The sequence below is a fragment of the Nelumbo nucifera genome, chromosome 5, assembly GCF_055504915.1.
Source record: "Nelumbo nucifera cultivar China Antique chromosome 5, China Antique-T2T, whole genome shotgun sequence".
Taxonomy (NCBI): Eukaryota; Viridiplantae; Streptophyta; class Magnoliopsida; order Proteales; family Nelumbonaceae; genus Nelumbo; species Nelumbo nucifera.
Window position 1 is genome coordinate 43,532,641 of NC_142653.1, and position 56,146 is coordinate 43,588,786.

The following is a 56,146-nucleotide window of genomic DNA, read 5'->3' on the forward strand; positions in this document are numbered from 1 at the left end:
GCACATTAGGGATGATGATAGGTTTAAATTTATTAGGGAACTAAAGATCGAATATTTTCCTCAGGAGACCACACAAGGCCCAGGAAATACCTCCTTGTCCATTTGAAAATTTCATGAGGTGGCTTTAACTTCTATCCAATGATTGAATTATCGATATGGTATGTCTGATATGGGATGTATTGTATTGGTATCGGACCTCAGTTTGACAATAAGTACATCAATATAATAAGCGCTCTCAGTGTATTCAAACCTAAGACCCCAAGTCGCCTAGCACCCAAGAGCAATGCATCTTGAACCACCAAGCCAACATTTATTTCATGTCAATAAATCAAATAAATTAACTTTTATTATGTAATATTTACATAAAATCTAATTAACCAGCACACACTTATCTTTAACAACTTCAATTACAAATTAAAAAGAATAATATTAAAATTAATATTTTATAAACCAACAAAATAAATAATCTATCAAATCCATATTTATATAAAAATTTGATTTTTATTCAAAGAAATTTAAAAATACTAATAATAGAATAATTATTTTAATACTTAAAATTTATAAATTTGTACATGATATATATCTTAAAATTTTTATAAATTAATAATTAATATTTTAAATTTCATTAAATAACTATGTATTTATTATTTAAAAAATAGAAATGTTATTTATAAAATATTTAAAACTTTAATATAAATTGAATTTATCAAATCCACTAATTTGTACATGATATATTAAAAAAATAATTTCTTATTTTAGAAATTTATACAAATCAAAATATGAATAATGAAATAATTATTGTAGTAATTAAAGTTTATGGATTTTCATATAATATGTATGTTTGAAATTTAAATAGATTTGATATATTTTAAGTCAGGATTATATATTTTTATAAATTATCAAATAAAATGTTGATTTGCATTTCATAATGACATATTTATTGTTTACAAAAATGATAATATTGTTTTTCAAAATTTTGAGAATTATTTTTTAGTTGACATTTTGTTAATGTTAAAAATTATAAGTAGTAAAATAGAAAAAATGATATAATAATTGAAATAGAATAATTGCATATGTTTTGTGCCTTGTGATGAGTGCAGATTTGGCCCTCCACTGGCATCATGATACATGGCTATTAGTACAACTGGACTACAGCCTAGCATCACCTAGGCGACAACTTACCTTAGCCAAAATGGGGTCCACCTGGCAACTTGCCTCTCTAGAAGCTTGCTAGTTGTCTCCGAACCTTTCGGGATCACGCCGCGTAATCGTAGGCCTTATCCTCATCCCATTCGAATCGGAGGGAAATGGTAAGCCTTTATTAACTGCCACGTTATCCTCCTTCTAAAGCGGAACAGACCCCTACATCGTGGGCTGAGGATTCCGGGAGCATTTCGCGAGACCCACGACAGCCCAACTATATAAGGGCATCAACCCTTGAGACCCAAGGAGATGCGCAATTTAGTTCTCGTTGCTTTCCAGCTCTCTCACATTTAGCTATCTTAAAAATCACTGATTCGTTGACTTAAGCATCGGAGTGCCCATCCCAGGTAAAGCAACTCGGGCACTCTGACACTATTTCCTTGCAGGTCGCATCAGAGCCACCTCTCCAGCTCATCACTACTCAGTTAGGCATCAAAGCTACCTCTCCGATTTGTCACCATTCAGTTAGGCATCAGAGCCACCTCTGTAACTCGTCAGCACTCACTTTGGCATCAAAGCTACCTCTCCTGTTCGTCACCATTCAGCTAGGCATCAGAGCCACCTCTTTAGCTCGTCACCACTCAGTTAGGCATTAGAGCCACTTCTCCAGCTCGTCACCACTCAGTTAGGCATCAGAGCCACCTCTCCAGCTCGTCACCATTTAGCTAGGCATCAGAGCCACCTCTCTAGCTTGTCACCACTCAATTAGGCATCAGAACTACCTTTCCAGCTCGTCACCATTCAACAAGGCGTCCAAGCCACTTTTCAAGTAGGAACCATTCATCTAGGCATCCAAGCCACATTCTAGGTAGGGATTATTCAGCCAGACATCTGAGTCACCTGCTAACCGGGAATTGCCAAAATGTACATTTTCATAACTCTCACTCTCCATATTTTGTATAGACATTAATGTTTACCAAACCCTTAACATCACAATGCAACAATGAGTTGAAATCAGCCCCCCACAAGATAATTTCCCATAACGTCCCACAACACATCCCCTCCGTGTATTGGAAATGTCTCCCGATGATGCCTCATCATTTTTGGGGATGTGCTGTAGGATGTTGTGGGGGGCTGATTTGAACTCTGCGACGATATATGTCATCACATATCTTTACTGTTATATGAATATGAAGTTATTGATAGCTGATATATAAAATAACATGTTGCATATGCCATATTGCTATGCAAACTTTTATTCGAATAGAAGACATCTGCTACGTACTGGCATTGCATTTTGTCAAATAATAAAGTATATTCAATTTCTAAAGCCTCATCAGGCATGTGGCAGGGGTCGATGAACTGATTCCAGTTTGCTGATTCTAGAGATGTGGAGAACTACTAGGCTCATAACTCAATTAAGCGTTTGGGCTAGCAATGCCTAATTGATTTGGCTTTAATCTAGTCATAAAGGATTAATTTCCGTCACAGTCGACATCCTTTAAGAGCTAGTTTTTGATTGTCACGATATTTCTTCTCTTCGTACAAAGGAATCAACTTTGAACTCTTCTCCACACAACCACCGAATTGATAATGCAGTTTTACCTCTGAGAGAAAATTTACATTAATGTATCTTGGGTCTTGGGAATGCAAAGTCATGATGTAGGGATCCTTTGCATGAATAAATTTCTAATTGAAAGCATTCCATTGAAGCATTTCGGGGCAATACTGATTTTCCATTAGCGGCTTTAACTTTTAGTACCTGGATATTAATTTCTGGTAAAAGAACACCATCACCACATTCGCTGCTCTATCTTTGAGCTAGGAATCAAGCCTCTATTGAATTTAGAGCTGTCAATGGGTTAGTTTTGGTTTGGAACAGGTCACCCGGTTCCTAACCAATCATTAATTGGCTCTGTTTTATACAATAAACCAGAAATCCAACCGACATTCGGGTTAATCAGGCCTGACCTGATTAGACCCGATTATGCTTGAAGTCTAGAACTATTATACAGAAAATACCAAATTGTCTCTGTGTTGATAAAATAAATGTTTTTAACCAAAACGACATAAATCATAGAATTTCGATTCAGTCATTTTTGGTTCTATTGGACACACTGATCCACTGACAGCTCTAATTGAACGAAAGAAAAAGAAAAAGAAAACGAAACAAGAGAACTGTTAAGTGTACAATTTCTTTTCCTAAAGCCATGCAAAATGATGGTAGACCACTTTTTTTCTAGAATAATGTACACAGTACTTCAGTTTGATGGACCAATTGAAACAGATGGAGCATTATATCATTATCATCTCTTTTCTCGACGAACAGACTGGAACACAGGGACCATTATTTGTGCAAGAAAAGAAGTTAAATTTGCTTTTTCAAAAAGCTAAATGAAACCAACAAGAAATTTTCTCGTTATTTGGAAAAAGAAAGGAATCCGGACTCATCATTTTGAGCAGATGTATCCCATTCAACCAAAAACTTTGCACGCATTGAAAGAATGGGATTCAGCCACACATTAAGAACATCTCCCCCATGAATTTAACCTATACTGGAGAATGGAGGTATTCTTAATGCGTGGCTGGATGCCGTGTGCCTGAACAGATTTTCTGCTTACAGGAAATCTGGGTTCCATTTGGACAGATCCCATAAGAGAGGACCTATACAAATTTACAGAGAGCTCTCTCTATAAATATGCCCACAGCGAATATGAGTTCCTACTAAATAATGACTATTGTATTGCTGCAAGCTTTATTTGTGGGTTATACAAGCAAAAAGAAAGTAACACAGAGAAAAAAAAAAGAAATGAACAGAGTATCTGCACAACTTTTCCTTTATGAAATTTAAATGTAGTCATTACTTTAGCTAAATTATGTTATTCTTTGCCATTTACCAAAAGAAAAAGTTATTCATTGCATAAGAACAGACAAATAACTATATTCTTTGCTCTATAGTAGAGCCATTACTGGACTTGTGAGGTTAAAGTAAAGATAAAATAAAAGCAGACATATTCTCATTGCATGCATTTTGAAATTTGAGTTGCCTCTTAGCAACTAAGAGAAATCTTCCAATCCTTCGAGTTTCATGTGGGCTAGGCTATATATAGGCATATAGCATAGCCTTATACTATTGTCACTTGTCAGCTTTGATTTTTTCATTGCCTTCATTCTGCAATTCTGGGTTTTCTGCATTTCGGAAACCTTTATACAACGCTGCTTCATCTAAGACAGACAAGATAAAGCAGTACGTGGAAGGTGGTCGAGTAATCAGAGTGGCACAAGGAAAAGGAGCATCAAAGAGATAAGTACACCGCGAACCCACCCATTTTATTCCGTCACAAAGATTCCACTCTACTGTTTCAGTTGCAGTAAAATTTCTGTTCCTGTTGTTCTACTATCTTAGTTTCTTTTTAAAAAAGTAGGAAAGAAAAGAAAATCAATTGCTGCTTCTAGTGTCTTAGATTGCTTCCAATTCCCTCCAAATAGAAAATGGAAGTATTGACAATTCTGAGTAGTTTTGCTGGACTGTTAATCGAAGGGGGAAAGTGTTTGAGCAGGGAGATCGGTTATTTTATTGATTACAAGGAGAATAATGATGAACTTAAAACACAAATGGAAGATTTACTGGCAAAAAGGAGGGATATAAAAAAATTTGTGGAAGCAGCTCTTATGAGAGGAGAGGAGATTCGAGAAGCAGTGGGGCATTGGACGAGAAGTGTAGATAAGATTGAAGAAGAAGTGATAAATTTTCATCATGATTTTGAATCTGTGCAGAATGATGGGAAATGTAGGATTGGATGTTGTCCTGCTCGTTACATTCTGGGTAAAAAAGCTATAAAGAAGTTAACATATGTTAGCTCTCTTATAGAGAGAGCACCATCACCTTACCAGGTCTCAATTCCTCCATCTATACCTAGGTCTGTCACAAGTGCAATGGGAGATCTCATGCCCCTTGAATCCAGAAGTTTGGACAGAAACAGTGTTATGGAGGCATTGAAGAATGAGAATATCCATATGATTGGGGTGTACGGTATGGAAGGAGTTGGTAAGACTACTCTGATTAGGCAAGTTGGAAAGCAGGCTGAAGAAGAAGGAGTTTTTTATCATGTTGTGGTGGTAGTCGTCTCTCAAACTCCAAACTTGAAAAATATTCAAGGGGCCATTGCTGAAATGCTAGGTTTAAAATTGAATGAGAACGATTCCATAGAAATAAGAGCAAACACGTTGTATACAAGGTTAAAGCAAGAGAAGAGTGTCCTAATAATCTTGGATGACCTTTCGGAAAGAGTAGACTTATCTCATATAGGAATTCCCCATGGAAACGAGCACAAGGGTTGCAAGGTTCTACTCACCACGAGAGACCAAAATGTATGCCATGCCATGGGTAGGGAGGATAGTCAATCAATGAAGACCATTGAGCTTGGCGTCTTATCAGAGCAAGAGGCTTGGGCTCTGTTTAGATGGAGCACAGGTGAGGTTGTTGAGTCTCTTGAGTTGATTGTTGTAGCAAGTGAAGTTGCCGCACAATGTCGGGGTCTACCCCTAACGATCGTTACACTTGGAAGGGCATTACATGGTAAGCAGGAGATAGGAGCATGGGAGCATGCAGCTACAGAACTGAAGAATTCTAAAGCTACAAACATCAAAGAAATGGAGAGATCAATAGTGTATTCATGTATAAAGTTTAGTTACGAGCAGCTACCAAACGAGGAAATCAAGCAGTTGTTCTTGTTGTGTTGCCTGTTTCCAAAAGATCATAATATCAGTGTAGAAGAAGTGGTGGAATATGGGATGGGAGAAGGACTTTTTGAGGATATAGACATGCTGGATGAAGCAAGGGGGAAAGCACAGAGGATAATCAACAACTTAAAAGATTGTCGCTTGTTGTTAAATGGAGATGAAAGAAAAGTAAGCTACCTAAGATGTGGTCTTGACAGAGAGATAGGTCATGTGAGAGTGCATGAAGTTGTTCGTGACATGGGCATATCAATTGCATCATCATCATCATCTGTAGAAGAAAGACAAGAGTTGAATGGATGGCCTCCAAGCAATAACAAAAGGGAGTCAAAAGATGAGCATGTTAGAAGAATGTCACTGATGCACAATCAAATATTGGAACTCCCCAGTCAATTGGAATATCCACAACTCCAGACCTTGTTGATGCAATTCAATTATATGTTGGAGGAAGTGACAATCCCAGATACATTCTTTGAAGGAATGGCAGCACTTAGAGTTTTGGGTCTAACTAACAATGGTTATATGCCGGTACCCATGTCATTGTATTCCTTGACCAACCTTCGAACACTTCGTTTGCATTGCAAGAAAACAAGTAATCTATCTGGACTCAGAGAGCTAAGAGAACTCCAGATACTTGTGCTTACAGTTACATCTGATAAAGAGCATATGTTGCCAAAGGAGTTGGGACAACTGACCAACCTAAGATTGTTGGATTTTCAATGCAACAACAATTCCATAACAATTGCACCCCAAGTGATATAAAATTTCTCCATGTTAGAAGAACTGTGCATAAAAGCTTTGGATAATAAAGTTGATTGGGAGAAAGAAACAAGCAGAGAAATAACAAGTGATGCAAGTAGTAGCTTTGCTGAGATAACATGTTTGCCTAATTTAACTGCTTTAGATGTCTCTATGCCAGAAGCCAACTGCTTACCTCAACATGTCAATACTCTTCCCAACTGGACAAGATTTCACATACACATAGGCTTCAGTTTCATTTTTGATGATGACATCCCTATAAAATTGAAAATCTCAAGATCCATGACCCTCTGTAATACAGAGATCAGCACCTTACCAAATTGGTTCAAAAGGGTGGTGTTATCAAAGGCAGAGGCACTATTGTTTTACAATGTGTCCAACCAGGATGTGAGGAAACTATTTGTAGAATCTGATTTTCAACTGTATTTGTCTAAATGTGATTTGAAGATACTTGTTGTTCGATACTGTGACGGCATAAAATCTCTCTTGAATGTGATGGAATTGGATTCAGAATCAAAAGAAATTGCGCTCATGGACAATTTGGAAGAGTTGCATCTCAAGAAACTGGAAAATTTCAGACGTATCTGCCATGGTCAACTTCCAAATGGGTCATTCAAGAAATTAAGAATTTTGAGAATCAACAAATGTGATAAACTGAGGAGTCTCCTCTCCCCTTCTCTGGCTCGAAGTCTTTCTCAATTGGAAGAAATTGAAATAAAGGATTGCAAGGTACTGAAGGAAATCATTGCGAAGGATGCAGAGATGGTACAAGTAGAAGAAAAGATTGTGTTCCCTCAATTGAAGATTATAAAGCTTTGTTATTTGAAGAACATCACGAGTTTCTACCTTGGAAGTGCTCCCATTGAATGCCCATCATTGGAACAGGTAAAAGTGTATGAATGCCAAAAAATGAAGGTTTTTGCTTCAAGGCTCCAAAACACACCAGAACCAAAGCTAATTGAAGGAGGGGATGGAGATTTGAAATGGTATGAACGTGATGTAAACAATGCCATGCAATTCCAACATGAGGTGCGTGCATCTATCAACATTTATTTTATTTTATCACATTGGGTTTGTGCGGCTTATTGGTTAAGGTTTATTGTGTTTGGGACTGGGGAAATCAATTTTTTGAATATTAGGTTAAGAAAAATTATATGATGCCAGAAGGCTTTGACCGATCAAAACCCCTCATGAATTTTGATGAAAACGCACACTTTTATGATGCAATCTGATTTGATTTCGACATTGTAGTTGAAGTTTTGAACCACAGATGAATACTGCTTACAACATATTGTCTAGAAAGTATTCGCAAGTTTTCTCACAATTGATTGAATCGTCCTTACCGTCAGTATCTACTAACGGGAAAATGAAAAGGACTATTTTATCCACCATTCTTCTTTAAATTTTCAAAATGAAACATTTGACACCTTATTCTTATTGAATGCTATGTTCATGTGTATCACCTTGTTTTCTCTGATCAGTTTTTACGTATATGGAGATTATTTTGCCGATTGGTAAAACCCCTAAGGAATCATTTGAGAGAGAAAGAGGAAGGTATCAAAAACCAGTTAGATAAACTGAAAAAAGACTGGCTAGCGGATGCTGAGCTCGTAACGCTAAGCTCATTGAGAGACAAAGAAGCCTTAAATGCCGAAAGATGGAGCACAGCAGAGTCGTGGGTGGATGAAGTTGAGCATCATCTCATCAGAATAGGCCTGTTAAGACCTGAAGAAATCCCCAACATGCAAGTAAGTCATTTAATTTGAGACCTAAGATTCTCATCATATTATCAATTTATATGGATCAACCCAAAAGTTTTATTTAGATAAAAACAGCAGTGGTATCAAATACAACCCTAATCAAATAGCTAGAAAATACACCCATCACCCATGCAACGATGTTTGTTGATAATATTAGGGCCATATAATTATTTCTATGTTAATTCATATACCCAATAACCTTCTTTCTATTTTGACTTTCTTCTACTGCGTTCAGTTCTTCAGGACCATGGAATTACTCTACCAACTGATACGACCTCTCGTGCATTTTGTGGGATTGAGATACCATAAATTACAAGAACTGATTCAGGAACTAAGTAAGCTAAAAGAAAGATGGAGAAAGGATCCTCAACTCCGGAAGTTAGTAAGCTCGTCATCATCAGTTGGTGAACCCACCAGCTCCATCAGATGGAAAATAGCTGAACGCTGGAAAGGCGATTTTGAGCGTCATCTTGGTAGTTCCGGTTTATTGCCAGTTGTTGGATGCACGACAGAGCGTATCCGAAAAGTAAGTCACATGACCTGGCCCACATGACATGTAAAGTAGTAAAGAGAGAAAAGATTGGCTAAAGGGTTAGACTATTATATAATTTGTTTGTGTGCATGAAAAATGAAAAATCGAATTGAGAAAATCGAACTGTAAAATGTGGTTAATTGAACTTAATTTGAAAATTTTGAAATATTGAAGGATTGATTCAGTTCGGTGTTTAATCGAACTGAATGTATTTTTAATATATGTCACATAAATATATACTTATATTATATTTATAATAATCTATTTATAAATATATTATATATTTTTAAAATATTTATAATATAATATTATAAATATATTTATATAATATATATTATAAATATAAAAAACCAAAGAATCGAACTGGTCAAAAACTGAAACCGGCGGACCAATTAACCGGTGATATCGGTTCAGTTTCGGTTTAGAGAAATAAAAAAAAAACGATACCACTGATTCGATTTGCAAAAATTACCCAAAATTCGATTAACCAAAAAATGGACACCCCTAATGACAAGTAGGGGTTATAGCATGGCTTGGGTTTATTGTGGACCGAACCGTATACCAGACCTGAATACAAAGCCTAAGCCCAAGTCTGGAATTTCTGGGCCGGTCTGAAAATTAATACCCTACCGAAGAAGACTATCTTGGGATGCATCTGTTGGCTGTTTTTGAGAGAGAGTCTATCTTCAGATGCATGCCCCAACTTAAATATTTGACATTTATACATACATGAAATAACCCCAATTGCCCTTATTATAAACTAAAACAATGGAAACAACATTGCCCTCATTCAAAACCGTGATTCAACCAATCACCAAAATGATTTTAAGAAATTATTACTTGAGAAACTAACAGATTAATAGTCTACAACTAAACATATTATCTAAAATTCATCATACCTTTTTTAAATTTCTCTTAAATTCGTCCTGATTTTTCAAAACATCGATAGAGATCTTATCAGTGAATTTTATTGTGCAAAACTCACCTTCTCTTATGCTTTCCTTTAGATCATTGTTATGACCATTAATAGAAGTTGTTATGTAAGCATTTAAATATTTTAATAACCAAATTATTCCTAAGACGGGCTTGAAGTGTTAGACTTAGGCCCAACTCTAAAATTTGTAAGGCCTAGTGTGAGCCTTGGCCTAGGTTAGGCGCATAAAAGATTTAATAAGCTTGATTGGCCATTAAGGGTAGTTTGGTCATATAAAATACTTAAATGATTACATGGGAAACTTCTATTAATGGTCATTAATAGTAAAATTCACTGACAGAGGGCACTTAGGAGGTTTTGATTTTTGAAAGTTCACGATGAATTTAAGAGAAATGTGAAAAAAAAACACATGATGAGTTTTAGATAATTAATATCCCTTCTATTTAAATATTAACTTATTTCAAACAAATAAAACATTAACATTTAACAATTTTGTTTTCTAACTTTGGTTGCCTTGGTTTTATTTCCTCTATTTCTAACAATGATTCTTATGTTTCAGTTCTTCCAAGTTATGAAATTGTTTGTAAAAATGGACCCTCTCGACAATTATTTGAACTGGAGATTGGGCTGGGATCCCAAGCTCAAACAAATGGTAAAGAATTGCAGTAAGGAACTCGAACATCATTGGGTTATGGACCCTGAGCTCATGACATTAATCTCCTCTCCAAAAGAAGGCTTACGGGAAAAGAAAAAGAATATAGCAGAACGCTGGCGGGATGAGTTCAAGCATCAAGTTATTAGCCTTGGACTGCTACCAGATGGAGACACGCCGGAGCACATCAAGGAGGTAAGTCATCAGTTGGCCCAAATCTAACATTTGAACATCTGATCATGGAAATTGCAAACCTACCAAGGAGGTCCCACCATTTGAGATTAGTTTATGGGTAAAATATATATAAGAACCTCTCTTGAGGTTCCTTACAATAATAAGAAAATAAAAAATAAAAAATAAAAAAACCTCCCTTTAGTTTTGAAAAACCCTCCACTTACCTCCCTATTATTATTGTCTTAGGTCATTACCAAAACATGAAACATTATTGTCTCCATAACAAAGATTTTGAAATTATTATTGCCTAGGATGGGCTGAGGGCAACAATGTAATTATGCTTATGAGATAAGGGCTTGCTGATATATCCGAGGCTTTGTAGAGTCAAAGGCCTATAAGTCTAATGTCAGAGGCCCTGGGTGTTATCGTAGGGGCGGAGATTCTGACGGTTAAATTAGCAAGAGAGAAATAAGTAGTTGGATGAGGCCTGAGTTAGAATAGGTCAGACGAGGTCAGTAGGGAGTTATAAAGCTTAGAGTAATAAATGCCAAGATGGGGATTACCTCATAGTGATGCCACCTATTTATACTTGAACTTGCCTGGAATTAGTTACGAGTAGACGGCTAGGATGCAATCCACCTTGTGCCACGCGTTGCCATCCTAGGTCTGCCATGTGCCGCCCACGTCATTGGGCCTGCCATGTATGCCTACATCAGAAATCACAAAATTACCCTTACTACTTGTTAAAAAATCTTTCAATATAATCAAAATGCCAAATTTAGACTTTTCAGATATCAGTCAATCATTATAACTTATCACTACTTTACTCCTTTCAATCTGACCTAAAATTTCAAAGAAACATTTTAGTAAATCTCCATCTAAATTGATAGAAATAAGGGTAAAATGAAGACTTTCAAAAAACTAAAGCACTAGGCCAACGCTTTTCTAGCTGGGAGAAAGATAATCGCAGGATTTTTAAAAACAACAGGGAGAAGGTTTTGTTAAAATTAAATGAAACTTGAGGGGAATTTTTAATATAGTTAGAAACCTGGGGAGGAGTTTATATGGTAGCCAGCTGCCTTTTTAAAAAGACTGTGTTGCTTTAATTTGTTGTCATTCACTTTAGAATTTTGATAATTATATACGTTCTGTGCTTTCAGCTCCTGCGGGTTTTAGATTTATTACGGCCAGTAATGAAATCTTTCTCAAATTATCTACAAGATCCCCACATCAATCCAGCGGTAAAAGAAAGACTCAAGAAACAAGCAGCAGAACTCTTGAAACAGTGGGAAGTCGATCATGAGCTTATCACTCTAAGCTTATTACCAGATGACGACTTACAAAAGCCGATGAAACGGAGGAGCATAGCTAAGCTTTGGCAATCTGAGTTTAAGCTTCACTTTAAAAAGCTCCAGCAAGACCTTCAAAGCTCAGATTACTTGAATATATGGGAGACATTTGACGATTTCACTGAAAAGGTTGGTCACTTCATCCCACCTGTCATTTCATGCATGGAGGTAGAAATTAAAGAAGCCTAACCGGTTGAGAATTTGATATTCACTTTTACTTTTCCTTTTATTTCCCTGGCTCACTTACATTCTCATGAATCTCATTAGTTGAGATTGACATTTTTCCTGTTCTTTTCTTTGACTTTTTCTCCATTTATTTTCCCTCTTATTATCTATTCAACAAGTAGGGGTGGTCGGACTTGAGCCTGGCCCAACTCAGGGTCACCCAAACTTATCAACACGGGCGCAACCCAAAAGCTTAACACAACACAATTAGAGCCCGGATCAAGCTTGACTTGGGCCGGGCTGGGCTTACTTAGGTTTGGGAGGATTGGTCAAATTTGAAAGAATTTATAAATATATTTTTGTATAGTTATTTTTTATTGGGACTTATAATCCCGACTTAAGGATAGAATTGATTAAAAATATATACAATTTTCACTTAAAAAAGTACATATACATATTTTTTTTACATATATACATGTATACAATTAGAAAAGAAAATTATATATAAGTCACATGAATGTACGTATTTGTTTTGGGGGACTTAGATTGGGTCAGGCTCATAATTTTTGACGTAGGCCCAGCCTGAAGACCGTAAAAATAAATATTCTAAATAATGGAATATATGCTGATGATGGGTTGAGATAAGGTCTTGCATTGGTTCACCATTAGCAATACATACATATAAGAACAAATCAAAATGACATATGGTATTAAATTTTGTTTTAGGATTTTTAGAGGGGGGAAGTTGGTCAATGGGATTTTGGTTCCCATTGATAAAGAATTAATCCATGTTCTTTCTCTAGGTTTATGTGGGGCCAATAGAAATTTTATTTTCCCTGAGTATCACTTACCCGAGTAGGTGATACCAATCTACCAAGTGGATAAATAATTTTCCCATCTTGGAGGAAAGTTGACAACACTTGGATGGGACAACATTGCCCCTTTTAATAATGGATTTTTATAGCTAAAACGGTAACTAATTTTTACCCGGATAAATAACTTATTGAAAAGCAAATGGGGCCTAAGTTTAAATTTTTAAATCACCTTTTAAAAGTTTGTACCTTTTGGATTAAATTAAGATAAGAAATAAAAATATAAACTATGAAATTTATTTTAACTATTCATTAATTTTATTTTTTTGTAAGTTATACATCAACATGTTATTGGATTTTTTGTGATGCCCCAGCTACATATATCTAGGTGTTTCCACCATATCCAAGTAGAGGTGTAAAACTAGCCAGCACGGCACGACCTGCCTGTGGCCTGCGGGCCGTTCTGGAACATACCGCCCTCCCTAGGGATAATTTGGGGGGTCGGCCTGGCATGGCCCATGACACAATCTTGTGCATGCTCATGATGTGCTATGCCATGCCGTGGGCCTGGGCGGGGTGGGTTGTAGGTTGTGCCAAGATGGGCCATAGGTCGGGCCTTGGGCGTGGGCTGATCTAGGCCAAATTGGTTTTTTTCTTTTGTTTTTGACATTTTTTATTTATTTTTTTATTTCTTTGCTAAGTAAAACTAAAATATTTAACTATCTTTTGTGGGCTATTTGAAAAAATAAGAAATTTAACAAAGAAATGAAAAAAATACTTAACTAAATAGGAAGTCAAACAGATAAAGACTTAAAGTGAATAACAAATTGAAAGAAAAATGGGAATTTTATTTCATTTAAATTTGAATGATACAAAGCATACAATGGTTGGATGAATGAAATATGAAAATTGGAAAATTGAATAAATTAATAAAATATAAAAATACAATATAGTTACAAATTGAAAATAAAAAATTACATTATTAAAAAAATATCAAATAAATTAAATAAAATTAAACAAAATTTACAATAATTTGAAAAAATGCTATAAAACTATTGAGTATACAAAAAATATTTACTTCATCATTTTCTTTTATTGTTCTTAACTTTGATCATCTGCTTCAGGTGAAACATTAGGTGTAGTATCATGCCCTCCTTTGTCTTGTAATCTATTTTCAGCATCTGATTAATCTTTAAAGCAGATGCACATCTCTAGACTTTCATCATTCATATAGCTTATCTTGTTGTCCAACACCCTAGGACCACTACTAAACCAAGACTCCGATGGAACTGTAAACACCGAAGGGGTTAGTAGATCATGTGCCATGGCGGCGAGAATTGGATAATTTTTTGCATGTTCACTTCACCAGGCTAAAATATCAAAATTATTTTTTCCCTCCGAGGTTATGGAAGAATCACCTAAGGTAGAAAAATTTGCTTGTAAATAAAAATTAAGTTCAATAAATGAACTTGTTGTTGAGGCAATGGATATCTGCCTCTTACTTATTAAATAAAAAAGTTTTTTTCTCTTCCACTATTGGACTCAAGTATGCAGATATACAAGTTGTAGAATTTTTATTATTCTTGTTATTTTATATTCATATAAATTATACATTTCAAATAATAAACTATTAATTTCTTCTTTTTTATTTCCAATTTCAATATTCATATTTTCATAACATGATTCAAGTAAAATATTTAAACCATCTCCTAACCCTAGTATCTAATATTGTAGCTAAGTAATGAAGAGTAGAAATGTTCTCCTAATATTTATTTTCCTTTATTTCATCAATACTTTTAAATTATGGATTCTTTCTATATTTTGCAAAACAATCACTAATCATCATTAATTGATCATCTAAATTACAACTAATTGGGTAATAAACACCCGTTAATTGATTAGCTGCACCATAAAAATGTTTTAAACGATCTCTTAGAAAAATTGCCATTTCTTAGTCTTCCTCAAATATAATATCAGTAAGCATTTTTGCATTATAGAAATCACTAAGAATTTGTTTGTGAGAAATACATCTTTCTAACATAGAATAGGTAGAATTTCATATATGTTTAACATCTAATATAAAATGTTTATATTTTAAACCATCATTTTGATATAAATATTTAAATTCCCATTTTCTTGCTCCACAACCTTTAATATATATAATCCAATTTCTAATTTTAGAAATATGAGTAAAAATAATATCTAAAGCATCCTTAATACATAAATTTAAGATGTGACATGAACATCTGATATGAAATAATTTACCATTTAAACATGATTTTAATTGAAAATTTAAAATATTTATTGTTGAATCATTATTACTAGCATTATCAAAACTAATAGAAAATAATTTATTGTCAATTTCATAAGCATGTAAAGTATTAAAAATACTTGTAGTAATAATTGAGCTAGTATGTGGCCAATAAAACCTAATAAAACTTAAAAATTCATTTATTTAAAAGTCAATTTTTATCAATAAAATGATCGGTAAGACAAATATAACTTATGTTAAATTTAAAGCCCAAATATCAGAAATAATTGCAACTTCAAAATTAAGATTTGATAACATATATATTAAGTTTTGTTTATATGAATAAAAAATTTTTTAAGCATAAGATCTAATAGTATTCCTAAATATTTTTTTAAATTGTCGATTTATAGAATTACGTAACCATTTTTAGTATATTTGGCTAACAAAAATGGTTAGTTCAGCATGTACAATGTATTTTGCTAATTCTTGCCTCATTTTTTTCTTGAGGATATTTAAAAGTACCAACCCCCCCACCCAATTTGTGTTTGTGTTTCTTCTTCTTCTTCTTCTTCTTCTTCTTCTTCTTTCTCATGGGTGAACAAATGTCTGGCCAAATGTCCAGTACCACCCTTGCTATAATAGCTAAAATTTTTCTTATATTTTTGAAAAACAACTCTTTTTCCCTTTTCGTGAACCTCTTCTACTTTAAATATTTTCCAAACCAGGCAGACATTTAGAATTAAGATTTGATAACATATATATTAAGTTTTGTTTATATGAATAAAATTTTTTTAAAGTATCAGATCTAATAGTATTCCTAGATACTTTTTAAAATTGTTGATTTATAGAATTACGTAACCATTTTTAGTATATTCAGCTAACAAAAATGGTTGTTCAGCATGTACAATGTATTTTGCTAATTCTTGCCTCATTTTTTTCTTGAGAATATTTAAAAATACTAACCCCCCCCCCCCGCCCAATTTGTGTTTGTGTTGTTTCTTCTTCTTCTTTTTCTTCTTTCTCATGGGTGAGCAAATGTCTGCCCAAATGTCCAATACCACCCTTGCGATAATAGCTAAAATCTTTCTTACATTTTTGGAAAACAACACCTTTTCCCTTTCCTTGAAACCTCTTCTACTTTAAAAATTTTCCAAACCGGGTTGTTTAACTTAGTGGCCTTCTTTTTCTTTCCCCTAGTATCAATACTAGGGTGAAAGTTCTATCAATATCAAATAGCATCCATATCAATGCCAACACTACCATGCTATGATTGAATATCATTGACAATGAACATGTTGGGGAAATGAGTTCGGGAGGAGCCAGCCATTTTTTTAAATTCTAAAAAATAAAAATTAATTTAATTGCAATTATCTGAATTGTTGGTTTGGAAACCCAACTTGATTTCAACGGTTAAAGTCTTTCAACTCCAAGAGTCCAAGCCTCCTAAATTGTTAACTTGAGATATTTGAACTGTTGAGCAAGCCTTCTTCTTGTTAGAACTTGAGAGAGTGTAAGAACTAGAAAAGAAATTAAGAGAATTGTTGAATTGGTGTGATGAAAATGGTAGAGGGTAGGGCTATTTATAAGAATTGAAAATAATTCAATTACCCAAAATACCCTAAAAACTAGTTGTTTTATAGTTGTTAGGAGGGGTATTTTGATTATTACAAAGTTATTTATCACTTTACACAAAAATGCCCCCCAAACTAGTTGTTATATGGATGTTGGGGGGCATTTGTGTTATTCTCCCCCGAAAACCAAAATACATAAATACCCCTTGTAAACCCCCCTCTAAAAAAAATGATAAAACTAGCATTAGGTGGGTCGAGCACAGTCTGCTATTGACCCGTGCGCCATGTCGTGGGTTAGGTCGTGTCGGCACGTGGGCTGCAGGTGCCATACCAGCTCATGGACCTGGAACCCCAAGCCCAACACGGCCTGGACCATCATATTGGGTCTGGCATGGCCCGCATGCCATCATGCCATATCGGGCTACAGACATCACAACCCGATTTACACCTCTATATCCAAACATGTTCAAAGTGTATCAAGATACTTATCTTAAAATTGTCTTTTTTGATACTCTATGATACCAACACTTTGAATCACCATGCATTAATATGAATAGAGGTGTAAAGTGGGTTGTGCCGCACCGGCACCCACGGGCCACCACGGGCAATGTCGTCCTCCCCAATGGAAATTTTAGGGGTTAGCTCGACACAGCCCACGGCCCAGGCCCAAGCAGGCCCGTGCCATGCCATGCCAGCATGCGAGCCTGGGCCGAGCTAGGCTGCAGGCCGTGCCGTGGGCTTGGATCGTGTCGAGCTGGGTCACAGGGTGGGCCTTGGGCCTGGGTCGAACCGGGATAGACTCACTGAATGGATTATTGTCAAATCAAATGTCATATCAGGGATTCAGGATCACTGGATAAGGATTCAGGAATCAGGACAGGAAACGAATAATAAATTAATAACAAATTTATGATTACCCAATAACCCAAAGAATAAATAAATAAAAATATAAAACAATTCAAATAGGAATTTAAAAATTTTATTTCATTTAAATTTGAATGAATAATGATACAAATTACAAAGCATACAATTATACACAAATTGAAATTATGAAATATACAATGGTTGGATACTTCATAAACTTCATACTTGGATAGTTGGATGAATGAAATACGAAAATGGAATAAATTAATAAAATATAAAAAATACAATATAGAATTATAGACCATATAGACTATATAGTTATAAATTGAAAATACAAAATTACATAAATAGCAAATAAATTAAATAAAATTAAAACAAAATTTATAATAATTTAACAAAATAAAAAATTGTGGGTTATTGTAAAGTTGTAATCTCCTTCAGGTGAAAAACCAAATATCCGGTGTATCTAGTACTGTAGTACTGTAGTAGTCTGTAATATCATGCCCTCCTTTGTCTTGTAATTGTAAAGTTGTAATCTATATTCTGCACCATGACTCATAACTGCATCTAGCCAACCCTGGTAGGCTAGTACAGTGGTAGTGTCGTAGTGTGGTACCTGCAGGTCATGCACTAAAACAACTAAACAAGACTCCAATGGAACTATAGCCTATAGACACCGAAGGGGTTAGTAGATCACGGATCACGTGCCATGGTGGGATTGGCGGCAAGAAATATTCTCCGAGACTTTGACTTCTCCCAATATTTTTAAAATTTATTTTCCATTATTTCAAAAATTCATTTAAATTGTGGGTTATTTCTTCTTCCTTCTCATGTGTGAGAAAATGTCTAGTCAAATGACCGGTACCACCCTTGCTACAATAGCTAAAGTCTTTTCTACATTTTTGGCAAACTACTATTTTCCCCTTCCCTTCAACATTCTCTATTTTAAATATTCTCCAAATCAGGCTACTAAACTTGGGGTTTTGGGAAGAGCTGGCCATTTTTTTTTCAAATTCTAAAAAAAATAAAATTAATTTAATTGGACTTACCCCGGAATCCCGGATTGCCGGTTCAGAATCCCAACTTGATTTCAACAGTTAAAGCCTTTCAACGTGACAACGTCCAAGGCTCCAAGCCTCCCAAATTGCTAATTTGGAGAATCAGACAATCAACCAATCAAACTATGAGACTATCAGAGTTCACTCAGATGGCAGAGAATGTATGAGAGACTGAAAGATACTGAGAGTCTGAGAGACTAGGATAGGAAAGACTGAAGAGATTATAATTCAATTGGTGTGATGAGAATAGTGGAGGATAGGGCTATTTATAGGAATTGAATATATTTCAATTGCCCAAAATACCCAAAAAACTATTTTTTATTTAGTTATTGAGAGGAGTATTTTGGTCATTGTAAAGTTACTTATAACTTTATCCAAAATGCCCCCTAAACTAGTTGTTATATAGCTATTGAGGGGGCATTTATGTCACTTTTTCAACCCCTCATAAGCAAAACACACAAATACCCCCCTAATATGGCTGTTTATAGCTGTTGGAACATGTTGATTTTTTGCCAGCCTTTAAATGCTTGGAGCCTTGTATGTTTCAGGGAACTAGGGAATGTATTGAGGGGTTTCAGAATGGTGTAGGGCAAGTCAAAGAAGTGTATCCAAAAAATAAATAACAGAAGTGGTGGATTTTGGTGAGAGAAAGACTCTTTTGTGTAAAGATTGATGTAGAAGGAGAAGCTTTTATGGCTCGTAAAGTTTGTACACGTGGAGGAGGTGCTTAAGGTGTTCAGAGGGAATTGGGATCTGCTCCTCACAGATTGCATCTCACACGGACCTCATATTCCCATCCCGCCTTGCATTGGAAACTGATACGAAAGAGCAAAGAAGATATATGGGAGAATAATATTTCTTGATAATCTCCATTCAACAGGTTACAACCTATTTATAATAGAGCTAAAGATACAACTAGAGAACAGGTCGGCAACCTAAATTGGAAGCCAACAAGGAAAGAAAAATATGTACAGCTAGTTGGAGTGGAACTATATCTCCTAGAATTAAGGAGATACAATCCTAAATCTGATGGAATACGCTAACATCCCCCCTCAAACTCAAGATGGTAATGTATCAGTCATCTGGAGTTTGCCAACTCGAGTACGAAAGCGAAGAGGAGAGTGAGCTTTGGTAAATATATTCGCAGACTGATCCTGGGAAGGGACAGGAATAAGGCGAACAATACCCTCGAGCACATGATGACGAATAAAGTGGCAATCAGTCTCAATATGCTTAGTGCGCTCATGAAATACATCATTGTGGGCAATCTGTATGGCACTACGATTGTCACAGTAAAGAGAGGTTGCAGATGACTGAGTGATTCCCATGTCATGGAGTAACCATCGTAGCCATAACAGCTCGGAGGTAGTGTCAGCAAGAGCTCGATATTCAGCCTCAGTACTGGAACGAGAGACAACCGTTTGCTTCTTACTACGCCAAGATATAAGAAAATCGCCAAGAAAGAAGCAATAACCAGTAGTGGAGCGTCTGTCAGTAGGATCATCGGCCCAATCAGCATTAGAATATGCGATCAACGGAAGAGAGGAAGAACTGGAGTAGTGAAGTCCATGAAACAAGGTGCTCTTGACATAACGGATGATGCGAAGCACGACAACATAATGAGTAGTGTGAGGGGTAGACATGAACTGACTCACAATATGGACAACATACGCAATATCAGGATGAGTAACCGTAAGGTATACAAGACTGCCAACTAGTTGTCGATATAAGGTGCAGTCATTGAGAGGAGTACTATCAGTGGCTGAAAAATGGACATTAGGCTCAATCGGAGTGTTAACAGTCTTAGTATCAGTGAGGCCGGCACGAGAAACAAGATCAGTGGCATACTTGGCCTGAGACAGATAATATCCTGATTGGTCGGAGGAGACATCAATGCCTAAGAAATAATTTAGTCAACCAAGATCTTTCATTTCAAACTGTTTGCTGAGAAAAGTCTTAAGAGCATAAATGCCCTGCAAATCATTGCCAGTAATGATCATGTCATCCACATAAAGGAGAAGAAGTACACAACCCTGAGAGGTCTTACGAATGAACAAGGCATGATCTTGAGTGCTAGACCGAAAACCAAACTGACAAACAGTAGAGATGAATTTGGAGAACCATGCTCGAGGCGCTTGCTTAAGTCCATATAGAGCCTTACAGAGACAACAAACCTGATTAGGGAGATGATCATAACCAGGAGGGGGCTGCATATAAATCTCTTCAGAAAAATCTCCATTGAGAAAAGCATTCTTAACATCCATCTAAAATAGCTGCCAGTGCTTAGCTGCAACAATCGCAATAAGACTGCGAACAGAAGTGAGACGGGCTACTGGGGCAAAAGTCTCCTCATAATCAATGCCATACTCCTGTGTGAACCCTTTTGCTACCAATATAGCTTTATACCTTTCAATTGAACCATCTGCTCGAGTCTTGATTTTGTAAACCCATTTACAACCAATCACGGATTTATCTGAAGGCAGGTCAACTAAATCCCAAGTATGAGTGCTTGTAAGAGCTTAGATTTCTTCTATCATTGCTTTTTGCCATAGAGGGTCAGTGCTAGCCTCGTGATACGTACGAGGCTCGTATAAAGAAACAATGGTAGAGTAACAGTGAAAATCACGAAGAATAATGGAAGGTTTAGTGACCCTACCAAAACGACGGAGTGGAGCATCAGAACAATCAGGGTCTAATTCAGTAAGAGGAATCAAGAGTTCAGAAGAAGACAGAGCTGGAGAATTCATAGTCAAGGTAGATGCATCAGGAGAGGTTGTAGGTTGTGCAGTACTGTTAGAGCTATCAGAGGAAGAAGTAGTTAGACCTACAGGTAAATCTTTAGGAAAAAGCGAAATAGTAGGATCAGTAAAAAAATATGAAGATGTCGTGGTAACTCGAAATGGGGAGAGACTTGAGAACATTTTGTGTTCTCAAAAGGTAACATGACGAGATATGCGAAGTCGTTGGGAAAGAGGATCCCAACACCGATATCATTTATGCTCAATACCATACCCGAGAAAACAACATAAACGTGCTTTTGGTTCCAATTTGGTATGTTCATGAGGTTATAATAGAACAAAACAAGCACAACCAAATACACGAAGAGACTAGTAATCAGGGCAATGGCCATACAACCGTTCATAAGGAGAAATGTTGCTAGCAACAGGAGAATGAATGCAATTGATGGTATAAACAATAGTGAGGGCTGCCTCCCCCCAAAAACGCTCAAGACAAGAGCAAGAGATTAAAAGAGCGCGGACAGTTTTAGGAATATGCCTATGTTTTTGTTTTGCATGCCCATTTTGTTGAGAGGTGCCGGGACAAGATCTATGAATGATAGTTCCATTTTGTGAAAGAAATTGGGTAAGGATAGAATCTCGATATTCCATGGAATTATCAATGCGAAAGATCTTGATGATAGAGGAAAATTGAGTTTTGATCATGGTGGCAAATTGAATATAAATTGCAGGTAATTCAGATTTATTACGCATGGGATAAATCCATGTATACCGAGAGAAATCATCAACGAAAATTACAAAATAACGCGAACCACCCATGGTATTATGAGGCGAAGGTCCCCAAATATCATAATGAATAAGATCAAAAGGTGCAGAGGAAACATAATCACTTATATTAAAAGGCAAAGCATGATGTTTTGAAAGATGACAGTAAACACAATCAAGGGATGTTGTTTTAACAAGACCCAAACATCCATTAGAAATTTGGAAATGTGTCCAATACGAGTATGCCAGACGCTAGAAGTGACAGCAGCAACAAGAGATGGTAATTGAAGAGATGATAGCTCAAACAGTCTCCCAACCTTACGGCTTGTCCCAATGATCTTCCCTGTCCGTGGATCCTGCACAGTACAACCGCGACTTGAGAAATGTATGTCAAAACAAAGTTCACATAATTGTCCAACAGATATAAGATTTAGAGATAATTGATGTACCAAAAAAGTATTAGGTAGTGACAAATGTTGTGTTGAAATAGTTCCTATACTTTTGACAGTTAGGGTTGAACTATCGATAGTATGAACAATTAGTGCAATAGAAGGTTGGGACTTGGAAGTAAACAATGATGAATTGGATGTCATATGATTGCAACAGGCAGAATCAAAATACCATGATGAGGTAGTACCCGGAGTGACAGACAAGACTGAATTAGAAGGCATACCAGAAGCAGGTTGGAGTTGGTGAAGAAGGGCTTGGAGATCTCGAAGAGAAAATTTTGGAGAGGTGTTGTTAGAAAAATCCTCTGTGGCAGCAGCGGCAGTAGAACTCGAAGCCTGAGAATCCATGGATGAGGACTTTTGTCCAGATGCCTTTTTGGCTTGCAGGCGGCGACACTCGGAAATAGTGTGACCAGTCTTCTTGTCGTAATTGCAGAAACTCCGTTTTGAGGATTTAGAGGAAGTTGAAGAAGTACTAAATGTATTCGGAGTAGCAAGAACAACATCAGTAGATAGTAAGGATCGCTCATCTCGAAGTATTTTTAGTTAAGTTTCTTCAGAGAGCAAATCTTTGATCACAACTTCAAAGGAGGGCAATGGGCTACGATGAAGTAGAGTACCACTAATAGGTTCATACTCATCCCTGAGAGTCATCAGAAGATGCCAAACACGCTGGCGATCGCGAAGCTTGGAATAAGTAGTGGCCGCAGAGGTACTATCCCATTCAGGTTCACACTGTGCCAACTGATCCCAAAGAACTTGTAATTCAGAGACATAATTGTGAATGGTCTGTTCAGGTTGCTGCTTCATACGGTGAAGACACCTATAGAGTTGAAACTGATGCACATCATCAGAAATAGAATAACGAGCTTGTAAGAAATCCCATACCTCTTTAGGAGAGTCATATCTTCGAAATTCCAACTCGATGCTTGCAATACAAGTATTGCGAAACCAGGTCAATATTTGATGATTTTCTCCATCCCATTTTTCTATTCGTTCAGCAAATTTATCCTCTGTTTCATCAGCAATTTTATTGGGTTTGGGTATCTCACCAGTCACATACTGCCATAGAAGGCGTCCCTTGAGAAAGCTACACATCTCTTGGGACCATAAATCATAATTTGAGCCATCAAAGATAACAGTGATGGGATGAGAAATATGTTGAGCAGCTTCAGATGAATCCATGAGGAGAAACGCTGAATTTTAAGTCACGAGAAATTCTCAATACTGACCTTAAACACAAGTTTCGGTTCTGCTCACATGGGCTGCATGCTTCATTCAAGCAGCGGGGAGCGCTTCCTTCCCAAGAGGGCTAGACACAGAAGAAGTGGAGAGGGTGCTATTTCTATGAGCCTTCAATCAGGGACTACTACACTACTCTCTTCACCGTCGTATGGAGGTCAACCACCCTTATCTTGCCGGTCCTGTCGACTTCGTCGTATCCGTAAAACCCAAGACTCTCCTCGACCACACACATGCCTGCCACCTCAAGCGCTTCAACGTCGGCGAAGAATTTCTTGTGAAGAAATGCGGATTTGCAGAGGTTAAAGCATCCAGTCTACGAATGGAGCTTTTCAAAAGATATGGGAGCTCTCTTGCCAGCTTGAGATTTCTAGACTATGACATCGACACCGACGACTACCACGGTTTCGTGCACGGAAGGTTGCCTTATGAAGCGATCAAACCAGATCCTCAATTACAAGCTATTTTACAAAGCATCAACCAGAGAAAGATCATTCTTACGAATTCCGATAGGAAGCCGTGATTAAAGTTTTGGAGAGGATAGGAGATAATCTGCCCCGTTTTCGATGGCTTGTTTGCCTTCTGTCGACGATTACGTCGACTTCCTCGTACCAGTGCCACTGTTAAGTTGAACCGCGGGGATGCAGAGTGAGAGCAGGGGAGAGCATCACTCGGGTGGATTGCATCACACGAAGAAGAGTGAGAGCAGGGGAGATCAAGAACAGTGCTCGTCTGATGAGCAAGGGAGATCAAGGCCGGAGGGGAGGGAATCACCGCTGATCACCGCATCTGTCGAGAGGTGGAAGACAATGAACAGTGCTTGTCTGATTTATTTCATTGGAAAGAGAGAATGAGAGAGATGAAAAGTGAATGGCCGGGAGCGAGAGATATTGCCGCCACTGGTTGTCTTCATTCGAACGGGGAAGAAGAAAATTGCAGAACCGCTGAGCACGAAGACGCGGAAGAGACCACCGAACTCAGACCAAATAAAAAAAATTACAGAAGAGAAACGAGAACCGCAGAAGAAGCAAGAAGACGCGGATCATAGCTCTGATACCATGATACGAAAGAGCAAAGAAGATATATGGGAGAATAATATTTCTTGATAATCTCCATTCAACATGTTACAACCTATTTATAATAGAGCTAAAGATACAACTAGAGAACAGGTGGGCAACCTAAATTGGAAGTCAACAAGGAAAGAAAAATATGTACAGTTAGTTGGAGTGGAACTATATCTCCTAGAATTAAGGAGATACAATACTAAATCTGATGGAATACGCTAACAGAAACAGCTCCCCAATAACAGCATAAAGAATGGAAAATGTTCCCAATACAAGGTGGGATGGGACTGTGAGGTTTGTGTGAAGTGCCCTCTGCAAAGAATAGATCTGGACTCAGGAATGCTATTTTCTAGACGGGCTTTTTTTCACGTAGGGGTCAGCTTGCAACAAGGTAGAGAACTTCAGAAGCTGTTGGAGCAAACCAGAACACTACTGAGAAGACAAAGAACTGATGCTAGTTACGGGGCAAAATCAAGATCAACAATCGAGAGTTCTGGGGTTGGAGGCTGATTTTTAGCGAGGCATAAGAACAATGTCCATTAGACGGATATGTAAAAGATCTCGGAGGTTTAGAAAGCAACAAGAGAGTTATGATAGGGTAGATCACAAAACAGAAGCAACCTGTGCTGGTGCTCTCGTGGTGGAAATGTCTTTGGACTTTCTAGAAAAGGAGTTGGCCTTCGTTCTGGTGCTAGAAGTTTCAAGAGAGAGTTGTTCTATGCCGTTCTTTTCAAATATGAATTAATTCGATTTTCTTGAAATCGAAATTATAGGTGGTGGACAGTTGGAAGTGGTTCTTTGAATTCGAAGGTAGGTGATGAGATCACATTTGCGCCTTATATGCACATCTCAGCATATGTATTGGAAACATCTCTCAAGTTGTCAGTGGAAGATATTCCCAACATACAAATGGTTGGGAAATGCTGTGGGGCGTTTGTGGGGTGCAGATGTATATTTGTAGGTGATGAGCAAGTGGAGTATACATCAGCGCTCCACAATACTTCACAATACATTCCAGCTGTGTACTGATAACATCTCCCTATGATGTCTCATCATCTCTCATATTTATCTTTGGGAGATATTTCCATACATGATTGGAGTGCAGATGTGTACTCCACTTGGAAATCACCTATGAATTCAAATCTCAGCACCCCACAGCATATTCCAACGGTGTATTACTAATCAGCCCAGATCAGAATTTTATAGCCCTAAAGTACAGGGGGAATGTATCCTGCACGTGAATTGATACCAAATTCAAGGGCAGAATGCGGTTTATAGGGGAGAAAGGGCTAATAGTGGGGGGGGGGGTTTGAATTCAAAATTCTGCATCGTATGTATCGGTACTTCTCCGTAAAAATATTTCCCACTTACAACTTTTTAGAAATGTTTTCAATGCATACTCAGATGTGCATGTGGGGCTCCGGTACCTGTGGATGTTCTGTGAGGACGCTGTGGGGTGCTGATGTTAACTGACCAAGTGGGTTCCAGTTCAACAGTTTTTTCTTTCTTTCTAAATTTAAACACCTGTTCAAATGTTGTTCTATCGCCAATTAAAATGCCAATGTGTTCTAAGGTGGAAAGCGGATCCGGTTTTGGATAAGAGGTTTTCTACTTTCTTGGCACGAGGCCAGGTGGTGGGCAGTGGGCTGCTCTAGTCGATCGCTTGTGAATAGTGAGAGCAGTTCTAGGTTTCTCGGTTTCAAGCTTCGGTCCCAGTGTCAACCATTTAGGAATGATTTCATTTGGTGGTAACAGTTTTGGCCCAAGCCCAAGATGAGAAACTTGACAGTGATACGCTTGTAAGGTCTACAACATCTCTTTTAAAACAAAGTTTGTCCTGGAGGCTGCCTTTGGAAATGATGCAAATAGAGTGTAAATTCTAGTTTGGGGTAAATTTGCACTTTGGTTTATTTTTTGCCTGTATTTAATAACATTATATTTTTGCATTGACAAATGACAGATTAACGCATATTTACATTGATAATAAGATGTAAAAGTACATCAATAAAAGAGAAGTAAATTTGCATTCAAGTGGGCTTTTGATAAAAAAAAAACCATATGTTTTATTGAAATTCATGTTTGCATCAATTATAGCTAAAAGTCTGTTTAGTAAGAAGATAAATTTGTCAGTGCAAAATTAACCCAACTTTGTAACTTATATGAACCATTTTACACTACATATTTGCATTCACACTTATTTGTATCATTTCCAAATACAGCCCGAATGATTCCATTTGGCGATCCATTTCAAACATTCGCTCTTGTAAATAGTTTGGATTGAACTTCTTTGTCCTATTAGATAAGTGTGAAGTTCTCATTCCGTTACTTGAAATCAACTTGACAGGCAAACCCATCACCATTTGTTTGGTTGCGTATTTGTGTGTGTGTCTTCTTAAAACTATTTCTTCCAAAAAGCAAATTTCAATTCATATGTATGTTATAGGTAGTCTAGTTTTTATATATTACAACAATAAATTTTTTTTTTTTTCTTTCACTGTACTTGTTATACTTTATTTAGATGGTGGATCCACATACTACTTGGAACTTAATAATGAGAATCCCACATGAATATTCATTTTTATCCTAATTGTGAAAAAATAATATTGAATTTTAATTTTGATAATACTCATAATTTGCGACAAAATTAATATTCTATTGAATATCTTTAAATACTATGCTATTTTATTTGTAAAAACCCAATGAAGTTGAGATTAGTAAATATGCATACATTCAATATTAAAACTAGAATTAATGTATAAAAGTTATAACTATTTTTCTTTTCTTTTTTTTTTTTTTGGTTTTGCATAGGAGTTAGAAGAAGATGATGATGATGATGGTGATGATGATGATGATGATGAAGAAGAAGATGATGATGATGATGATGATGATGATTTGATGATTTTTTATGATTATGATGTTGATATTAATGTTGGTGATAATGATAATAAGGTGGATGAATAAGCATCTTGAGGAGAGAGGACAAAAAATGTAGGTTTACAAAATTTTGGTATTTCATGTTTATACATTTCTACTTAGAAAAAAGAATCAGCTCAAGAAAATAATACATTTTTTTGTCAAATTTATTCTACCAGAATGCTTTAAGCAAGAAGACGAAGAAGATAAATAAAGTATTTCAAGTTGATTTTGTCTCCAGTTATATTAAATATTGGAGTGTTCAACCATGATAGATAGTTCAGCCGGGTGTATATGTTTTTGTCTCCAGCTAATCCGCTCCCACTAGAATAGGGGAAGGTGGTAGTTTTCCTTGCCCCGATCCCACAATACAAGAAGCATTCTCTCACAAACTCAGCAAGACCCCCTCAAAAAAATTTAGATTTGCACGGCTGTTTTTTGTTGGTGGGCTGACCATTTCCCTTTCTATATATACACTACAAAAAATGGTAGCAACTATGCAACTTTAATGTATCACTTTGAACTGTAACCAGTATGTAATAAAACACAAATTAGCTCAATGAATTTTGTGTAAATCTAATGGTTAAATATCATGAATTTATTATAGTCAGTTACAATGGAAATAACGTTCAGCATAAGATAACATAATTGGTCCTGGATTCCTAAAGAAACTTGAAATGCACAAATTCCATTAAAGTGCAATTATGCATAACATAACCATTAAAGTGCCTAAAGCACAAATTCAATCAACATGCAAAAATCGTATAACTTCTTCATTGGGTTGGCTAAATTTTCATTTGGGGTGAACATATTAATTTACAAATTCTAAATGGAAATAGAAAGCTTGTTGCAACCAGAGTTGATATGATGGTTTCCGCCGAGGTCATTGGGACTTGCTTTGTGCCTATGGCTTTCCTAAATGGGACGACGACAATAATAAACACATATTATGGGAAGCACTACGACAAGATCAAGATGCTTATTATATGAACTCTCATTTCTTTCACATTTCTACTTCAAATCGGAGAGGGATGAATGGAATTTATTTTCTTAAAGATCATAATGGGGAATAGACTAATTATGATTCAAAATTAATTGAAGATATGCTAGATTATTTCTTATTTCAGGGACTTGTTTACCTCTAGTAATCCCTGCCATTTCAGTTGAAGAAAATCTGAAGCTCTATATGCCCCTTCACAATACTGAAATCAAATTAATAAGCACTTTTCAGTACGGCCCCTTTGAAGGCACCCGGCGGGTCGGATCGATGGTCTTCATGCTATGTTTTACCAAAATGGGTGGAATGTGGTTGGCATCTGTGGCCTATTTATTGATCTGCTCTCTCTAAACTCTGTCACAGGCACAATCGTTTTAATTCCAAATAAAGCCTCTGACTTGAGGAGGACTGGACTTTCTACTACAACATGCAAAATTGTTGCATGATCATTGCAAGAGAAACTATATAACCATTCTATGAACAAGAACACAAAAAGCTCACGCTTCTTTTTATTGAAGATTGACCTATCAAAGGCATATCATCGCGTTGAGTGGCCCTTCCTACTCCATTATTGTATGAAGCTTTTAGGTTTCTCTAAGATGTTGCATTAATCCATTCTTTATAGAGGCCAGATCCAAGAAAGTTCTTATTAATGGCACCTCCATCAAACCATTAATTTGTTCAACAGAGAGGATTGAGGTAAGGGTGCCTGTTATCCCCATAATTGTTCATCATTTACCTTGAAACTCTCTCATGGATGTTATCCCATGCTCTCAAGGATGGACAATTAAAAGGTTTCAAGTTTAGATCTGGGGTAAGACTGAACCATTTACTATATGCTGATGATTTGTTGTTGATTGGTGTGGATGATATTAATGAGATTCAACGTTTAAAACTCATTCTTGAACAATTCTGTTGCTGGTCTCAGGATAGATTATTAATTTTGACAAATTATTTGCTTTAGTAAATATACTTGTGACCAGTTCAAAACCTCCATCAAGGACTGTCTAGACGTGAAGGGCATGTTAAAAATAGAGTCTTATCTAGGAGGACCGCTTCTGGAGGCAAACAAGAGGATTTCCTCTTGGTAATTCATTGTCGACTAAATTAAAAGAATGCTGAATGGTTGGAAAATTGGGGTTCTATCACATGCAAGGAGAACTTTTCTTATCAAATCGACTTTGATGGCCATGCCACTATATCAAATGGCAACATACAATTTGCCCAAAGTAGTGTGCAATGATATCTTGGCTGCATGTAGGGATTTTTGGTGGGACTGATCCATAAATAGAAAGCATATTTATCTAAATAATTGGGAACCATTCAAAACACCAATGGACTGTGGGTTTAATCTTAAAGCTAGCTTTGAGATTTATTAAAGGGGGCATTCTTTTTTAGGATTTTGAGAGAGATAAAAGTTGGTCAATGGGATTTTGATTCCCATTGACCAAGAATCCAATGTTCTTTTTACAGATTTATATGGGGACCAGGAAAAGTTTATTTTCCTGGGTATCACTTACCCGGTGAACGATACCTATCTCTTAGGTGGGTAAATAACTTTTCCACCTAGAGAGAAAATTGTCAACATTTGAATGGAACAAAAATACCCTTTTTAATAATGGATTTTTATGGTTATAATGGTCATTGCCTTATTTACATGAGAAATAAAAGAACATGGACAAATGCACTTACCCAGATAAGTGTTTCCCATGAAAAATTTACCCAGATAACTATATTTACCTGGGTAAATAACTTACCGAAAAGTATAGATCTGGATAGCTAAGAAAAATACCAATCTCGGGTTTGTGGGCCAACCTGCTAGAGTATAGATCTGATCTTGCTAGCTAAAGGCTACATATATGGCTAATTTCCAATGGATGTAAACATCTTTGATGATCCATTCAGTCAAGAACAGGTGATTGGTATTTAGAGTACTAGGGCTAATTTCCAACGGATGGATCAGTATGCTATCATTGTTTTGGAACTTCGTTTGTTTGTTTACATCCTCCCGCTCTTCTTATTATTAATCAAACATGTAATGGGGCATTTTCCCCTGATAAAAATGAAAAAAAAAAAAAGATAAATACCTCCTCCTATATAAGGTGTTTAAGGGTCCAAGTCCATTGATCCTCTTTGAGACAAATATCACTCCATTTGTCAACCCCAACATTTCGTTGCAAGAGTTACACAATTTTTGGAATTCAAGAAATGCAGAATATAATATAATATTTTAGCTATTACTTTGTATATGAAAATACACTATTGCAACCATGTTTAGGTGCTCAATATCAACATAAATTTATAAAATCATGTCCACAACACCAAATCATGTGCACTAGAAATTCAAGCACCCAAAATATGGGTAGATAGTTCTTTCTCAATCTGGCTTGATGACATCAGTAGCAACTTATAATATATCATTCATGCAACTAATAGGGAAATACAAAAGTTGAGTGAAGAGTAGCATTAGAGGGGATGTAGCATATTCAAATGCAATGGGTTTTAACATTATACAAAATTAGGTGGTTGATTGCACATGGATAGGGAAAACTTTGATGAATGGGGTTATGCATATTCAAAATTTAGCTTACATAGCATGTAAAGAGGGAAGCGACATCAGTATCCAAATGCCATTTAATAGGATGTCTATACATGACTTTTTGATAGTAGTGAGTGGTTAATGTTTGTGGTTTGGTGGGAAGCTACGTGGCAACTGACAAGGTTGATTATTATGAACTTCTACATAATATGTATCAATTGATAGCACCTTGCCATGTGGCATAGGAATGCCTTATAGCGTCAAGGATACATAATCTATATCAATTGACAGCACCTCTATTTCACACTCAGGAGATGAGAACTAGATGATGAATTCCTCCCTCATTGATATCAAGTTGTTAAATTAATCAACTATAATTGCCTCTGTTTTATATCCTAATATATATGCTACTCTTAAATTTCTTTTCTATGATAATAGGACCAATATCTGTTGCTTTACTTGCTTATACTTATGATGGTGTTGAAGGGAATTGGGATTAATTATAGATTTACAATGGCAGCTCCTTGGGCAGAAATCATGCAAGCGATATCAATGCCAACAAGTTTTTTTTTTTTTTTCTTTGTCTTTGGGTTTTGATTTTCTAAATTCCTTTTGAAAGGAATGAAAAAATATATTGACTTTATGCTTTTCTAGTTTACATGTCAAAGCATCATGGTAGTTTGTTTAAAATTGACAAAGTTTCTATTCTTGCTATTTTGCTTTATGAGATTCTTTGTGTTATTATTTATTTTGTCAGGTGTACAATTTTATGGGTAATCGAATATTTTAGTTGATTATACATTGAAGATCTCAGATTGCAAGTAAGATGCTTATCTCTGTAGTATTGTCGGTTAACTTGGGATTATTAATACATTGAAGATCATAGATTGCAAGTGATCTTTGAGATACCAACAATGGTGTTATATGCTGTGAGGAAAGGCCAAAACTAACAATAGTATTGAACTATTTTGCTTTATGGTTGTTTCTTAATGTTGGAATCACTTTTTGTTTTGGAGTTTCCCGAATACTTAATATGTGGTTTTTCATGGTTTTGTTTTGGGGTTTCACCGGTCTCCTCTATTAATAGGTTTTGGCCTTCTTGGATGGAGCTTGTCCTCCTGTTCTGCATCATTTTGCCTGTTCATGTGTTGACCTCTTCTATAATGGTAGCTTTCTATTTGTTAATATTCTGGTGAGGTTTTTGAATATATTGGCTCTGTTTTGTTCTTTTGGACATTGGGATTCTCTATTACTTGAATTTGGCATTCATCTTTTTATTTTGTTTTTATTTTTTGTAGTTTTTCTCATTTATTTTTCCTTTATGATTCAAGGATGAGTCTAGGATGACAGTGTGTGAGTTTACTTAGCTTTTATTGGAAGTTACAAATAGGTTGTTTTGGTTTTATGCTTTGTTCGGTGGTTTATTTATATTTCAAAATTGTGATTTTCCCCATCTAAGTTTATTTTGTATAATTCATGTTTGAGGTCTTTGAGATTATTAACATATTTAGTATAGACAATCGATCTCAATATTATATTATTGTTTTCTGGATAAAAAAATTAAGTTTGATTGCATGTGTGTTTTTTAAGCAACTAAATATATATTTGGCCATATATTTTATTAGTTGACAAGTTACTCAAGAATTTATCCATTTGCTTTATTTTTTTTCTGTTTTGAGTATTATATTAATTTTTTTGTAGAATTACTTATTTATTTATTATTTATGTTTTTCCTTCAAGACATATTTCACTTGGAGATGATGTAGTGGGAAAAGTGGTGAGAATTTTTCTTTGTTTCTAGCCTAGGCAAAGTTAATACTTTGGGATGAATTCCAAGTATTTGAGCATATGCTAATGATTCTCCACTGTAGGTAAATTGTCTTTGGATTTATTACGTGTTTTTGCGTTCCATAGCTTTTGATGGGTTTCTTAGTAAAGCATTGGTGCATATATATTGTCACTTTGGTTCATTTGGGAATCTACATTATTTTACAGCAGAGAAGCAAGTCTTTAAGGTGAAAATCATACTCTGATTTACACTATAGGACAAAACCAATAGAGAGGCTAAAGGTCAGCTTTCTACCGGTGATTTACAGAGAAAACTCAAGGGAATTGTGATGTCTTTAGGTTTATTATATATATATATATATAAGAGGGTTTGAGGATGAGGGAAATAAAATCTAACAGTATTTTTTATCTTTTTTACATAGAAATTATACACATCTGAATGGGATGTTATTTCCAAAAGAGGGGGATTGAATCGCCATTTCCCGAAGTCCGGATTTAACAAAAGTGTACACAATACCCAAATACCTTTGCTATATGAAACAAAATTTACACACTAAATGGATCTCCCCGGATATTAACAACATACTTTATCTCCTCTGGCATCAATGCGCCTGAAGGGCCAAATACCAAAAAGTTGAAAAGTATCTAGCACGCGTTGCATCTAAAGGCTTCACGAATGCTACTTCTTGTTGTCGTCATATGTAATTGCAGTTGGCAAGCACTAGAATATGCTTAGCTGAATTTAATATATCCAATGACAATAGGGTTCAAACTAGCTTAGTATCTCTGCATTAGTCTATCCATGCATGCATGTCTACCCATACGTATACAATACATAACCATATCAGAGTTATTTAAAGCGTTACCTAAAATGTGACTGAATATGACCATAATAAACAAGCAAATATGAAACCTTCTCATCTAATGAAAAAAAAAAAAAAAAAGCGGCAATTGGCTTCAAATAGTTTTTAAAGTACAAAATGTTGCCAACTCTATGCTTATCGGTTTACTAAACGCCCACTTTTTAAAAAAGGGGACCATTTTCCTTTTTCTCATGAAGAGTCCCTTTGTTAACAATCAGGATCCGCTGTATCATTTTTTGTAGATGAGGAGAAACTAAGAACTTTTCCTCATTATTACTCTACTAATTTCAAAAGCAAGAGCTATGAAAAATTAAGAAAAAACACTTAAAATATGAATTTACTATTAATTATGTCTTTGTGTGTAATAAGGCCTGAATTTGGGCTAAAAAGTACATGAAAAATTAAGAAAAAGCATTTAAAATATGAATTTACTATTAATTAACTAAAGAGTGCAGCTTTTATGGATTCACCTTATAACTTTTTATTCCATCTCAAATTGGTTCAGACTTGAAACCATCCAAGAGAAGTCAATGGAGAGTTGGATCGTTGATGTGTTAGCTGGTTTGTTCAGGGTTGACGTGATATCAAATCCCGCAATCATCATTTTGGGGAAGAGGGGTAAAGGGGAAGTTATTAACAATGAATGCACCGAATAAAAAAAGAAAAAAAAGGACGTCTAAAAATTATTTTTAGGGAAAATTCCTGATTGGTATCATGTACTTTGAGCCTAATGCCACTTTGGTCCTCGAACTTTAAAATGCAACAATTGAGTATTTGAACTTTCAAAACGTGATAATCCAATATCTGTAGTTAAGTGGTACTTAAAACAGACACAATGCCCTTTGAGTATCATCTAGTTTTCTTTATCAACCATTTAAACATTGACAAAAAATTAAAGTTCCAAATTCTTGACTCTTCATGAAAAACTAAAATGTCCAAACAAATCTAACTCAATCAAAATTGCCAAAGTACGGTACTAATTCGGAAATTTCTCCTTGATTCGTTTGACCAATGAATGAAATGTATACCAAGAAGGAAAGAAGCTAAAAACAAGCGTTGAAATATTGAAGAATTTGACGGATGCAGCAAGTGAGCAGTCGTCATCAGCTTTAGACCCTTAATTTAACATTTTGATCTTATCTCTACCGAAGAATTGGAGCGTTAAATCCCTCCGCGTCAACAACAGTGAAGGATGTTTCATTGTTTTGTTCAAAATTCTTTTGAGTCGACTCTTCTTCAAGAAAATTGAGCACAAAGCCATGACATGATGGACAGCTAGAGAGAGAGAGATTAAGGGAAAGGAGGAGAGCAAGCTTCATGAGGCCGCTCTGAAAGGCAGCGTCGAATCACTAAAGGAATTGTAAGAAGATCCGCTCCTTCTCGATCGAGTCATCATTGAGTGCCCCCCGGAGACACCTCTGCACGTGGCCGCAACGCTCGGCGGCTCGGCCACATCGATTTTGCCAAGGAAGTTGTGCATCGAAAGCCCGAACTCGCCCGGGAAATCGACTCCGAAGGGCATTCGCCCCTTCACCTGGCATCCGCAAAATGGCACCTCCAACTGGTATGAGTTTTGTTATCGGTCGATCCCGATACATGCCTCTCCACCGATCAAGATGGCAGGACCCCTCTTCGTCTTGCAGTCATGAAAGGCCGAGTTGCAGTCCTCGACGACTTAATCGGAGTCAAACCCAAGGCCAGTCAAGTCCTGACGGATCGCGAAGAGATCGTTCTACACCTCTGCGTGAAACACAATCGTTTTGACGCACCTAAACTGTTGCTGAAGCGTGAGGAACCAATACAGAAAGACGACTTTCATAACGGCAACACCATCCTTCAACTGGCCGTGGCGAAGAAGCAGATTGAGGTACCTCCTACGACTACTTATTTATATATAATGATCTGAATCTTCCCCGTTATTATATTTTGATGCCCAACCCACGAGGTTTCTTGGATCACCCAAGGCTTATAACAGATAAGGGCAACTTTTTGTCTTAAATATCAATAAAAAGTAATGTCTTTATAAAATCATTAAAATAAGGTAATTTTTTAAAAATATAAAAAAAGGGCGTTAATACTATTCATCGCCTTGGCTTTGTATTCATTGTCTTCCTTTTCTTTTTTCACCCAAGAAAATATTTTACACCAATCCCAAATCGTTTGAAGGCAGTGGCTTTGTATCCATTGTCTAGTGGGCCATTGATCTTGTATTTGTTTAAGAACTCAACACTACAATTTTTTCTGTACTTTCACTGCCATCTTTAATTTATTCAAACATATATATGCCAAGATTTCGAGACAAGTGTAGTCTGTAAAGAGTACTGTAGATAGAAATACATCAGATCAAAATTGAAGTATTAAACATGGAGTCTTCTTTAGATTGTGTGATGACTCAAATCCCGTGGCTAATTCTTTTGCCAAGGATAATGAGTCTTGTGCTCTTTGTCCAGACACAAATAATACAAACCAAAACTCTCCGGAGCCTCTACCATTACTCAGCTGCTTACTTCGGCTGGTCACACCACTGGTAGATGAAAATCATGAGACGGCCGGCAATAAAGACGGGAATGGCGTCACCATAGTGTTACACTTACACATTGGGCTGCCTAATAGTTTGAGTTGCTTCACATACACGAAACCAAACAATATGGTGGGAGACAGAAATATTGTTGTAGGTGTGGGTACCCAGTATTGTTGTAGGTGTGGGTACTCATGGCTACACCTATTTTTCGTGTCACCTCTGCAAGAAAACCTTCAACCGCTACAACAACCTTCAACCACGGCCCTTATTCAGGGCAAAAATATCATTCCATCGTCTTCCTCTTGAGAGAGCAGCAGAGGAGGACGATGAGCAGTATTAATGCCCTTTTTTAATATTTCTCTAAAAAAGTTACCCTATTTTAATTATTTTATAAAAATATAACTTTTTATTAATATTCAAGGCAAAAAGTTGCCCTTATCTGTTAGAAACCCTTTCCTTAATTAATTCACCTGAGTACGAAATTATGAACAGAAATGCTTTGCTCTAAAAAGTCAAAACAGAACAGAGCTACCCTGCTTGCACCCAAACAACGGTCAGAATTAAATGTGGGTTTACAAACCATCAAATTTCTGCTACACATCAATGGAATAAAAGTAAATATAACGAATTATATACTAAATTTAAAATATTTATTCAAAACACAAAAAACTTAAAAGATTTAATAATTCAATATTTTTACAAAGTTCATCATGAAATTATGTAGTAACAATATAAATTATAATTTTACGAATTATTCAATTTAAATGTTACTCAAATAATAAAAATTTAATATTAAAAAATAAAGCGTTATTTAAATATCTCAATAACTATAAATCTTAAAAAACATTAAAAATAGCTAAATAATATAACAAAATATTACATAATAACATTAAAATAAATAAAATTCAAATATTGAATATTTTTAAATATTTTATTTATTATTTAAATATTTAAATAACAAAATATTTAACATGACAAAATTTTAAATAGTTAAAAATAACGAAATTATGTAATAAATTTTAAAAAATATTAAAAGTAGAAAAATAATTATAATAGAATTCATAATATTCATATTAATAATCTATTAAAATTGGTCTGTCCATGTCACCATACCTCTCCTTGCTTCAAACCCCCCTCCCTAATATTCTATTCTTTTTGAATTTTTTATTTTTTTAATTCCACATAATTACCCATTAAACCATTAAGGAAATCACATATGCTTAACTATTTCTAACAACCGTAAAGAAAGAGGGATTTTCTTTTCTAATGTTTAGCCAAGTGGCACCACGTTCCCCCACCTCATCAAATTGTCTCTAATTCCAATTTATCTCCTAAATTATCTCAAACTCCTATTTATCTCTTAAATTATCCCTAATTTAGTAGAGTGATTCTCTCATAAACTACCTCTAATTAAAAAATAAAGCATTATTTAAATATTTCAATAACTAAAAATCTTAAATAAAAAACACTAAAAATAGGTAAATAATATAACAAAATATTTAATATTACATAATAACATTAAAATAAATAAAACTCAAATAATGAAAAATTTTAAATATTTTACATATTATTTAAATATTTAAATAACAAAATATTTAACATGACAAAAGTTTAAATAGTTAAAATAACGAAATTATGTAAAAAAATTAAAAAAAAAATTAAAAGTATAAAAATAATTATAATAGAATTCATAATATTCATATTAATAATAATTTAATATTTTATAAAATTAATAACGAATTATGTAATAATAGTAAAATTATAATTTTATGGATTACTAAATTCAATAAATAATTAATATTTTAAGAATTTAAATAAGAATATTATTTCAATAACTAAATAATATTGTAAATAACTAATTTCACTTATAACAATTAATAATTATAAAACATAACTATCAACAAAATTATATTTATTAGTAATAATTTTACAGTAATAGTATATATTCATTATATATTTATACATACTATAATTAATATTTATTTTATTTTCAGTAATTATTTATTGTTTTTATAAATATGCTTTAAATAGTTATTTATAAATCTATTTTTATTTTGTTATTTAATAGAAAATTATCAATAATTATTGGAGATTAAACAACTATTATTTAACTTTTGAAATTTAATTTATTGTATTTTTGTTATAAATTTATTTTTAGTAATTATATTTTTTATAATTTATAGATTAATACTTCTTAGAGATTAAACTATTATTTGAGATTACACTATTTATTGACTAATTTAGTATATTTTCAGTATTTATTATATTTTTTTAATTATTGTATTTTTATTATATATCTATTATATTTTCATTATCAACTTATTTTCAATGATTGTGTACGTTTGATATAAATTTTCAATAATTATTGGAGATTAAACTATTGTTATTTATTAGAGATTAGACTATAAATTTAGTTGAAATTAGGAGTGTTCAATGATTGCTTCAGTTTATTTGCAGGTTGTTTCGCCAACCAAATCGATTTGGTCAAGTTTGCAGTTTGTCATTCGAAACCAATTGACCATTAGTGAAAACCCACCAACTCGGGTTATATCGATTTGGGTCTATTTTCGGATTAGTTTGTTTATTAAAAAGATTTAAACTTAAAAATTAACTTTAAATTTCATAAATTGCAATGATATTATTAAAAATTTACAAAAATTAAATCTACGTTATAAAATATTTTAGACCAAGAAATATGGAAATTTTCTTGCTTTCCCGTATTAAAAAATTAAATTATTAAATATTAATATATATATATTTATATTTATTAAACCAAAGTCGATCTAAAATACTAGAAAACCGACCAACTTGGGATGAGTTTGATCGGATTGTTTATTAAAAAGTTAAAATATAATATAATTATATCCTTTTATGTATTTCTATTGTTTAACTTTCGCTTAACAAAGTCCGTGCATTGCACGGGTCCCTATCACCATGCCTCTCCTTGCTCCTCTTCTTGCTCCATTATCCCCACTCCGTATTTTCTTTGACTTTCTCTCCTCTCCCCTTCCCACCACTCCCATTAAGCCATGTCACCCAACTACCTAAAAATATTCCTATAATCTCTCTCCTAAGGTATCTCATTTAAACCAATAGGAAAATATCATGTTGCCTCACTCCCTAATCAATTCCTAAAATGCATATTAAAAATATCCACTTTCCCTCACTTAAAAATATTCATATTAATTAATAAATAGTTAAATATGGTTAATATTTAATCCCACCCATATTAAATGAATATTAAATAGTGCTATTACCAAAAGTTAATAAATACGGTTAGTAAATTATCAAAAATTAAATATTCTTATTAGTATGGTTAGTAAATTACCAAAAATTAGTAAATATTGTTCTTAATTAACTCATTAACAACATTTTATAGAAATTGAAAACTCTTTAACTAATTTCTATAAAATTGAGAATTAGATTTAATAATTATCAAAAAGTATAAAATTTTAGTTATTGTTATTATTGTAATTAATAACCAAATACAAATGGAGGAACAAAATATTATAATGTTATGAAATTATTAATTAATTTACATTGAAAAATAAAAGATAAATCCCCATAGTTACACAAATGTTATAAAATTTTCAATAATATATATATTCAATAACAATTTAAAAATATATATTCAATAACAATTTAAAAATTTTTCAATAAATCCCCATAGTTAATGTTATAAAATTTTCAAAAATTTTCATAAAACTACATTTTCGTAAAATAACATTTTTGAAATTAAAAGATATAAAGTTTTTGAAAGTTTATTTAAAATGCATTAAATAATTATTGAAAATTATTAGAATATTTTGGAAATTTTAGGAAAATTTATTACATTTGATAGATTTTGGAAAACCATTAAAAAATTATGTAATTTTCATTGCAAATTATTAAAGATAAATGACTATGGGAAATGGAAAACTATAATTTGAACAAATAATTACACAAATAATTAAGATAAATTAGTATAATAATGGAAAAAGGAAATTATTGGTTAGTTTATATTAAAGTTATAAGATAAATTAGTATAATTATGTAAGTAAACCATTTAAAAAGAAAATAAATTATTTAATAGAAATTTAAATAAATTTGAATAAATTTTCAGAATTACACAAGTACAATAAATTTTCCAAAATTTTCATAAAATTACATTTATAAATGTTAAAGACAATTTAGTGTACTTTTAGAAACTTACCATGTGGTTGATACTCAATATATCATTTTGATCATTTCCATCATCAAATTGAATATTGGGTTAGCGGGGACAGTGTTTTCAAAATGAGATCAAACCAGATGGTTAGACCGGAAAAATTGGGATCCGAACACCGTTTCACCTCAAAACCGATTTTTGTCCAAAAATTGTTTATTTGGTTAGCGAGCCACTGATCTAGGTAGTCGAATTGTCAACCCAGACAACAGTTTTTGGCCTTTTTTTTATTTTTCTAATTTTTTTTGTCAGACCAGGTCATCCGTTTGGACTGAACAGTCGAACCCAAGAACAATTCCCTATTTGGTCCAATTTTAAAAACCTTGGACAGGGAGTGGGTGCCTTACCTTGAGCTTGGCTTGGTGTGCGGCATGGCCTGGCCCAAGGCCCGGCCCATGGACAAGCCCGACCCGCGGCACGGCACGGGCTCGGGCCTTGGGTCGTGCCGAATTGAGCCCTCAAATTATCCCAGAGGGAGGCACAACCCAAGACGCCTCATGGACCAACATGACACGACTCGCACTTTGTGCGGGCCAGATGTGGGCCGTGTCATGCCAACCCAACACGACCTAATTTACACCTCTACTTGAACCTGCCCAATACTGGGGACAAGGCAGGAAAATTCGAGGATTCTTCATCCTTGATGAGGAGTGGGGTGCCTTGCCCCTGAACTTGCCCGACATTGAGTGGTTACCTAAATTGGAGGATTTTTCATCCTTGATGAGGAGTGGGGTGCCTTGCCCTTGAACTCGCCCGACATTGAGGAGTAGTTACCTTGCCTTGAACCCACGTGACACTGGGGACAGGGCAGGAAGGGGTAGAGTGTCTTGACTATGGGGCAGGAAAAGGGATGGGGTGCCCTGCCTTGAACCCATCCCATTGTCATTCCTATATAATTGTTAATTATTAGTGAATTAATAAAAATATTAGCTTTTATAATTATTTTTATTTATTTAAAGTTAATTAAAATTTTATTTAAAAATAATAAAAAAAATTATTAAAATTACTATAAATTATTAATAAAACTAAATTTATTAAAAAATACTTGTTCATATTCAATTAAAAATAATTATTTTTTATAAATCAATATTAAATAAAAAATAAAATTATTAAATCTTTCAGATTTTCCCGTGCATCGCACGGGTCCCGGCTAATATTTAAAAAAAAAACGAGATAAAAGACCAATGTGAAGAAGAAACCAGTTTGGCACATTGCCTTCACAAGATATTCTTAACGACAAAAGACAATTACTAAAGAAACAGAGAGAAACTGTTAGAACCTTCTATGCTTAGAAGAGGCAACAGTCAGAAACTTCTTGAAGCCAAGCGTTACTCCCTCCGGAAACTTCCATTTTCATCCAGAAACACGGCATTACTCCCTCCATAAACTTCTCGTTCCGCTCACCCTCTCTTCTTGTCTCCTCCTATAAATTAACATACTTCCCTCTTTCTATCACATTGCAACACTTCGCAGAAAAGTTAGACGAAAGCTACCTCTAAATACCTCCCAGTTTCTGATAAATTCTCCCGTCAAGAAAGTAGAAGCAAAGGAAATGGATTTGAGGATTATGGGTTTCGACAGCCCTCTGTTTTCGACTCTGCAGCACATGCTCGACGTGTCTGAGGAGGCTGACAAGTCGTTCAACGCTCCGACGAGGACCTATGTTCGCGACGCCAAGGCCATGGCTTCGACTCCGGCAGACGTGAAGGAATACCCCAACTCCTATGCGTTCATCGTCGACATGCCTGGGCTTAAATCCGGAGACATCAAGGTTCAGGTGGAGGATGGCAATGTGCTCCTCATCAGCGGAGAACGCAAGAGGGAAGAGGAGAAAGAAGGGGTCAAGTATGTCAGGATGGAGAAGAGGGTTGGCAAATTCATGAGGAAGATCGTATTACCAGAAAATGCCAACACCGATGCCATTTCTGCTGTCTATCAGGACGGCGTGCTCACTGTCACCGTTAACAAGCTGCCTCCGCCGGAGCCAAAGAAGCCCAAGACCATCGAAGTTAAAATCGCCTAGGTGAGCAAATGGAAGGAAGTCGTAGTTTCATCGTATAAGAGTAATGTTGGCCGAGGTCGTGGGATTTAGTATTTGCTTCAGTGTTTTCATGGCTGTTTCGTTCTTACTAAATTGGGTTGGGTATATATGGTCGTTACCGGATTGCGACCCAGACGATGACACCCATAGCCCTGTAGTAGTCGTCTATGCGTATGCCATATAAGATTTACGTGTTTTTTTGATAGATCTGTATCAAGATTTATATATCTACTAATGAAAAGTCCTTGTGCTTTTTCGGCAATCTCTACAAATGATAAGTCCAGTCGTCTTCTATTTCTGTTTTTCCCTAATTTGATTGCCTGAGAAACGGAAAAATTACAGCAAATGTTGACTGTTGGCGAGTGCCAGCTGACCAAAGGCTGTGTCGATTGAAATGTAGCACCCGCACGTCAAGATTTGAACTCATTTTGATCGTTCCTTGTGGCACAAAACTAGGAAACTGGGAATGCAGACGAGATAGATTTTCTTAATGCAAACCATACGATGAGTTTCTTCACAGTGAAAGTTCTATTGATTCGACGTAACAAAAGACTTCCTCAAAGGTCAGGTGGCGTTACAAATCATTTGATATGAATCCGTCTGCGTACAAAATGAGTAGTTTGTGCAGTTCTGCCCCTCCCAGTAACCGGAGGATACAACATGATTTGAGACATCCTAGTGAAAAGTAAGGGTGTGTCGAAGTTCTCTTCTTGTTTTTAACGTTCTTTCTCGGACGCAAGGAGTTTCTTCAGCCTCTGCGTTGGTGAAGGAAGGTCCATGATCCATTCTTGAACGGGATTTTAGTTCTGGTAGTTTTTGAAGGTTTCTTATGCTTCTGCTTTTCTTGATTACCATTTATCACATTCTTCCTGACAACTAGCGCAATAAAGAAGCCTTCCATGATCCACATTTGACCAATGAATGAAATGTATACCAAGAAGGAAAAAAACAAGCGTTCAAATATAGAAGAATTTGACAGATGCAGCAAGTGAGCAGTCGTCATCAGCCTTTAGACCCTTAATTTAACATTTTGATCTTAATCTCTACCGAAGAATTTGAGCGTTAAATCCCTCCGCGTCAACTCAACAGTGAAGGATGTTTCATTGTTTTGTTAAAAAATCTTTTGAGTTGACTCTTCTTCAAGAAAATTGAGCACAAAGCCATGACATGATGGGCAGATAGAGAGAGAGCGAGAGATGAAGGGAATGGAGGAGAGCAGGCTTCATGAGGCCTCTCTGAAAGGCAGCGTCGAATCACTAAAGGAATTGTTGCAAGAAGATCCGCTCCTTCTCGATCGAGTCATCATCGACTGTCCCCGGGAGACACCTCTGCACGTGGCCGCAACGCTCGGCGGCTCGGTCACATCGATTTTGCCAAGGAAGTTGCGCGTCGAAAGCCCGAACTCGCCCGGGAAATCGACTCCGAAGGGCATTCACCCCTTCACCTGGCATCCGCAAAAGGGCACCTCCAATTGGTAAGAGTTTTGTTATCGGTCGATCCCGACACTTGCCTCTCCACCGATCAAGATGGCAGAACCTCTCTTCATCTTGCAGCCATGTATTCGGAGAATCATGAAATCAAGCAAATTCTAATCAAGTTCTAAAAACAGCAGAAATAATATTTTTCTCCCTCTTTGTGTGAATCTAGGAAACAATTTAGTAGAGTTTAAAATAAAAAACAAACACACAAGAACACAATCAAATTTACGTGAAAAAACCTTCCTGGTGCGGGAAAAAAAACCATGGTGACCAAAAATTTTCACTATCAAAAAAGTAATTGTACAAGGGTTCTCTCTAAATAAAACTAGAGGCATACAATCGGTAAATCATCAAGAAAATGCATTCCTTGGAAACTAATAAATATATCAAGATAATGGAGAAATCTCACCCAAAACAGAAGTACTGTTCATGGAATCAGATCTCACAAACCAGTGACCCAAATCCGATCTCCACCGTTCCTATTGAAGAACCTTAAGTCACGAACATTCCTGCAACATTTCAGCACAATCGGACCACAAACAACCTTCGATCGAAGCATAAGATAAAAATTGTGTAGGCTGGAATTTGAAAAGTCTACTCCTTTTCTCTCTCTGTTTTTGCACGGGATTCTCTTCCCTTTTTTTTCGTTTCTTTTCTTTTAATCTCCCAGCAGCCAACACCACTAAAAGGTTATTTCCTTTGACTATTTTCATTTGAGCAAAAATACCTTCGTCCATGGGCTTAAAAATACCACATGGGCTTTTTGGGCCATCCTCCACATAAGAGGGAAACCCAACAAATCTCCCCCTTTTCCGACTAGGTGGAGGGATTCGCCATCCCGGCGACCAAACGGCAAACCTCAAGTTTTTCTCTTGGTAATGATTTTGTTAAAATATCAGAGCCATTATCATTTGTGTGAATTTTCTCAAATTCAAGTAATTTGTTGTTTAGAGTATCTCTTATCCAATGATACCTCACATCGATATGTTTTGACCTTGCATGAAATGCTGAATTCTTAGCCAAGTGAATAATATTCTGATTATCACAGAACATGACATACTCCAACTGCATGAGCTATGTGTGGCCTTGTACATACCATTGCATATATCAAACTTCCTACTGTTGAGGCATATGAAACATTTTCCATATCTTCCTTCTCTTTATCTGTTGAAGGGCCTTGATCTAATCTTAAGTTAAAGTGGTTAGATAAAGGAGAAGAAACCACTTTATCTTTATCCATATGGAACCTTTCAAGTACCTTGTTAATGTACCTCTCCTATGACATATACAACTTCTTCTTTTTCCTGTCTCGACAAATTCAAATGCTAAGAATTTGTTTTGCTAGTCCCAAGTCCTTCATGACAAAGGACTTACTTAACTGCTTCTTCAAATTCTCAATCCTTGAAGAATTTCTACCAACAATCAACATGTCATCAACGTAAAGCAATAAGATAATAAAATTATCATCAAAGAATTTCTGCACAAAAACACAGTGATCAAAAGTAATCTTCTTATAGCCATGCTCCCCAATAACTGACTCAAACTTCTTATACCATTGCCTGGGTGCTTGTTTCAAACCGTAAAGGCTTTTCTTCAACCGGCAAACATAACCCTCTTTTCATTTCACCTCGAAACCCTCTGGTTGCTCCATATAGATCTCTTCCTCCAATTCACCATGAAGAAAGGTGGTTTTCACATCCATCTACTCAATCTCTAAATCCAGGCTAGCTACTAAGTTTAAAACAACACGTATGGAAGATATTTTCACAACAGGAGAGAAAATTTCATCAAAATCAATACCTTTTCTCTGACTGAATCCCTTAACAACCAATCTGGCTTTGTATCGTGGTTGTGAAGTATGTTCTTCTTGCTTCACCCTGTAGACCCACTTGTTCTTCAAAGCTCTCTTACCCTTAGGCAACTTTACCAGCTCAAACGTGTGATTGTCATACAAAGATTGCATCTCATCTTCCATAGCACCAACCCAATGTGCCATGTTTTCATCTTCCATGGCTTTTGCATAACATTGAGGCTCTCCCTCATCTGTCAATAATGCATACTCATTTGCATCATACCGTGTAGAAAGACGTCGATCTCTGATAGACCTTCTGAGTGGAATTTCTGGTTCTGGCAACTGATCAATAGTATGATGATCTGTTTCGACCTGCGTAGGAGCATCTACATCATCAGTACCCTATTGATCATCTTGGGTATTTTCCGACGGTGCTGATAAAGGAATCAGATCCAAGTCAATCAAGACATCACTGTATAGATGGACTGCTTTTTTTGTCTTCTCAACATCTTGTATAGTCTGATCTTCTGTAAACACAACATCACGACTCCTAACTATCTTCTTTTCAACTGGATCATATAATCTGTACCCAAATTCATCTAGACCATAACCAACAAAGATGCATTGTCGTGTCTTCACATCAAGCTTAGACCTCTCGTCTTTTGGGATGTGCACAAATGCCTTGCAATCGAAAACATACAGATGATCATAAGAAATATCTTTGCCAGTCCAAACTCTGTTTGGAACATCAAACTGAAGAGGAACACATGGTGTGAGATTAAGAACATGTACAACTGTATTCAAAGCCTCACCCCAGAAAGATCTTGGCAACTGAGCCTACGAAAGAAGACATCTTACTCTTTCAACTAGAGTCCAGTTCATTCTCTCAGCCAAACCATTCAACTGAGGAGTCTTGGGAGGTGTCTTTTGATGTCGAATGCCTTGATGCCTGCAGTACTCATCAAAATGACCTAAATACTCTCCCCCATTATCTGTTCTGATGCATTGCAATTTCTTCCTAGTCTGTCGCTCAACTAGAGCATGAAACTGTTTGAACACGTCTAACACTTGATCTTTGCTCTTCAAAGTGTACACCCATAACTTTCTTGAATAATCATCTATGAAAGTCACAAAATAACAGGCACCACCCAGAGTTCTTGTCTTCATAGGACCACACACATCTGAATGTACTAGATCAAGTATACCGTGTTTTCTTGAAGAAGGGGAATTGCTAAAAGAAACTCTATTCTGCTTCTCTGCCAAGCAATGAGTACATTTTTCCAAATGTTGATCATTCATACCAGAAAAAGGATTCTTCTTAGCCAATACTGTCAAGCCTTTCTCGCTTATGTGAGCAAGTCTCTTATACCACAACTCTGATGTAAGCTTATCTTTCATAGCATTGATAGTGTCTTATGAGAGTCTTGCTTATAATATATACAACCTAAAATGTTTGTTTCCACGAGCAACAATCATAGCACCTCTAGTAAGCTTCTACTGACCATTACTGAAGGTGTTGCAATATCCTTCATCATTAAGTTTACTTGTAGAGATCAAATTCAAACGAATGTCAGGAATATGCTTTACTCCTCTAAGAAATAGATTCGTGCCATTGTTCATCTCCAAGCACACATCTTCAATACCAACGAATTTAGCCAAGCCATCATTTCCCATCTTTACTGTACCAAAGTCACATGTTGTGTAGGATGTAAAGAAATCCTTTTGAGATGTGGCATGAATGGAGGCCCCACTATCAATAACCCATCTGGTCTCATGACATGCAATGTTGACAACATCATTATCATAAACAACAAGAAAGTCTTCAGTAGAAGTAGTAGCAACTCTATCATTTTCCTTGTTATCACCACCCTCTTGTTCATTGCCTTTCTTCCTGTTCTCTCGTTTCAACTGTCTACAATATTTCTTAATGTATCTGTTCATGCTGTATTAATGACACTCAATAGTAGCAAACTTGTTGGATTTACTCCTTCCTTTATCTTTGTTCCTGGAATCTTTGCTCTTACTCCGCCCTCTTCTTTCTGTAACCAAAATCTCTGACTGCTGAGAAGACCCATGTGACTTTCTTCTCGTTTCTTCATTTAAAATACTACTCTTAGTCAGATCTATATTGATTATACCATTCGAAGCTGAGTTACTCAATGATATTCTGAATGTCTCCCAAGAGTCTGGAAATGTACCCAGTAGACACAACCCGTGAATCTCATCATCAAACTTGATACCCATTCCAGCTAGCTGATTAATTATACCTTGGAACGTATTCAAGTGATCTGTCAATGGAGTTCCATCTCAATACCTCAAAGCCATCAACTGCTTGATGAGAATCATTTTATTATTTCCCGTTTTCCGAGCATACAACTCTTCAAGTTTATTCTAGAGTGTCCGTGCATGTGTTTCTCCACTAATATGATTCAAAACATTATCATCTACCCACTGCCTTATATACCTACAAACCTATCGATGTAACAAGGTCCATTGTTCCTCAGACATATTATTTGGCTTCTTAGTGGCAAACACCGGTAAATAAAATTGTTTAAAATAAAGGAGATCTTCCATTTTTCCTTTCCAAGTATGGTAAATTGCACCATTCAAAGTAATCATTCTACTCAAATTAGCTTCCATATTCAACACAAGATATTCAGTAACAATAACCTGGCTTTGATACCACTTTATTGGGAGAATCACGAAACCAAGCAAACTCTAACCAAGTTCTAAAAACAGCGGAAATAATATTTTTCTCCCTCTTTGTGTGAATCTATTAGGAAACAACTTAGTAGAGCTTAAAACCAAAAACAAGCACACAAGAACACAACCAAATTTACGTGGAAAAACCTTCCCGGTGTGGGAAGATAAAAAACCACGGTCACAAAAAACTTCCACTATCAAGAAAGTAATTATACAAGGGTTCTCTCTAGATAAAACTAGAGGCATACAATCAGCAAATCATCAAGAAAATGCATTCCTTGGAAACTAACAAATATCTCAAAATAATGGAGAAATCTCACCCAAAATAGAGGTATTGTTCATGGACTCCGATCTCACAAACCAGTGATCCAAACCAGATCTCCACCGTTCAGATTGAAGAACCTTAAGTCGCGAACATGCCTGCAAAAATTTCAGCTCAATCATACCACAAACAACCTTCGATCGAAGAACAAGATGAAAACTGTACAAGCTAGAACTTGAAAAGTCTGCTCCTTTTCTCTCTCTGTTTTTACACGGGATTCTCTTCATTTTCTTTTTCTTTTCTTTTCTTTTTAATCTCCCAGCAGCCAACACCACTAAAAGGTTATTTCCTTTGACTATTTTCATTTGGGAAAAAATACCCTCATCCATGGGATCAAAAATACCACATGGGCTTCTTGGGCCATCCTCCACATAAGAGGGAAAGCCAACACCATGAAAGGCCGAGTATGCAGTCCTTGACGAATTAATCGGGGTCAAACCCGAGGCCGGTCTAGTCCTGACAGATCGCGAAGAGACCATTCTACACCTCTGCGTGAAACACAATCGTTTTGACGCGCTTAAGCTGTTGCTGAAGCGTGAGGAGCCAATACAGAAAGACGAGTTTGTGAACAAGAAAGATCATAACGGCAACACCATCCTTCATCTGGCCGTGACGAAAAAGTAGATTGAGTTACCTCCCATGACTACGTATTTATATGAGGTTTCTTGGATCACCCTTTAATTAAGGGCCCCTTAATACGAAATTATGAACATAAATGCTTTGCTCTCAAAAGTCAAAACAGAACAGAGCTATCCCTACACCCAAATAGTGGTAGTTTGTTCAAGTTTGACATCTAAAAGTGTAATAATTAAATTGAGAGGTATGTTGGTATTGGTGAACTTTTTTTTCTCTGAGCTCCGAATGCAGAGAATGTTGTTCTTAATGAATAACCAAATTGAGAGGTATGTTCTTTTTGGGGTATTATTGAAAAATTAAAAAGTTGTATGATTGCACTTTAAGAAATAAGAGGAAATGAATAACCAAATTTCTTTTAAAGTTAAAAAATTTCGATTTAAGAGATAAGAGTTAAGAGTAAACGAATAGGCCCAAATGTGGGCATTTTCTTTGCAGACTATCAAATTTCTGCTAAACATCAATGGAATAAAAGTAAACACCATGGACGCAAATGGATTTACTGGCTTAGATGTTCTGGTACAAAGTTAGGGAGATGCAAAAGTCATGGAGATTGGAGAATTACTTTGAGGCGCTGAAGGTTTGAGAGGAAAGAGTATACCTTCCACAGAATGTGATTGGATTCTAGATAAAGTAGGAATATCGAGGGTGACACCCACACAGGAAAAGCAGGGAAGCAATTCCAAGCAGAAGGATGAGAAGAAGACGCGTAAGGATTGGCTGGGAAGGAAAAAGAGTCGTTTGATGGTGGTGGCATCACTGATTGCGACGGTGGCCTTCCAAGCAGGGGTTTCCCCACCAGGTGGTGTTTGGCAAGATGAGCTGACGGCATATGCCAACGGCAATCCTGCGAAAAACCCACACCATGTAGGAAGGTCAATAATGGCATACGAGAAGAAAAGAGAGTATGGGCAGTTCATGATCTTCAACACAATAGGCTTCTTGGCATCTCTGAGTATAATACTAATGCTGGTTAGAGGGCTACCATTAAAGCGACGGAGATGGATGTGGATTCAAATGGTGATAATGTGGATAGCAATCACAGCCGTGGTGGTGACTTACTTCATTACTCTGGATGCCATGACGCCAGACCAAGCCCGACACGTCGTATTTAACGTCAACAGAATTTCAGTGCTGACATGATTGGGATTGATGGGGTTTCTTTTCATAGTTCTTGTGCTGAGAATGATGACATGGTCAATGAGGAAGGTTAAAGAAGTCAAAGAAAAGCGAAGGCTTCTCAGGGAGTCTTTCGGTCGAAATGATAATACGCATGAATTTGTTTGAGAGACCATTTTTGGTCAATTGCCAACCCAAATGGTCGAACTACTTCCGGGTCCAGCCCGAGTCTTACAACATTATCAAAATGAAGGATGGTTAGATTCATTTTATGTAATGTCTTTACTGTTATTGTTTGATGTCAAATTATATTTGTTACAATTGAATTCGCATCCCCACAACGGGCGCCTCACAATGTCCCACAGCACATCCCCACCTTGTATTTGAAACATCTCTGATAACCTGTACCAGAGACGATGAGACATTCATTACCGAGACGTTAAGAACCTAAAAATCAAAAAAATGAAAAAACAAAAGTATCCATTGGGATAATGGTTAAAGTTTGTTGGGGGCGGAAGTAAAAACAATTGTAGATTAGTCAAAGTGATGATTCTTCACAACTGCAAGAGCATCATTTTCTGGTTTGTTTGAAAGCACTACCTCCGTTATTTTTGCTTTACAACCAATTGAACCCCTCAACTGCTCCTCCATAATGACTGCCAAAGAAAGTAGTTTTGATTTGCTTTTGCTTCACCGCCTCTGATAGTGTTTTTTCTTTGTTGTGAATCCAGACAGAACCCCTAACTCACGGTGGCATCCAAGGAGTACATATTTTCAGAAAGAAGAAAATGTTTTGTCAAAAAATAATGGTCTGCCTACAAAATTTGTCAATCGTGCTTCCTTTTGATTTAAGAGAAAAGGATGGGATCTACTGCCTATTTAGGGTTTCAACTTTCAATCAAAGTTCTGCAATAGAGAATGAAAACGAGAGAGGACTCCAGATCACCTGCCCACGAGAGCTCTGCTCACGTCTACCCACAACACACTACCCCATGAATTGGGAACATATTATGTAGGAGGATGAGATGTTCTCCATGTGTGGCTGCGATGTTATGTGGGTAGAGTTTGTGGGCAGGAGATCCGGACTCCCAAGAGAGCATATTACATGAGGGAGGGATGTCAAACAAACTTGGGATAGATGTCACCATGTAATTGAATAAGTAGGAAAGGCAATAGAATGTGGTGAGTAGAAAATCCGGCCTCAGTTTTTGGGAGTTCAGTGTAAAGGCATGTTTTGAAATCCAGGTACTAAATTGAGGCTACCCCTAATTGTTACCCAAAGACCTTGATTTTTTTTTTTTGGGGGGGGGGGGGTATAGACCAAGACCACTAAGTAGCCATTCCTCTTCATTTATTTGGTTGACTCAAGGGTTCGATTATGATATGTAAAAGATATGATATCTGAAAAACTTCTATCCAGTCAACTGGAATCATAAAAATGGTAGCCAATCAGGTGTTATTTATCAAAATTCATGGGTGGGCTTTGATTGGTCAAAATTCTTGCCATACCATATCTTTTCCACATCATAGATTTTCCCTTGATTCAAACATCAAATCTTTTCCAAACAAGTTAAACTTATACCTAGAAGCAACCATAAAAAAAGTGCCAAGAAAACACACACACACACACATATATATTTATATAGATAGATAGATAGATAGATAGATAGATAGATAGATAGATAGTGGATATTTGCCTTAGGTTCTGTACATGTCATAAAAGTTTAATGCAAATACCCTATATCATAAATTTGTTCCTCACAGACCTTACATCATGTCCCAGCTACATTTTGGGAATATCTCCCATACTTGTATGTTGTTATTCATGGCGAGATGTTTTGAATACATGATGGGATGTGCTGTGAGGTTGGTGGTTAATACTTAGTGAAACTTCCTGATTAGTACCTTGTACTTTGGGTCTAGTGCCACTTTGATCCCCAAACTTTAAAACATGACAATCTAGTACTTGAAGTTTCAAAATGCGACAATCTAGTACCTACCGTTAATGGACCATCAATCAACGTGCAAAAAGATGCAGTTACCCTTCAGCTTTTCAACATAGTGATTGGACGATTTAATAACTTTTCAATGAAGAATTTTTCAGAAGAACACCTTGACAGATGGTCACATCATGTGTAGTTTAGTAGGGGTTGAAAGGGAATGTGCCAAGCCAGCATGTCTCTTTTATATTTTAATTTTAAAATTGAACAAAATAATTCAAAGTGACCAATTACCTTTGACTTGGTTAGTGACTTGCTTCATTAATGAGGAGGGTTAAAAGAAGTTCCCAAAATTCATGTGGTGCTCGTATAATGTATACTTCCTCAAGATAGTTTCCTAGAATTTTAGATAAGCCACCATAAGATAGTTTCCCACAACCTCTCACAGCACTCCCCACCGTGTATTGGGAATATCTCTCGATGATAATATCATAAATGATGAAGCATCGATGAGAGATATCCCCAATACACAATAAAGATATGCTGTAGGACATTGTGGGAAATTATCTTGTGGGGAGCTCATATCAACTCAGAAATTTCTCTTTCTTTCGTTGGAAAACTAATTTTTCCACTACATTTAATTGGCTAGCTCTACAGCTTTTGGCTTCGTCATTTTATTGGCTCGCTTTAGAATAATGCATAAAGAAGAGAGAGTTAATACTGAGGTAATTTGTGGTGTTAAAAACGTTGAAAATCTATGATATGGAAATCGGATAAGATGGCCCAATCAACTTTCGACTTTCTGTTTCCGTGAATATGGGTTATCGCAAGTAACCAGTTTCAAAAATCACATTTGAAAAAAGAAAGACGTTAACTTATAGAAAAGTACTGACCGTCATTCTCCCTAATATCTTCAGCTCACCATCCCTGTTGAATCATCGCTGACAACAATGGTTCCTCTTCGTTGTCACCTCCACACCCTTGTAATTCTTCAAGTGATCCTCATCCTCTTGCTCTCTCACCCTACCAAATTTGATGGTAAGCATTGTCTCTCTTCCTTTCTTTTCTTAATTTTGCTCTTGCAGATCTTTTACTTTGATGGGTTTGTCCTGTTTGGTTTTATTTCTCTACCAATTTATATATGTTCATCATTCTTTCATTCTTGCGTGATTTGGGTCTTCATTTCAAGTTCCAAGCATATGGGATATCTTTATCTTCAGTGGTTGCATTGCAAGTCTGAGTTTGCTGATTAATGGGATTTTTCTGATAGAATAACATTCGTTTGGTTGGGAGGAAGATCCTGATGCCTGATTCTCCAAAAACGTCATTAGGTGATGATCTGAACGCATTGTATCTGAAAAGGGATCTGGATAGGAGCGAAGAAAAATGCATGTTGCAAATATCCATTTGACTGGGTATTAATAATGGTTCCTTCAAGGATCTAAGGCTTTGCATCACCTTTTTAATTGTCTCAGCTAAACTAGTTTTGTCATGAAATAGAACAGGAGAAGGTTCTCTCGTGTCAAGAAGTCTATAACAAATTGTTTAATGTGTCCTGAATCTAATTCCCACGATCTATGTCTTGAATTACTGGAAGAAGATAAGAATGTAACGGAGTATTCGGTTAATGGATAAGTTAAAAACTCTTTTAAATTTTAATTACCATATAAAAAAGGGTTTTTAGCATATAAGAGCAACTTTTGGGGTTTAATATCAATAAAAGTAATATATTTAAAACAATTTCAAAAATAGGTTAACTTTTTAAAAATAATATTAATAAAGGGCAAAAACACTGTTTATCATCTTCTTCTTGTCATTTGTTCACCAGAACCACCGCCCGCCACCGCCATCCGCTGTCGCCCGCCGCCGCCTTCGGCAACGTTGCTAGAGGTGGCCGGAGGCAGAGGTGGTGGCGGTGGTGCTGCTGGTCATTCCTCTGCTTGCCGCTGCCACCTCTATCTCCACCCATCTCCGACAACGTTGCCGAAGGCAGCGGCGGAGGTGGGTGGAAGCGGCGACGGGAGACAACGGAAGGCGGTGGCGGGTGGTGGCGGATGGCGGCTCTGGTGAACAAATAGCAAGAAGAAGAGGATGAACAACATTTTTGCCCTTTATTAATATTATTTTTAAAAAGTTAACCTATTTTTGAAATTTTTTTAGATATATTACTTTTATTGATATTAAACTTCAAAAATTGCCTATTACCCCAATAAAAAACCAATTACCGGTTTTCAATAAACCCCGTAACTGCTGTATACGTCACAGCAGTACAAGTTTTAGATATGATATTGTTTTTCATATCATAGTTGGATTGCCCTTTCTTAAAAGTGCTTTCGTAAAAGTAGTTATATAGAAGTGTTTTTATAAAAGTGCTTTCATAAAAGTACTTTTATAAATGTGTTTTTATAAAAGTGCTCTCGTAAAAGCACTTTTATAAAAATACTTTCACAAAAGTATTTTTATAAAAGTAATTTAATAAAAGTACTTTTAAAGGGTATATTTTTAAATTTTGAAAGAAAATGAAGGAAAAAATAGTCACAAATACTTATTTAAGTGCTTATTGGAGAAAAAGATTACCAAATGCCCAATATAAAATAAATGCTTAATTTTTAAAATAAACATTTCAAAAAATTGGATGCCAAATATAAATAAATACTTATTCGAATAAACATTTGTTTCTAAACACTTAATTTAACTTAAACACTCCCAAACATGGCCTAAGAGTATAACCGGTGCCACCCGATCCATTTGCAAACATATTAACGGCCCCCAACTTGTCAACTCCACGTTTATTTGACAGTTCATTCACATCACATGATGCAATAAAATCAGTTCATTCACATCACATGATGCATTCAATAACTTAAACACTCCCAAACAGTTCATTCACATCACTTAATTAGTATTGCTTCATGTTCTAGATAACACGGAATCCACCTCCTGTTTCCTTGCTTTCTGTGATCCAATCATATAAAACACTGTTGTCAACTAAGCTGGCTTAACTGCTTTCATACACTCCAGATAAATCATTCACGGAGATGAAGCAGAAGCCCATCAAATAAAAGACAGAGTCAATTATTTTTATTGAACATAGTTTGTGGGCTGTTCATGTGGGGCCCACCTCGAAAATTCAATCCTGTTTGACAAAAGACTGGTAGAGCCCAAATTGGCTGTCAGTCTTTTATTAAACAAACTTGTCTGCTTCAGCCACTTTGAATAACTTATCCAGAGCCTGGCAACATTGTTGAGTATCAAAACGGTCCCTTGTGTT

General features: G+C 35.9%; 3 protein-coding genes across 3 annotated transcripts; all 3 read left to right on the top strand.

Annotated features, from left to right (window-relative positions):
* Nucleotides 1–3,429: 3,429 nt before the first annotated feature.
* Nucleotides 3,430–6,645, top strand: LOC104608556 (disease resistance protein At4g27190-like). Its single transcript, XM_010274593.3, has one exon. It carries the CDS (start codon nucleotides 4,636–4,638, stop codon nucleotides 6,643–6,645), a length of 2,010 nt encoding a protein of 669 aa, XP_010272895.1. The 5' UTR covers nucleotides 3,430–4,635.
* Nucleotides 6,646–6,654: 9 nt separating this feature from the next.
* LOC109115493 (uncharacterized) lies at nucleotides 6,655–28,315 on the top strand. Its single transcript, XM_019199625.2, has 6 exons — nucleotides 6,655–7,671; nucleotides 8,124–8,390; nucleotides 8,638–8,928; nucleotides 10,428–10,715; nucleotides 11,855–12,172; nucleotides 27,831–28,315. Exons 1-6 carry the CDS (start codon nucleotides 6,655–6,657, stop codon nucleotides 27,981–27,983), a joined length of 2,334 nt encoding a protein of 777 aa, XP_019055170.2. The 3' UTR covers nucleotides 27,984–28,315.
* Nucleotides 28,316–42,281: 13,966 nt separating this feature from the next.
* Nucleotides 42,282–43,093, top strand: LOC104608468 (17.1 kDa class II heat shock protein-like). The gene has a single exon (XM_010274474.3). It carries the CDS (start codon nucleotides 42,400–42,402, stop codon nucleotides 42,868–42,870), a length of 471 nt encoding a protein of 156 aa, XP_010272776.1. The 5' UTR covers nucleotides 42,282–42,399; the 3' UTR covers nucleotides 42,871–43,093.
* The last annotated feature ends 13,053 nt before the right edge of the window (nucleotides 43,094–56,146 follow it).

Coding starts and splice junctions, on each gene's coding strand:
- LOC104608556 (XM_010274593.3), top strand. CDS start 4,636: ATGGAAGTATTGACAATTCTGAGTAGTTTTGCTGGACTGTTAATCGAA.
- LOC109115493 (XM_019199625.2), top strand. CDS start 6,655: ATGTTAGAAGAACTGTGCATAAAAGCTTTGGATAATAAAGTTGATTGG. Junction 8,391..8,637: donor AAGAAATCCCCAACATGCAA/GTAAGTCATTTA, acceptor TACTGCGTTCAG/TTCTTCAGGACCATGGAATT. Junction 12,173..27,830: donor TTGACGATTTCACTGAAAAG/GTTGGTCACTTC, acceptor GGTTTTGCATAG/GAGTTAGAAGAAGATGATGA.
- LOC104608468 (XM_010274474.3), top strand. CDS start 42,400: ATGGATTTGAGGATTATGGGTTTCGACAGCCCTCTGTTTTCGACTCTG.